At 51.2% G+C, this 52,852-nt stretch overlaps 1 protein-coding gene and 4 non-coding genes across 16 annotated transcripts; 2 read left to right on the top strand and 3 right to left on the bottom strand.

Moving 5' to 3' along the window:
* Nucleotides 1-8,081: 8,081 nt before the first annotated feature.
* trnav-aac (transfer RNA valine (anticodon AAC)) lies at nucleotides 8,082-8,154 on the bottom strand. The gene has a single exon. It is a non-coding gene; the product is annotated as a tRNA-Val (tRNA).
* A 1,451-nt stretch (nucleotides 8,155-9,605) lies between these two features.
* On the top strand, nucleotides 9,606-9,677 carry trnaw-cca (transfer RNA tryptophan (anticodon CCA)). Its single transcript has one exon. It is a non-coding gene; the product is annotated as a tRNA-Trp (tRNA).
* Nucleotides 9,678-19,424: 9,747 nt separating this feature from the next.
* Nucleotides 19,425-44,333, bottom strand: LOC127580467 (tigger transposable element-derived protein 1-like). 12 transcript variants are annotated; one of them, XM_052033989.1, is made up of 3 exons: nucleotides 34,985-35,452; nucleotides 29,116-30,425; nucleotides 19,425-20,049 (listed from the first exon to the last, which is right to left on the bottom strand). In XM_052033989.1, exon 2 carries the CDS (start codon nucleotides 30,354-30,356, stop codon nucleotides 29,163-29,165), a length of 1,194 nt encoding a protein of 397 aa, XP_051889949.1. In that variant the 5' UTR covers nucleotides 30,357-30,425; nucleotides 34,985-35,452; the 3' UTR covers nucleotides 19,425-20,049; nucleotides 29,116-29,162. The 12 variants fall into 12 exon arrangements, with proteins under 12 accessions (XP_051889949.1, XP_051889950.1, XP_051889948.1 ...); XM_052033990.1 differs by having other exon boundaries at nucleotides 19,425-20,042; XM_052033988.1 differs by having other exon boundaries at nucleotides 19,425-19,867.
* Nucleotides 37,027-37,099, bottom strand: trnav-cac (transfer RNA valine (anticodon CAC)). The gene has a single exon. It is a non-coding gene; the product is annotated as a tRNA-Val (tRNA).
* Nucleotides 44,334-47,989: 3,656 nt separating the features above from the next.
* Nucleotides 47,990-48,060, top strand: trnag-gcc (transfer RNA glycine (anticodon GCC)). The gene has a single exon. It is a non-coding gene; the product is annotated as a tRNA-Gly (tRNA).
* Nucleotides 48,061-52,852: the final 4,792 nt, after the last annotated feature.

The following is a 52,852-nucleotide window of genomic DNA, read 5'->3' as shown; positions in this document are numbered from 1 at the left end:
CTCTGTGTCCCGGGACAAGATCCACTTTCTTCCGATTCTGGTTTTTAATTCTTTCCCCAAGTAGAAGCTGGTGGTGTCGGAGCACCTCCCATTGGGAGCTGGTGGCCTTTGTTACCAGCTCCTCCACTGAGGGGAGGAATTTGGAGCTTTTGCTATTCAGTGCCGTGGTTTTCCCGCTGCTTGCATTCCGCCTTGTGGGTGTGGAAGGTGGGAGCGCGGCGGACTGGGTACAGGGTCCGGCTTCACCTCGCCATTCGGCTCTGGGATCGGAGTGTCTCAGTCCAGACTTCCGTACTGGGGAAGGATCTGGTCAATGGGTATTCCGTGAGTCAGGGGCTGGAAACAGGATCTGAGGCGAGGTTTGTGTTCCTCCGGTACTATACTCCGCACTCGTCCTGTTCATGCAACTTACCGCCTTCTGTTTCCCCTCTCGCAGTGTGCACTAAGGACGGGCGGGTGCCTGGATCGCTATCTCCAGGGATATGACGCTACCTCCTGTAAACCTGAACACGGTACACGTGAAGGATGGGTCCGCAGCCGAGTGCCGTCCCTACCGCCTGTCTCTGCAGACACTGTGCTCTTCCAGCTTCGCGCTCACCGATTGCGGCACCACTTCAGCGGGTAGGTACTGGGCCGGGGGCCATGAAGGGCGTGCAGCAGGGTGCTGATGGTCTACTGTATCTTGTAGATGGACGGAGAGAAGGTGGTGTACGAAACAGACGTGTTGGGGCAGTTGGAGATCTTGGATGGAGCTTTGGGCTCGGTGAGCAGGGACAGTCCCTTCAGGTGAGTGTGGGAGTACCTTGATCTGGGAGCGGAGGTGAGGAGCGGGATTGTGCTGCTGTGTCCGTTCTCTTGCAGGCTCCATGTGCAGTGCAGTTACAATGGAAGCCAGGAGTCCGAGCTACAGGTGATGCCCCGTGTTTACAGTTTCTCCGCCACTACCTGCCACTGAGGCCGGCCTCCTGCTCCTGGAGCTGAGAATAGCGAGAGGTATTGAGTGTTGGCTGGTGACTGGTGTCCAACTTCAGGCTCCCTGCAAATAGTGGCCGTCCTTCATCTTTCTCTCTGCAGATGACGGCTACCGGAGCTGGTACGTGGCCGGTGACTGCCCGATCGTGAGTGTGCTGCGTAACCCGGTGTTCGTGGAGGTTCGTGTCCTGAACCGCAGCGCAACGACACGTCCCCTGTGCTGGTTCTCAACGAGTGCTGGGCAGCCCCCGGGCCCGAACCGTATTCGGGGCTCCGCTGAGACCTCCTGGTGGACAGGTGAGGGGCGGACTGGGCAAGGGGGCGGGGAGGGAGCCGCTGTGACTCTCCGCTCGGTGTATTTCCCCATTGGACCGCCCTCTTCCTGTTCCAGATGCCCGTTTGCTGGTGACAACTACAAAACCCGCCTGGTGCCGGTGGGGACCTCTTCCCACCTGCGGTTCCCAACGCACCATAAACGGTTTGTGGTCAGCACTTTCGTTTTCTGGGACACGGTGTCGGCCCGGCCTCTGAGCGGGGAGGTGAGTTTCCTGCGGTATTGCTCCGGCGCCCACTGGTCTGAGCTGGCTCCCGGGTGTCGGTTAGCGGGCGGCCCCTGTTCCCCACTAACCGGAGAAGCATTGATCTCCTGCTGGGGCCGAGGCACTGGCCCATCCCGCTTTCTCTTTCCAGGTTTACTTCCACTGCAGAGCTGAGGTCTGCTCTCCCTCCGCCCGAGAGAACTGCACGTCTCCCTGCAGCCCCAGTAAGTACCCGTCCTCTGAGATTTGGCGGGTGGGGGTGGCTGAGGAGGTCGCGTTTACTTCTCGTCCCTATTTGCCCTTCAACGTGGTGAACCGCAGCACGTCGCCTTGTGACAGGTTTGAGGGGCTGTTGAGAAACAGTTGAAGGTTTCAAACCCAGTGACGGAGGAGCAGTGGTATTTCCAAGTGGGGACAATAACCAAGTCGGTCAGAAGTCCTGGTTCTTTGTGGGAGAGGTTCTGAGGGGCTGGGCAAGCATTTGCTGTTGACACTGTTGACAGCATGCTCGGTCAGTGGTGTGACCGCTCCCTCCCACCACCCCGGATGTTGGTGGTGGTAGAATTGAGTGATTGAACTTCTCCGAGTTGTGACTTGCTGGTGTGAAATCTGCAGTTGCAGCTTTCGGATTCAACACAAACCCTCACATGTGATATTCTGCGGCTGTGGGGCTTGGGGCTCGGTGACTGACCGCCTCCTGCACTGGCGAGGTGGTGTGAGGGTCTGCACCATCAACCTCCGGTCCTGAATCGAGTTCTCCTCTGACCCGACATTTGGCCCTTCCCGTGAATCAGGGGAGGAAGAACCCGGTGAATCGGGAGATTGCCATAAATCTGGGCAATCTGCGTCTCCCCAGCCTCTCCTATGTCCAGTCTGGGGCATTGAACCGGTCTCCCCGCCAGAATGACAGAGGTCCCACCAGCCGGGTTAAACTCCGCTCCACCCTTCTCTTTCCCTTCCTCACCAGAAAGACGAAGAAGGGCCCAGAGGCGGCCTGGGACACTGGTGACGGCCGCTGGGCCCATCATTCTGCTGGAAGAGGAGAGCTTGTCTGTTGGACTCCACCAGCGGGAGGAAGGTGAAGCAGGTACCTGCAGCTGGCGTGTACCTGGAGCCGCTCTAACCACGGAACGCCCTTTCTTCTTTCTGTAAGAAGGATCGAACCCGTCCCCATCCCCCAACACTCGTACACCTGGCACAACTTGTTCCACTCTATCGCGATTCCTCCCTCCAAATCAGAGTTGTCGCCATGGGGAATGGCAGCTCCGCCAGTCATTCCACCGGTTACATTGAGCAGTCCCTGCTGCAGACCTACCATGGCGTCCTCCCTCACTTTCTCGGGTTCATCGACGAATACATTGGTGTTGCTTCCTGCACTCGTGCGGTACTTGCGTATTCTGACATTTCTTCTCCACTTGTGCTCGCAACCTCCTGCCTTGAGTAGTTCTCTTCGTCCCAGATGCCCCCGTATATCGAATTTCACGCTCCGCCTCTTCTGCCATTTGCAACGGGATTCCACAAGCAGTCGCATCTCTCTCCCCTAACCCACGTTCCGGTTTGCTCGGGGCACATTCCGCGCAACCCTCCTCCACAGGGCACCTCCCCGTAACCAAAGCAGACGCCACCCTTGACTTTGCACCTCCTGCCTCCCTCCCTCCTCACCATCCGGGACCATCCTGCACTTCTATTCCGGCTGGCGTAGCTCTGCGCTTCATCCTGATACAGGGGCTGAACCCGCTGGGTTCTTTCAGCGGTTTCTGCTGTTTGCTTTAACACTGTCCTGTCTCCACAGATGCTGCTGCCGATTCTCCGTCCCGTGTCCTTCCTGGAGTGGCGGCCGGGACAGCGCTGCTCTCCGTGGCCCTGGTAGTCGGCGCCGTGGCTTTGTGGAAACGGAAGGCGGGTGTCGGGACGGGCTCAGATGGCAGCTCCCTGGAACTGTAGGTGTCTGTTGGAGAATAAACTGCTGTTGTCACTGAGCCCCTCTCTGCAGTCGCTCTTTATTCACCTCGGGTTTGCTCTTATTCCTTGCAGTTCGTCGTGTTACTGGGGGTTGGAATAGTTGGCAGCGTCTGCCAGCTGCCGCCGTCTACACCCCGGCCCCGCCCGCACCACAAATTCCTGTTGCCGTCCTCCTGTTCTTCAGGTCTCCGGGTTTCTGTCATGTCTCGGATCCCTGAGCAGTTTCTGTAGTAGAGTTAACAATTCGCTCGCCATAGTTTTGAGTATTTGGACTTCAGTCGCTAAACTCTTGCGCTGCCTTAGCGGTGAGTTGTTTATCGCTGGAGGTGGGGCAGCGGAAGCAGAGTTAATGGCAAAAGCCGGATGAATTTGCAAGGGAAAGAAACACATGACTGTGGGGAGATGTCTGGTCGGATTGATATTTCTTGGAGCTAGGATGGTCCCTGCCGGCCGAATGGCTTCCTTCCATTCCGTAACAGGTGTACAAAGGTTCATCGCTGAGTGAAGACTCCTGAGGCACGGACACTGCTGAAGCAGCGTCGCCATCTTGCAGACGTTGCCCTCGACGAGCGCCGTCCGGCGGTCGTTGGTTCACCAGCTTCTCGCGGGCAATTGGGGAAGGGCAAATAAACGCCGACTCGGCCTCCGCAGCCCCCGTCCTTGGGTGGACTTTTAAACAGCGCCCTATTCCTCCACAAGTAGAGTTGAAGGAGGTCTGCGTGGTGGGGCGGCGGGTCTGAGTGAACGTGGAGTCACTCAGATGAAACAAGATCACGACAGGTTTAGACAGAGTAAGTAGTTCCTTCCTGTCAGCGGATGGTGGCAGATCACTGGCAGCAGGAGGCAGAAGCGAGAGGGTTATGGGGGTGGCGAACGATGTCACTGATCACCGCTGTCTCTACTGCCCAGGATTTGGCGCAGTCCAGTTCCTGGCAGCGGATCGTATTCGTCTGCCCCCCACCCTCTAATGAGCAATCTGGTCCTGCTCACCACTGAGTAACGTTGCTGTACATGGCCCGGCCTGGTAATGATTCCACATGTCCCCTTTTCCTGGTATCACACCTGAATGGATTCTGTGAGTCGATGAGCCAATATCAAATTCATGAAGTCTGCAGAAGGACTTGTACCTATTGGGAGAGTGGGCAAAGAAGTGGCAGATAGAACCGCACACCTCCCTGCGCTGTTCTGCACTTTGGTGGGAAGTATAAAGGTGTGTAATATTTTCTGAATGGGAAGAAATTTCAGAAATCAGAGGTGCAAAGCAACTGGGGAGTCCTAGTTTAGGATTCCTTCAGAGTTAACTTCGCAGGTTGAGTCGGGAGTGAATAAGGCAAATGCAATGTTTTCGTTCATTTCGAGAGGGCCAGAATATAAAAGCAAGGATGGACTGCTTAGGTTATACAAGGCGGTGGTCAGATGGCATTTGGAATATTGTGACCTACTTTGAGCCCCTTATCTAGGGAAGGATGTACTGGCCGTGGGAGGAGTCCAGAGGATGTTCACAAGAATTATGGCAGGAATGCAAGGCTTAACATATGAAGTGTTTGATGTCTCTGCGCCTGTACACGATGGAGGTCAGAAGGATTAGGCGGGTGGGGAGTATCTCATTGAAACCTACCGGACACTGAAAGGCCCGGATAGAGCGCACGTGGAGAGGACGTTTTCATTAGGAGAGTCCAGGATCTGAGTGAACAGCCTCATAAACAAAGGGACGTCTCTTTAAAACTGAGATGTGTCTGAATTTTTTCAGCCGGAGGGTGGCGCATCCATGGATTTCGTTGCCACAGAAGGTGGTGGAGGCCCAGTCATTGACTGCATTTCGGCAGAGATGTCTGGGTTCTTTATTGGGAAGGGGGTAAAGGGTTACGGGGAGAGGGCGGGGGATTGGGACTGAAAAGTCAGCCATGGCTGAACAGAATCGATGGATGGCATAGCCTAATTGTTCTTCAACACATCCTCAGGATGAAACATGCGCCTTCGACGGCGATTACCTTTCTGTCCTGCTGAATTCCTCCAGCATTATGTTTCTGTTGCTCCAGATTCCAGTATCTGCAGAATCTGTCTCCTGCATATCTTTCTTTGCTAATCTCGCTGTCAGGGTCAGCCTCACCCTTATTTCTCCCGCCCAATGAAGCTTTCAATCCAGGTGGGATGCTAATTCCAGGCTGCAGATAAATGTTGAAGATGGTGAGATATCCGGTCTACGGACTGTGCCATGCAGTTGATGTTGTCCCTCTTTCTGCTCTCCGTTAAAGCGCATCACCTCACACTTCTCATTCGACACACCCATCTTCCACTTCAGTGTCCGTTCTGCCCTCCTGCCCACGTCTCCTTCCCGTCTGCATTCTTATCCTCACGTGTAATCCCTCTCACTGCCTTACTGTTAAACTGAGTTGATTATTCAAGACCCTCCTCCGGCGTTCCGTTCCATGAAGACAACGCCCACCATCAACTAGTTTGTTCTATTCGTGGTCAGGTTTTGCATTGCACTGTCATCCCTTTGGACGCTGGACACCCCCAACACATCCACATTCCCACCGGTTGATATGTTTGCTTCCCCATCGCCATTTCCGATGTTCACGGGAAGTCCTTCACGACTTCCTGGACATGAAGCATCCGGATACTTTATTTGCACTTCAAGAGATCCATTTTCGGTTCGCCATCCAGGGCTGGAGGCTGAACTGGAAAAAACTGCGGCCTGTGCCACAAGGAGCTGATTCCATGTCCAGAGCCCATAAAACACAACCAAACCCGTCCTGCCGGAAACAGAAGCAAGGCGCGGGTTTCATACTGCAGAGAAAGAGAGAAAATCCGCCCATGGCCTCCTGCATTCTATATTCTGCGCCGGAAACAAATGGAAGACAGCGAGAGAGCAGCCTGGCAGTCTGGGGGACGGGAAGGATGGGGGGGGGGGGGCGAGGTGACAGAATGACCATGATAACGAGAGAGACAGCGATAGGGGGAAGGTAAAGCAGTGACTGAGCGAGGGACAAAACTTTCTGACCAGGAATAAGGGAGGCCATGAAGGATAGAGGCCAGTGAGAGAAAAACGACAGCGACGTTTGGGGAACAAAACAAAATAAACAGGAGCCGATCATTCGGTCCCACGTGTCTGATCCGTCCTTCAACAAACCATGACCGACATTTCCCTTCAACACCGTTTCCCCGCCCACCACTGACCTCCCCGAAAATCGGGCATTCTGTCGACTTCAGGTGTAAATTCAGTCGCTGACTGAGAGGGACAAGGTTAGATAGAGAGCTGGTTAATGAGAAGGCCTGCGGGAGAACAACGGTGAGTTATAATGAGAGAGAAACGCACAGGGTCTGCGGACACGGCGTCCCAGTGCGAAAGAGTGAGGCGGAGACACGGCGAAAGACGCGCAGTTGCAGCCAGATAATGACGGGAATCTCGGGGTGAAATGTAAGCTGGAACTGAGTGGTTCGGCACCAGCGCTTTTGACACCCCGCCTGGGAATATGAGCGGGATCAGCTCATTTCAAGCTGAAATAATATTGTTAATGTTTGCAGCAAGGATATTGAGCAGTTGCCGTAAAACTTCATGGGAACGACCGGAATCGCGCTCTTCTCACAGCCCGGAGCCAAAGCTGTAATATTTTTTATGCGCAAGATCGAATTGGTGATCTTCCGTGTGGAAACGTACCTGACACCCTCTGCACTGCAGAAACCACGGCGACGGTCACTGGAACACGCCGACTGCGTCCTCACTCCCCTCCGCACTGACAGCGGCTTCTGCATGTCCATGAAATACAACGTCTGCTGCCCAAGCAGTGAACACTGGCCGATCATGCGGCCCTCTTTCAGCAGCGGAATGTGCACAGTGGTTGTAAATAAAACGGAAATACAAAGATCCTCGTCATTCTGTTCCCCACCTGTCTCTTCAGGATGACTCTCCACACCTCTCGGATAATCCGGCAGTGTCTCCGAGGTCACCATCCACAGGTCACCCTGCCGACTGTCTCCCGCACTCTCCTCGCTTCTCTTCATTGCGGCCCCGGCGTCAGTGGAAGGGCTCATCGGGGACAAATGAAGGTGGTATTGTAGACCACGTGATTCCCAGTGGGTGAGAAACGGCCGCAGCACAAGAAGCGATTTACTCTTCAAAGTTCAGTCTGTGTGAAAGCACAGAGCGAGTCAGAGAGTGAGCAGGGAACAGAAAGTTGTGCTGTCGCTGCCACCCTGAGGCGATTACATCAGGAAACCTCAGCACCCCCAGAGAGACCCTTCCACTGATAGTGTCGCTAAAACAAGTAAGACAGGCGAAGGACACGGAAAACGCGAAAACTAATTCACTCTAATACCCGATAGGGAGCGGAACAGTTCCTGATACAGGCTCCAATGCCCAATGTGAACGGTTGCGGATCAGGTCCGTACACCAGGAACAATGGGGGCTGCAGAGGGAAGGCAACGGCGCTCCCATGTTCAGAATAATGTGGGATACGGTAATGTCTCACGATGCGTGCAGTCAGAAGGCAGCAAGTGTTGAGTGACTGCTCTGGGTTATGTTAGGAACAACAGCTGCATTTACTTGAATAAACCTCCAGTTGTGTCCCTTTCCTGTCACTTGATTTCAAGAAAAGGTTTTTAGATTGTTTCTGCCTGGTTTCGAACCAGGGACCTTTCGCGTGTTAGGCGAACGTGATAACCACTACACTACAGAAACGCTGCCCGTCGTTTTGTATGGAGCACAGCAACAGATATCTACAGCCCAATGTTTAGCGCACTCTGCCGGATGACTGCTCGCTTTTGGCACACGGGACTGACGGCAGATATATCGGAAAGAAAATCCGTCCCGTATCAATAAAAGATTGAATCCACTATGACCGTTCAGCTCACACCAACCTTCACGGTAATCCAGCCGCAACTGAAAGTGCCTCCCGATGAATCAAGGCCAGGGGTTTGAACTGCACCACAGATTTCACAATCCGTGTGCGGTCTCAAGAGTTCCTTTCTGTGTGAGGGAGACGGAGTATTAAATCTGGACGGCAAAGCAGAAACATAAAGGCAGGGAAGTTAACAATAACGGCGTCTACTGAGGAGATTAACAGTAAGAAACGGAGAGGGAGACAGACCGACGAGGAGCAGAATAGTGTGAAGGAGACTTGGTGAGAGATTCAGACATAGCGAGAACACGATGGAGCTGATGGCGTTCCATGCCAGGTTCGCGGTGTTAAACTGGTTCTGTCCTTCATCCGGCCGCCGGTGGGAATAGACGTTTGATCGGGTGTTTGAAAATTGCAAGAGCATTCCATGTTTTTTGCAGCAGGACCTTTGGACAGCTGTTGTCAAGGTGAATGGAAAAGGATTGAAAACGCATTCCCCTGTAAATAAAACTGGAGCAGGAGCCAGCATAATTTTCCTACCCAGGATCGAACTGCGGACCTGTAGCTTGTGATGTGAACGTGATAACCGCTGCACAACTGAACCCGATGAACAGGGGAACACCAGTTAACGTGGAACAGAGAAACCGACAGCACGTTGACCAGGTATTAACATGACACAAATGAAGGAAATGGGTTGGTTGTGGGAGGAAGCAGAATCTGGGGCAAAGTTTCAACGTGTTTCCACGGGTTTCAGACAGTCATTTTATAGCGAACTTATTCACCACTGCACTGCCGAATCCGGCGCTGGTGCTGACGGTGCGATGCAGGAGCGGATCAGAGCAACGCGACACGCAAGGTATATTCTCAGTGCGAGATGGGAGTCAGCTTAAACACAGGAGGCCGGCGGCTGAAGTTCTGGAAGCCGAGGCAAGGAATATAAACAGCCGCCACCCCTGTAAACCAGAGCCCCGAGTATCAGCGTCAATAAAGCACTGAGCGGGTGGAGCGGAGGCGAGGGAGGGTTGGTTGAAATTCCACTCAAAGAATCTAACGAAGACAAATCTGAGACTGGCTGTCAGGAGATGTGTGTCCGCCGTATGGGGTTGAACTGGGTCAATGAAGGAAAAGCGGCTCCCAGGCACGGCTCAGGCAGGGATTGGCAGCGCTCCGCCGGCAGCGGCTGCGTGACAGAGCGGGAACCCTGCGCAATTATCAATGCTCTCTGGCTGTTGCATATCTCCCACTCCGGCGGATCATCGACATTTCTTCCAGGACATGAGGACTTCCGTCAGACCTCGTGGCGCAACGGCAGCGCGTCTGACTCCAGATCAGAAGGATGCGTGTTCGAATCACGTCGGGGTCACAACTGCGGTGTCCGTTTTGTCACAACAGTGTTTGCGGCGAGTTCGCTCCGTGGTTCTCTCCGGAATTCGGAGCACTTTCACCTTTCGTGGACACGCCATCGGCGGACAGCTGGCAGATGCGCAGTTATTTCTCATCTTTGGCCAACTTCAGCAATGAAATGTTGATGTTTTGCGCTATGTGGGGAAAAACATCTTCTTATTGAAAACCCTGCGGATGCTGGGAATCTGAAATAAAAACAGAAAGTGCTGGAAACACTCAGCAGTTGAGGCAGCGTCGGTGGAAGGAAGGAGCTGAAGTTCCACCACATTCTGCATTCACTCCACCTTTTCAGTGAGTGTTTATATCCCTTCGGAAGCCGATGAAAGCCGCCTCCTGACCCGCTGAACTTTGGCAGCATTTTCAATGTTTACGTTTTCACCAGAACGGTGCAGTGTTTATCGATCGACAGGGAGCAAACGTTCGGCAAAGGAGAGGGTTCTGGGGACATTGAAAGGCCCCAGTAACGGAATGAAAAGGGAAATGTGCCCGCTCCTTGGGCCAAATGAGGTAAAACACGAAGGTTTGTGCAGCGTCTCACTTCCGTGTTTTCAGTAGATTTGGTGGGAGGTGTTGGGCAGAAGCTTGTTCTCATCCATCAGGCTTTGGGTTTCGTTCATAAACACGCAGGTCTGATGCCTTTAAGGAAGTGAGCGTCCGTTACGGTGTCGGGAGTGCGGATGGGAAGTTGATGCCAAGGTTTATGGTGAATCGTCAGAAGGACGCGAAATCTCAGATTATTTCCCCCTCTCGGTCCCATGGACGGGCACCACCCACCCGGAAATTGCAGTCCAAAATTAGTTTTGTCCGATGGAAGAGATTGTGACAAGGTGAGTATTGAAAGTGGAGTTCAAGAAAACCTTCTGAGTTTCTCTCGTGTATGATTTTGGAACCGGTTATACAAAAGTACATTTGACTGATACAGAATTTTTTAAAAAAGTATTCTAATATTCGATTTAAGGATTGCAGATATTTCCTTCTGTTTTGAACTGAGCATTTTCAATTTTTGTCACCATTTTCATTGACCAAGTACGGAGGCAGCGCTCACTGTCAGAATCCCAGTCCTGGGGAAATGCTGCAGGGTCAGGACTGAGGGGATCTGCACAGCTGGAGTGTCTGCGATAAGGGAGTCCTGCACTGTCGGAGAGATGGCGCTGGGGATCGTGCACGGTCAGAAACGAAGGACTGAGGCAGGGGCAGCACTAGGGCAGCGCAGCGCTGCCGCTGAGACATTCTGTCTGGGAACAGCCCCTGGTCCATGGACATGTTGATGCCGGGTGCTCTCCTTTGTGTCCAGGGCCAATGTTCACCTCACAGCCACAGTCAGAGACAGAGACAGAATAATCTGAGTTATTCTCACAAGGCTGCCTTTGTGTATTATTTGACTTCCGTTTTCCTTATACTGACCACAGTTTACAATCCAAACAATCGTTCATGGACTGTGATGCGATTTGTAATCCGTGAGCTGTTGGAAGCTGCTTCCTCAATGTGAGACATTGCTGTCTCCAAGCTCTGAGGATCTCCCTCTTCAAACCTGTCCCCGTCGAACTACAACTCCCAGGGGGGCGCCACTGATGGTGATCACTGCGCATGCGCACCTGGCAGTAGAAGGGATATGACGCCTGCGCACTTGCCCGTGCCGCTGACGAGCTCCCGAACCAGCAGCGGTTCCCCGGAGCGGGAGCAGTGCCGGGGAAAGTCCCCGCTCCTCCCGACCTCGATCCCTCCTTCCTTTTCCACGGCCCCGCACCGCCAGTGCCGCCACAAAGCATCCGCCGTTCCCGAGCGGCATTCCCGGACCGAGACCTCAGCGGGCAGCCTGCGTTCCCGGAGAGGGGCCGTTCTCCCGGGGCAGGAACTCCGTGCGCAGGGGCGGCCGTGAGCTTCCAGTTGTCTGTCGGAAGAGGGACACATCACCTGGAGCATCGGGTGGGGAAACAGCTTCACAGAAACAAAGGAGCATCTCAGTAGGTAAAGTCACCGGGCAGAGAGAGGCAGGGAGACAGAAGTACACAGCCAGGCACACGCAAAGTCACATACAGTCACACTGAATCATGGAGACAACTGAGACACACAGAGTTTTGGACACAACGCACACAGGAAGGCAGAAGCAGAGGCAGAGGGAGAGAGAGATTTGTCCGCTTCTTTGTACTTTCCTGACTCTGCCCCTGAGTGTCCCAGCCTCTGTGTGTGGCAATGTCTTTCTCTCTGTGGACTGTACCTCATATCGGGTTGTTGCTGAAAGGCTGGAACGTATATAAAACAGAAAGAGAGAGAAGGGGGTGGGGTAGAGAAAAAAGAGCGAGAGAGAGATAGAGAGAGAGAGAGAAGGACAGTGCGAGACAGAGGCGGGCACACGCACCAGTGAAGCGGGAAAGCCTTGAGAGTCGTGGGGAACTCACAGACCGAGAGGGAGGGCGGCCCGCAGTGAGGTAAAGAGGAAACAGAAATATACATTCTGAGAATCTGTCCAAGCAGAAAATGGTGGAAATACTGAGAGTCAAGTCCAGAGAGAGAAATACATTGTCGCAGACAGAGGCTGAAGCACACAGAGGAAGAGGGAGAGGCAGAGACACGAAAACCACAGAAGCAGGTGAGTATGGACACACAGGTGAGACAACACAAAAAGAGGCGGATATGCTCAGAGACAGAGGAACGAAAGGGAAGAACAGACACAGACACAGACACAGACACACACACACACACACACACACACTAACACGCACACACACAGACACAGACAGGCAGAAGAACATGTGGTGGACAGATGGATGGACTCAGGTCCTCATACAGAGAGACAACAACTCTCACGTTCATCAGCTGGAACACACATTCATGCAAACAGCTGCAAAACCAGGCAGGGTCACAGAAAGATGGAGGTTCTGTTCCAAGGAGAGGAAAGCACTGCCACGTACAGAGACGGGGAACACAAATGCACACACCGCCACAGATGGACAACATATAGAAGTGGGACACCATGTAGGGAATGTCAGGGTCTAAAGAGGTGACCACTGATTCAGAGGCAGGATCAGTCCCAGAGGGACGTGAAACACTCACAAACAGAGGCAGTGACGCTGACTGACAGGGGCAGGGAGACTCTCAGACAGGGGCAGGGAGACTCACTGACAGGGGCAGGGAGACTCTCAGACAGAGGCAGGGAGACTCACTGACAGGGGCAGGAATACCCACTGACAGAGGCAGGGACCTTTACGGAAAGAGGTAGGGATAGTTACAGACAGCGGCAGGGAAACTCTCAGACAGAGGCAGCTGCATTCACAGAGAGAGGCAGCACGTTCACAGCCAAAGGCTGGCAACATTAAATCTAGTGGCTGATGCAGTCAGGTCCATAAAATGCACACATGTTGTTCAAGAAAGCCATGCAGACAGACAAAGGAAGGTGGTCCTGATATGGAGGCAGACAGAGAGAGAGGCAGGTACAGTCACATCCAGAGGCAGCTGCGCTCGAACACAGATGCAGGCAAGGAAGGTGAAAGTCGTTGACACTGAGAAAGGGAGACAGTCTCAGACATACAAATACGGAGGCATCGAATACAGCTCTGGAGATGGAGACAGACGCACTCACGCACTGAGTCAAACAGACACAAATACAGACAGACACACTCAGTGACAGAGCAGGAATATCTGGCTGAACTGGGGAGAGAAACAGAGGAAGGCAAGCAAACAGAACGATGAAGTCACACTTTCGGAGAGAGCAAGGCACACTCACACAGTGAGGCTGGAGCACAGTGACAGATATTTCATAGATTGAGGAAAGCTGTTACATAAACCAGGGTGAATGCATGCACACAGAGGCCGGGACACTCACTGACAGAGGCAGGGGCGCTCGCCGACAGAGGCCGGGACACTCACAGACAGAGGCCGGGACGCTCACTGACAGGGGCAGGGGCACTCACTGACAGGGACAGAGACACTCACAGACTTCGGCACAGACATCCACAGACAGAGGCAGGAAATGTCAAACACTACCCCGGGAGCTCTCACGAGCAGCACCACAATTCTGTTTTGCCAACTTGGATGGGTCTCGCTTACATTGCAGATACAAAACACAGACAGTGAGCATTGAGAGCGTGTCTCTGATGTGTGCACCGTTTTCAGAACACGGGGCTTATCCCCACTGTTGGAGCCCTCACCCGTATCACCTCTATTTCCCACCTCTGCCCTTTCCCGCGCTTCCACGGAGAGAACAGGGAACTGGTTCCCTCCACCCCAACAGCCTTCGCATCCAGCACCTCATTCCTCGGGATTTTCCACAGCCTGATCCCAGCACCAGTCACGTCTTCCCCTTCCTACCCCTTTCTGCCTTGCGCAGGGATCACTCCCCACTTGACTCCCTGGTTCGTTCATCCCTCCCGACACATCCCACCCTCCACATGAACTTTCCGCTTACAACTCTCGAAGCTGTGACACACGTCCCTACACTGACTCCCTCACCAACATCCAGGGACCTGACCAGCCCTTCCCCTGAGGCGGAGATTCACACGCACCTCCTCCAACCTTGGTTATTGCATTTGGTGCTCTTGATGTGGCCTCTTCTACTTCGCACCAAGTGCAGACTGACCTGTACACAATCGGTCCTGGGGGTCTGGAGCTCCCGGCTGCCGTCCATTTTAATTCTCCCCCCATTCCCACACTGACCTGTCTGTCCCCGGCCACCTCCATTGCCAGGTGAGGCTCAAGGCAATCTGGAGGAAGAGCGCCTCATATTCCGCCTGGGTCGTCTACACCCGAGTGACATGTACAATGAATTCTCTCATTCAGGGAACCTCCCCCCTTCTGTCCCTTTTCTCTCTCCTCCTGATCTACCCAGTTCCTCCGACACCCACACAACCCCCAGCTCCCTTTCACCCTGTTAATGTCCCCTCCTCCGCCCACTCCCCCTCCCCCACTGTTCCCACACACACACCTCACCTCCAGCCCACTGTCACCCTATTTCTTTCGCCCTCCCCTCTCTATCTGCCATCACCCAGACATGCCTCCCACTGGCTCCGCTCTCCATAATGTTCCCATCTGCCCACCACCTTCCTTATTCGGATCCATTTTCCACCTTCTTTCCCATCGGATTTCACCACCTGCAGCCATTTGTTGCCTCCCACATCCCCTCCCGTGCTCTGCGATATTTCCACCCTTCCGTCCTCCGTCGGCCTATCGCCGCTCCTCACCTGTATCCACCTGTCTCCTGCCAGCTCTTGCTCCGCCCCTTCCCCCACCACCGTAGACTGCCTCTCTCCCCTCCATCTATCAGTGCAGGTGAAGGGTCTCGACCCGAAATGTCGACAGTCCACGTCCCTTCACAGATGCTGCCTGATCCGCTGAGTTCCTGCAGCAGTTTGGTTTTGGCTCCAGATTCCAGCATCTGAAATCTCTGGTATTCCCAGCATCAGGATCGTGGGGAGGACAATGAGGACTGAGATTTGGGAATCTGTGGAAATCTCCAACAGTGATGCCTGTGTAGAACATGGAGCTGAACGGATGTTTAGAAAGAGATAAGTTCCTCGGCATAAAATGCATCGTGTTGGGGAGAGAGCAGGAACATGATGGTGAGAAGGTGGACCATCCATGGTAGCCCGGCATGACGGATAGATTGAAAGGGCGATTGGTGTACGCTCGGTCCGAGCTTTTTTTTTCCAGATTTCTGTTTCTAATCCCATACAAGTGATCATTCCGAGCATTTCTCCCCTTTACCAGGTCCACTGGGCTTACGGAAGGAAACAGCCGGCGAGCGAGAAGGAAGATTACTCTTGCGAATACGATTCAGCTGCTGTGTGGGATTCTGCTGGTGAATCGCCGGCGCCGGGAGCAGCGCAAAAGGGTCAGATACCACGGCCGGCGGATTGTGAGGGTGCTCTTGTATCCCCGCGAGAGAGTGTACTGGCCCAGGGTGTCCTATGAGATGTTGGCGGAGGAGGTTTGCGTGCGGAGGCTCCGCTTCACCAAGGATGCGATCGGCCGGCTCTGTGACATACTGAGGGAGTGACCTCCGGCCGACACTCCTCCTGCCGCAATGCCTTGTCCGTGCCCGTGAAGGTGACCACCGCCCTGAGATTTTACACCACCGGCTCCTTTCAGGCAGGGACCGGGGATTTCTGCAACATTGCCCAGAGCACGGCGAGGGACTGCATTCACCGGGTGACGGAAGCCATCCTCCGACGTGCTATCGGCCTTCATACAGTTCGACACGTCGGCAGCTCAGCAGACGGAGAGGGCCGCCGCTTTCCACCGGATCGCTGGCTTCCCCAACGTGGTGGGCGCCGTCGGCGGGACCCACGTCCCGCTGAAGCCCCCGGTTAATGAACCCCTTCCATTTGTGAACGGGCAGGGCTTCCACTCACTGAATGTGATGATCCTCTGCGATGCCCAGCTGCGGATCCTGTGTGTGAACTCCGACTATCCGGTAAGCACATCCGACGCCGATGTCCTGCGGCATTCCGACCTGCACAGTGACCTGAGTGGAAGGCAGCCGGGGACTGGTTGGATTTTAGGAGGCGACGGCTACCCTCTGACACCCTGGCTGATGACCCCGTACCGCGAGGTCAGCAGCCCAGCACAGGAGAGGTACAACCGTGCCCACGGGTGCACACGCCGGGTGCTGGAGAGGACAATCGGAGTGCTGAAGTCCCGCTTCCGATGCCTGGACAGGTCTGGCGGGACCCTAGCATTACTCGCCCGCCAGGGTGGCCCGCATTGTCGGGGCCTGCTGTGCGCTGCACAACATCGCTCTGCGGGAAGGCCTGAACCTTGACTCAGTGGAAGAGCTTCCTGTTGAAGCGGCCGCCGGGGACAGTGAGGAGTCCGCTGGCGATTCGTCCCACGGAGCAGTAGAGCCTGGGGCTTCTGCAGCGGGAAGAGCTTTCCGGGAGCAACTGGTGGCCGCGCCTTTGGGCACTGAGCTGTCGGGGATAAACCGGACAGACACTGTCTCTTCTCTGTACTACTGTGCAAGGGGCTCTCCGAAGGAACTGGGTCCTGGTCACTGGCGCGCCTCAGTCTCGGGGACAGGTCGCCCTGGGACAGCTGCTTCTTCTTTTACACAATATCAGGCAACATTATTCGACAGCGAATGAATGCACGGACCTGCAAGCTGTTAGAAAGGACTCTAAAAGATAGGATCCATGAGCATTTAGAGAATCATGGACTGATTGGGGACAGCCAGCATGGCTTTGTGAAGGGAAGATCATGTCTAACAAGCCTGATAGGGTTTTTTGAGGAGGTGTCCAGGAAGATTGATGAGGGTAGTGCAGTACATGTGGTCTGCATGGATTTTAGTCAGGCGTTTGACAAGGTTCCGCATGGTAGGCTTCTTCAGAAGGTCAGAGGCCAAGGTACCAGGGAAGCTTGGCCGTGTGGATTCAGAATTGGCTTTCCTGTAGAAAGCAGAGGGTTGTGGTGGAGGGAGTGCATTCAGATTGGAGGGCTGTGACTAGCGGTGTCCCACAAGGATCGGTTCCGGGACCTGTACTTTTCATGATATTCGTTAATGACTTGGATGAGGGGATGGGAGGGTGAGTTAGCAAGTTTGCAGACGACACAAAGGTCGTTGGTGTTGTGGATAGTGTGGAGGGCTGTCGAAGCTTACAGAGGGATATTGATAGGATGCAGAGCTGGGCTGAGAAGTGGCAGGTGGAATTTAATCTGGAGAAGTGTGAGGTGGTACACTTCAGAAGGACAAACTCTAAGGCGGAATACAAGGTTAATGGCAGGATTCTGAGTAGTGTGGAGGAGCAGAGGGATCTGGGGGGTTCATATCCACAGATCCCTGAAAGTTGCCCCACAGTTGGATAGGGTAGTTAAGAAAGCTTATGGGATGTTAGCTTTCATAAGTCCTGGGATCGAGTTTAAGAGCCGCGAGGTAATGATGCAGCTCTGCAAAACTCGGGCTAGACCACACTTGGGAGTACTGTGTCCAGTTCTGGTCGCCTCATTATGTGAAGGATGTGGAAGCGTTGGAAAGGGTGCAGAGGAGATTTACCAGGATGCTGCCTGGATTGGAGAGTATGGATTATGAGGAGAGACAAAGGGAGCTTGGGATTTACTCTTTGGAGAGGAGGAGGATGAGGGGAGACATGATAGAGATATACAAAATATTAAGAGGTGTAGATAGAGTAGACAGCCAGCACCTCTTTCCCAGGGCACCAATGCTCAATACAAGAGGACATGGCTTTAAAGTAATGGGTGGGAAGTTCAAGGGAGATATCAGAGGGAGGTTTTTCACCCAGAGAGTGGTTGGTGCATGGAATGTGCTGCCTGGGGTGGCGGTGGAAGCAGATACATTGGTCAAGTTCAAGAGATTGTTAGATAAGATGTGGAGGAATTTAAAATAAGGGGATATGTGGGAGGAAGAGGTTAGATAGTCTTAGGCGAGGTTTAAAGGTCGGCACAACATGGTGGGCCAAAGGGCCTGTATCGTGCTGTATTGTTCTCTGGTTCTATGGGAACACAACGAAGGTTTTCCACGTATTGACAGTGATGGTGAATAAAGCCTCCGGTGACTAACATGCAGCGGGCTGAGTTCTTCTTCCTCCGGGTCAGCTGAACCTGCGCGCTCCCCTGCAATGACTGTAGCTCCGCCTTCTCCATCTGCACCCCCCCGGCCCCATGTTTAACCCCTCTTCCCGTCCTGTGGCTTCCTGTTCGTTCGGCCACTGACTGGGGTAAAATAAAAGGAAACGTTCCCGACAGCGAGCCCTCCTCTGGCACATCCGGAATTCTCACTCCGCTCCCCCTCTTCCCTCTTTCTCCTATGTTTCTTCATTCCCTCCCCTCTCCATCCAACTGGCCCCCATCACCCCATACCTTCCCCTTCCCCACCCTCTCCCTCTCCATCTGCCCATCACCCACACACCCCACCCACCGGTTCCCCTTCCCACCTCCCTCCCTTTAGTCCATGCCCCACCGTCCTCTCCGATCAGGTTCCATCGTCTTCATCCCTCTGTCACTCCCACCTGTCACCTCGCAGCTTCTGACATCATTCCCTCCCGGATCTGCCGCTCACCCCCTCACCTGGATCCACCAGTCACCTGCCAGCTCTTGCTCCACCTGCACTGATGAACATGGAACCAGTCGGGGCATTTCGAGATGAACCTTCTCGACAGATCAGCAGATGCGAGAATGGAAACGACATCTCCAGGTATTTATGATCAGTAAAATAATACGGGTCGCCGCCCGACCCCGCGGAGTGCAAGAGGCAGAACAATCCGGATTTTCTCAGGAACAGTGCAGGATTCCCGTTGTCTGATGCAGCCGCTGCCGGCGGAGAGCTGCCATTCCCCGCAGCAGCTGGACCTGGGAGGCACTGCACGAAACCTTCCCCCGTTGAATCGCACATTGTAAGTGAAGATGCGTTCCAAAGGGGTGCCTTGTTTCTCCACAAAATATTAACAACCCACGTATCAATGGAGACACACACACACTTCTAAACGCATATTAAATATAAGATATAAGATATCTTTGTTAATCACATGTACATCCATACACACAGTGAAATACAGTGGCATGCAAAAGTTTGGGCACCCCTGGTCAAAATTTCTGTTACTGTGACTGGCTGAGCGAGTAAAAGATGACCTGATTTCCAGAAGGCATAAACTTAAAGATGACACATTTCTTTAATATTTTAAGCAAGATTTCTTTTTTATTTCCATCTTTTACAGTTTCAAAATACAAAAAAAGGAAAAGGTCCCGAAACAAAAGTTTGGGCACCCTGCATTGTCAGTACTTAGTAACACCCCCATTGGCAAGTATCACAGCTTGTAAATGCTTTCTGCAGCCAGCTACGAGTCTTTCAATTGTTGTTTGGGGAATTTTCACCCATTCTTCCTTGCAAAAGGCTTCTAGTTCTGTGAGATTCTTGGGCCGTCTTGCATGCACTGCTCTTTTGAGGTCCATCCACAGATTTTCGATGATGTTTAGGTTGGGGGATTGTGAGGGCCATTACAAAACCTTCAGCTTGTGCCTCTTTATGTAGTCCATTGTGGATTTTGAGGTGTGTTTAGGATCATTATCCTGTTGTAGAAGTCATCCTCTTTTCATCTTCAGCTTTTTTTTTCACAGACGGTGTGATCTTTGCTTCCAGAATTTGCTGGTATTTAATTGAATTAATTCTTCCCTCTACCAGTGAAATGTTCCCCGTGCCACTGGCTGCAACACAAGCCCAAACCATGATTAATCCACCCCCGGACTTAACAGTTGGGGAGATGTTCTTTTCATGAAGTTCTGCACCCTTTTTTCTCCAAACTTTCCTGCGTCCTCACCAGAAAATCAGAAGTTTGCAAAGGAACATCTAAACAAGCCTGATGCATTTCAGAAACAAGTCCTGTGGACTGATGAAGTTAAAATAGAACTTTTTGGCTGCAATGAGCAGAAGTATGTGCACACATCCACATTCACAGGAAAATATATGTCACAAACCAGCAACAAAAGAAACACACTGAGCATGATTCAGTGTTAAAAACTATTTTATTAATCACTACTTATGATAATACGTAAAATAAAGTAAAATGTTAGTATGTTAGAATTCAAAAATGTTAAACCTCGAACGTTAACCCCAAAACTAAACTCTTCGTGTGTGTGTGTGTGACAAAGTCCAAAACTCCCAGTTCCTGAATGGTTCTTAAAGTTCAGTTCCGCAAGCCATAAGGTGAAACATGAGCAAGGGCTTCTTCAACAACCACCGTTGTCTGAAGATAAGATGTAGATGTAGAAAAAACATAGAGAGAGTACATACGAAATCCAATTGTTCCATGATGGAACCCAAACGACACTTCAGTGTTTACTCGGTAGTGACTTCCTCACCCCGAAAAGCAACCGAACCGTGGTCGTCCACACACAACTACCTGTTTCCTTCTACAGGTCAGCAACAAAGTGAACTCCACCGGATTACTTCCAACTTCCATACATGGATTTCAGTGGCAAACACAGTTATTGTTTCTCATCCATCGATAGAGAAAACAAGCAGGCTGGTGTCTCTCTCCCTTCTCTCTCTCTCTCCTTCTTCTTCTTCGAACTTCTTCAACAACGTCATTACGTCCTTTATCTTCTATTGACGTAAGCACGCCCCACACACACATACACACACACTCTCTATCTTAAAGGGACTTTCACTGAGTCCGTAACACCTCCCACCTAAAAAAAAAATTTTTTTTTTCTCCTTCTAGCGTTCGGGACAGCGGCGAGTGACTGCGCAGGCGCGTGACGTCACCCGGAAGCGCGCGGGGCGATTTAAAAAGTCGAAGGTTCGCCTTCAAGTTTTCTTTCCAGCGACGAGAGAGCGGAGATTGCCGGAAAATAACGAGGTTTTTTTTTCTCCTTCTAGCGTTCGGGACAGTGGCGAGTGACTGCGCAGGCGCGTGACGTCACCCGGAAGCGCGCGGGCGATTTAAAAAGCAGACGAGCATATCTAGCGGGCAGCGTCGGAGCGGGCAGCTGAGTGTGAGGGAGCAGAGTGGGTTCGGCTTTGGCTCAACGGGCTTCGGCGAGAGCGGGAAAGAGGCGAGATTATAGAGAGGGGTGAGTTATTAGTTTAGTTTAGTTTAGTTTAGTGTTGAGCTCAGTGATATTCAGCAGTATGCATCTGGGATTAGTGTTGTGTTTGGAGTGTCAGATGTGGGGCCCCTGGGAGACGACCAGACTCCCTGATAACTACATCTGCGCGAAGTGCACCGAGATGCGGCTCCTCAAGGAACGGATTGAGAGTCTGGAGCAGCAGCTGGATGACCTTCGTTTGGTTAGGGAGAGCGAGCAGGAGATAGATAGGAGTTATAAAGATTATGTAGACAGCACCTCAGTGGCAGTCCCCCTCAAAAACCGATATCTCATTTTAGATTCGGTTGGAGAGGATGACTTCATAGAGGAAGACCTCAGCAGCCAGGACCTTGGCACCGTGTCTGATACTGTGGTCCAGCAGAGGAAGAGACATGCAGTGGTTATTGGGGATTCGATAGTAAGGGGTACGGATAGGAGATTCTGCGATAGCGATAATGAGTCTCGGATGGTGTGTTGCCTCCCTGGTGCCAGGGTACGGGATATCACAGACCGTGTCGAGAATATTCTGAGGGGGGAGGGTGAGCAGCCAGAAATCTTGTACATGTAGGTACCAATGATGTAGGTAGGAAAAGAGAAGAGGTCCTGAAGGAGGAATACAAGGCATTAGGGAGAAGGTTGAAAAGTAGGACCTCAAGGGTAGTAATCTCAGGACTACTACCCGTGTTGCGTATCAATGACAGGAAGAATAGAAAGCTCTGGCAGTTAAATGCGTGGCTGAGTGACTGGTGCAAGGGGCAGGGCTTCAGATTCTTGGATACCTGGGACCTTTTTTGGGGGAGGCAAGACCTATTTGCTAAGGATGGGTTGCATCTAAACTCCAAAGGGTCCAATATCCTGGCGGGAATGTTTAATTTAGTTGTAGGGGAGGGTTTAAACTGATCTGGCAGGGGGATGGTAACCAGGATGCTAGGTTACAAGATGCTAAGGTGAGGGAGAAAGTGTATAGAAACGAATCCATTGAGGATGGCAAGAATGACAGGCAGGTGATAAGTCAGGATAATTTACTGAATAATAGAAGTACAACAAATCCGGATGTTAGGATACAGAATGTTAGGGTCGGGGATGAGGATGTTCGGATACCGAATGTTAGGATAGGGGATGAGGTCTACACGAACATGTCTAAGATAGTAGGTAGCGAAGATAGTAAGAAGGATGGACAGGTAGAAAGTCAGGATATCTGCTGATCATAGAGGTACAATAAAATCAATAGCAGATACCAGTCTAAACATACTATATTTAAATGCACGTAGCATCAGGAATAAAGTAGATGACCTAGTGGCACAACTACAGGTTAATAAATATGACATCGTTGCAATCACTGAGTCGTGGCTTCATGATGGATGTGATTGGGAACTGAATGTCAAGGGGTATACAGTATATAGGAAGGATAGGAGGGTAGGCAGAGGGGGAGGTGTGGCCATGATGGTTAGTAGCGATATAAAATCAATAGAAAGGAAGGACATTGGTCAGAGGAGGTGGAATCCTTATGGGTGGAGCTGAGAAATAGCAAGGGTAAAAGAACAATAATAGCAGTCATATATAGGCCCCCGAACAGCAGTCAGGAAGTGGACCATAAGTTGCAGATTGAGATAGAAAAAGCGTGTCAGAGTGACAATGTGAAGATAATTATGGGGGATTTTAACATGAAGGTGGACTGGGAAATGCAGCAAGGTGGTAGTACTCAGGAGAGTGAGTTTGTGAAATGTCTAAGGGATGTTTTTCTGGAGCAACTTATTGAGGAGCCCACCAGGGGATCGGCTGTTTTGGATTGGGTGCTGTGTAGTGAACCCGAGGTGATTAGGGAACTAAAGGTAAAGGAACCACTGGGAACAAGTGATCACAATATGATTGAGTTTAGTTTCAAGTTTGAGAAGGAGAAGCTGATAACTGGTGTATCGATATTCAGTGGAATAAGGGAAATTACAAAGGTATGAGAGATGAGTTGGCCCAAATTGATTGGAGGAGTAAGTTAGCTGAAGGGACGGCAGAGGAAAAATGGAAGAAATTTCTACAGGAAATAAGGACAATGCAGGACAGATATATTCCAAGAAAAAAGAAGGTTTTGAATGGAAAAAAGGCACAGATGTGGATAACGAGGGAGGTAAAGGATAAAATAAAAGCAAAAGGGGCGGCGTACAAAGTAGCAAAAATTAGTGGGAAAACAGAAGATTGGAATGATTTTAAAAATCTGCAGAGAGAAACTAAGAAGGTCATTAGGAAAGCAAAGATGAGTTACGAAAGGAAGCTGGCGGACAACATTCGGAAGGATTCTAAGAGTTTTTTTTAAATACATAAGGAATAAAAGAGAGACACGGGTTGACATAGGACCAATTGATAACGGTGCAGGAGGTATTATAATGGATGATAGTGAGATGGCAAGGGAATTGAATGAATATTTTGCATCGGTCTTCACCGTGGAGGACATAAGCAATGTGCCCGTTAGTCAGGAGTCTCACGAATTGGAGCTGAGTTCAATTGAGATTAATAGGGAGAAGGTGCTTGGAAAACTAAAGGGGCTTAAGGCTGATAAGTCTCCCGGACCGGATGAGGTGCATCCCCGGGTTCTGAAGGAGGTGGCTGTGGAGATAGCGGAGGCGTTGGCGATTATTTTTCAGGAATCGATAGATTCTGGCATGGTTCCGGAGGACTGGAGGGTAGCGAATGTAGTTCCGTTGTATAAGAAAGGTGGGAGGCAGCACAAAGGCAATTACAGACCTATTAGTCTGACGTCAGTGGTGGGAAAATTATTGGAGTCTATCCTCAAGGAGGAGGTTACCGAATACCTAGAGGCGCAAGGCAAGATAGGACCTAGTCAACATGGTTTTGTGAAGGGGAGGTCCTGTCTGACCAACCTATTGGAGTTTTTTGAAGAAATCACAGGTAGGGTGGATAAGGGAGAGGCGGTAGATGTTGTGTATTTAGACTTTCAAAAGGCCTTCGATAAGGTGCCTCACAAGAGACTGATTAATAAGATGAGAGGTCATGGAATTATGGGCAGGGTAGCAAAATGGGTGGAGAATTGGCTGGTTGGCAGGAAGCAAAGGGTGGAAATAAAAGGATCTCGTTCTGGTTGGTTACCGGTTACTAGTGGTGTGCCGCAAGGGTCGGTGTTGGGGCCTCTCCTTTTTACCTTGTACATCAATGATTTGGATGATGGAATAAATGGTTGTGTGGCTAAGTTTGCGGATGACACCAAGATAAGTGGAGGAGTAGGGAGCATAGAGGAAATAGAAAGAATGCAGAGGGACCTAGACAGTTTAGGAGAATGGGCAAGGAAATGGCAGATGAGATACAATGTTGAGAAATGTGCAGTTGTACACTTTGGAAGTAGAAATAAGCGGGTAGATTATTATCTAGAAGGAGAGAAGATTGATAGTGCGGTAGTACAAAGGGACTTGGGGGTACTCGTACAAGATACCTTAAAAGTTAACCACCAGGTTGGATCGGTGGTTAAGAAAGCGAATGCTATGTTGGCATTCATCTCGAGAGGTATAGTGTATAAAAGTAAGGAAGTGTTGATGAGGCTCTACGGGGCGCTAGTGAGGCCTCATTTGGAATACTGTGCGCAGTTTTGGGCCCCGCATCTTAGGAAGGATGTGCTGACGTTGGAGAGGGTTCAGAGGAGATTTACGAGAATGATTCCAGGAATGAAAGGGCTTAAGTATGATGAGCGTTTGTCGGCTCTTGGACTGTACTCGCTGGAGTACAGAAGGATGAGAGGGGACCTCGTAGCGACATTTAAAATGTTGACAGGTAAGGATAGAGTAGATGTGGCTAGGCTGTTTCCCTTGGTGGGCGTGTCCAGGACCAGAGGGCACAATCTTAGAATTAGAGGGTACAGTTTCAAGACAGAGATGAGGAGAAGTTTCTTTACCCAGAGGGTGGTGAAATTGTGGAACTCCTTGCCACGCACAGCAGTGGAGGCCAGATCAGTGGGGGTATTCAAGGAGGAGATAGACAGATATCTAAATAGTCAGGGTATCAAGGGATATGGGGATAAGGCTGGCAAATGGGATTAGAATAGTTTTTTTTTTTCTCTCTCTTTTTTCCCACCCCATTTCTTTTTCCCTTTTCCTTGGAGCAGACTCGATGGGCCGAATGGCCTGCTTCTGCTCCCTTATCTTGTGATCTTGTGATATCAGAAACAAGAAACATTCTCACCGGCAGTGGAAAACACACAGCAATATGGAGACAGACAAATATGGACAGAGGCAAGCACTTACAGACATCGAGGCAGGACTGCAAAGAGACAGAGACAGGAACAAACACACGGACAGATGCAGAAACATAGAGAAGCAATGCAGGAATGCACAGATAGAAGCAGGGACACTAACAGACCTCGGCAAGTAGCCGCTTGAATGGTTACTTCTCATCTCCGTTCCTTGTGCAGAAGGACATTTTATTTGGAGAATCTGGGAAAGGCATGAGTGGAACTCTGGTACGAATCACCATCGAGAGGAGAAGGTGATTGATGTCCCAGAGCGATGAAGGTCCCAGAAGCCTGAACCTCGCAGGCTTGCTGAGATGTATCCCAGCCTGCTGTGGGAGGCGGGGAGGGGTCTGTGGGCTCTGACAGAAATGCTCACACTGTCTTTGAGCTGTTACACTGAGTGAAAAGTATCCAGGAGCTGGGGCAGTGACACTCACAGGCAGCTGCACACACACACACACAAAGGCAGGTAGATGTACACTCACAGACAGGAGCAATGACAATCACAGAGGCTGATGCCACAAAACAGAGACAGCCAGAGGGAAATCCAAATGCACATTGGAAGAAAAAATTTCAGATGCAGCTGTACTCAATGTCAGAGCAGTTTCACTTAAAGACGGGGTTAGGGGACTCAGAAACATGTGCACACTCACTAGGGACAGGGGGCAGGGACACTCGGGGACAGAGGAGGGACACTCGGGGACAGGGGTGGTGGACACACGATTCCTCACTCTCTGGGATGAACACACACATAGGCAAATGCAGGAACACTCACAGAGGGGCAGGAACACTCGAAACGGGGTGAGGACACTCACAGACAGTGCTGGGTATTGATATAAATGAGACATACTCCACACTCACAAACACACACACACCATGACAGTGACAGACACACTTAAATACTGAGACAGGCACACTGGATGGACAACACTCATACAGATATTGACACAGATCTGTGCAAAGAGGTGGAAAGAGAAGACACACTCTCAGGCTTAGACACTCACAGGCAAGTGACGGCACTTGCAACAGGGCGACTGGCACACACACAGGCAGGGAGCAGCACACATCAACCAGCAGGAACATGTAAGCAGATACTGAGGGAGGCACACTGTCAGGAAGAGGTGGACGTATACATAGAGGGTAGACAGAAACATTCACAGACAAGCTCAGGTGCACTCAGGTAACATGGTGGGTCCGTGGAGCTCCAGAGATCGCACACCAGCAGGGATATGTGCTCAGTGTGGGGATAGATTGATAGATAGACAGATAGAGAGTACAGAGAGAGAGAGACTTCCAGGGTTGCCCACAAAGACAGGTGAATGCGTAAACAAACAGGATGATTGGTAAACTCACAGGCAGGTGAACACACACACACAGACCAGCAGACCCACAGACACAGAGGCATTGAGGCAGACACCCCGTCCGATAGAGTGATTCAGCAATGAGAAAAGTCTGAATAGCCTGGTGTATGTCCTTGGAGAGAGGTGACTGAAGGGAAGTCTGAGAGCAATGAACAAAACTGTGAGGGCAGAAACAGCAAACAGACATTTCACGTTGGCAAACGTGTCAGAAAGAATTTTCCTCTGGATTAAGGTCAGGGGTAGGAAGTTGAGAGGGATTCTGGCGAGGATGCACTTTCCACCAGACAGTGTTGGGAATCTGCCAAGCACAGAGTGAGGGGGTGGTGGAGGCAGCTACTCCCACATCACTGAAGTCAGTAGAACAGTAACTGAAACACCTAGCACAGAAGGCAGTGAGTCAAGCACTGGAAACTGGCATCACTGCAGAATAATTGAGAACCTGCAGAACACGGTCACTGTGAGGGCCAGAGCCAGTGAAAAACGTACAAATGAGACAGGCATACTCACAGACAGAGGCAGGGGCACTCACAGACCAAGGCAGGAACCACTCAGACACAAAGTTGAAGGTAATTTATTAAGAAAGTGACAGGGACACTCTCAAGTGGGCATGCACAGAGCTAGAGTAGTGAAACAGAGAGGTAGGCCCAATGACAGAGAATGAGAAGTAGTGGCAGGGCACACAGGCAGAGAGACAGACACACTCACATACAGAGGCAGAGACTGTCGCAGACAGTTGGAATATACCCAGACCGAGGCAAGAACACTCACAGACACATCAGGAACTCTCTCAAACAGGGGCAGGAACACGCACTGACAGAGACAGGAAGGCCCAGCTCCGAGAGAGAGATTTCCTGTGTGAGAGTGATAGGGAGGCAACGACAAGAACACACTGACAGACAGAGGCAGGGGCACATGGACAGAGGCAGACAAAATCAGAGACAGAGGCTGACACAAAGACAGTGTCAGCCACAGTAACAGCCAGTGACAGACACACTCACTGACAGATCCAGGCTCATTCAATGACAGAAGCAGTTACACTCAGTGACAGGAGCACTTGAGAGATTGGGCCGGGATACTCACAATCAGGTGCCTGCAGACACAAAGAGGAATATGCACATTAACAGAGAGTAGCGGCATACTCCCAGACAGAGACATCTTCATTCACACACAGACAGCCAACAAGAACTGAAAACACAATCACGCACAGTCGTAGAGAGAGGAAGGCACACACAATTTCAGAGGCAGCTGCACTCAGTGACAGAGGGTGGCCCACTTAAAGTCAGGACCCAGGAAGAGAAATGCATGCAGGAACCCTCACAGACAAGGGCAGAGCCAGGGACACGCAGAGACAAAGGCTGAGATACTCAGACACACGCACTGATGAACGATGAACACTGGTAAATGTAGTCCATGGAATCAATTGACAAAACAGGCAGATACTGAGAGACAGAGGCAGGAATGTCTGTTTTCCCAGGCTCAAACACGTCAAAGCGACACACACCAAATGAATGAACCTTTACCTGCATGAGAGACAGAGAGACAGAGAGACAGAGAGACAGAGAGACAGAGAGACAGAGAGACAGAGAGACAGAGAGACAGAGAGACAGAGAGACAGAGAGACAGAGATTCCATGGACAGTCTGGAAACACTCTTAATGAGAAATTTTGTTTCAATATTGGAGCAGGAGTGGGTCAGTCACACTGCAGTGTCAGTGGGTGAGTCACACCAGTATCAGGTTTTGACAGAGCAATAAGCGTTTACCTCCAGTGTCTGGCAGTTATCGTACTGTGGTCAGTACCGTGTTGTGGCCGCAGCAGCTTTGGTTCAAATCCAAGCCACGGCAGGCCGCAGTTTATACACATGACTTTCAGCAGCCCCCAAAATTCAGGGTCCTCCTTTTGCTAAATTTCCAGCTGCCAGTTCTCTCAGGGGATTGATTTGCTCTGTCACCACCAGCTTTCCCCTGGACACACTGCCACTCGCACTAATGTACGTGGAAGCTGTAGCTCACCCCGAGTTACGGAGTGTTTACGTTGCTAGATAACCGTCTGAATTGCAGTTTCCCGCAACAGGAAACCTTCCCTCATTAAATCCCGTGTTATAAGTGGAGATGAGTTCCCACGGGATGTTTTAATCTCAGCACAGTAACAATAATAACGCACATATCAGACGGTACCTGCATGTTTAGACACATATAAAATTTAGGTGAGATACTTCAAAAATATTCAGAAACACCACACAGAATTGATACAGAAAATTCCCGAAGTACTCACCAGGGATGTTGTGGAGCATTGCATGATGTGACCGTGGTGGAGCGGAGTTACATGGGGGGAGAGGAAGGCTCTGTTTTGCAGACGAGAGAAGCATTGAGAGCTGTTTGTTTCCGGCGCATCTTCTCCTTGTACATTTCCCTGTAACAGCCCATGGCATCATGCAGTAATTGTCCAACCTTTAGACTACGTTCTCGGCTTGGATCATTGGCACTGAGGATATCCACAACCTGGTCGATGTGTGATAAGGCCACAGACAGGTGGTTTGTCGTTAGCTGAAGCGGAGTGGCTGGAGTTTCTGTAACGTCCACCTCTTCTGACGCTCGCTCTCGCTCCAACAACATGAGATCTTCATTGGACAAATCTTCATCATGTGAATCCAGCAGCTGAATCACATCTTCCTCCACAATGTCTTCAAACCCAGCCTCGTTTGCTAGTGCCACAATGTCTCTGATAACTTTCTCTGCAGGTTCTGCTGCTGGAACGTCTGTGAAGTCGTTGATACACCCTGGCCATATGTTTTGCCAAACACCATTCATTGCAGGTAATTTTACTTCACCCCAGGACTCGGCAATGTTCTCGATGCCATTCATGATGTTAAAGAGTTTCCAAAATTCCCGAACTGTTGGTTTCCCTTCTCCATCAGCTGCATCAACCAGTTGCTTCAAAGTTCTTCGTAAATAAAACATCTTGAAATTTGTCATGACACCTTGATGCATTGGTTGAAATAAGGCTGCTGTTTTCTTGGGCAAGTACTCAACTCTCACGGTTTTGGAAAGATCGTTTAAATTCAGTGGGTGGTTTGGTGAATTATCGAGAATGAGCAATGCTTTGTTGGCAATGCCACGTTTGGCACAGTACCTTTCCACAGCAGGACAGAAGTAGTTGGTGAACCAGTCATGAAAAATAGTCACAGTCATCCAGACCTTCCTGTGTGAGCGCCAGATCACTGGCAAGTGAGGTTTCGCATAACCCTCGAGAGCTCTGGGATTCTCAGAGCTGTAGACTAGAAGGGGCTTTAACTTAAAATCACCGGTAGCATTGCCTCCCAGAAGCAGCATCAGACGATCTTTGGATGGTTGAAAGCCTGGTGCAGATTTCTCTTCTTCTGAAATGAATGTCCTGTCAGGCATCCGTTTCCAAAAAAGACCCGTTTCTGCAACGTTAAATACCTGTTCTGGCAGGTATCCGCCCTCGTCAATGATTTTCTTCAGTACACTGGGATAATTCAGCGCTACTTCCATATCCACACTGCCAGCTTCACCACACTCTCACTGACACTGAAGGAGGATTCCGATGAGCACCTGCAACATCTGGCAGAGAAGGGTCTGGGTCAGGTGGTGAAACATTGGATTGTGTCGATCAGCACTGAAGGAGAGCAAGGCAGACTGAGTGGAATGTTCTGTTTATCTGTTGGCTGAGGTTTCAACAATGGCACCCCCAGGCAGACCAGAATTATCCACAGACTGAAGCAAGTGCACCCGCAGACAGGGGCAGGTAGCAGTGTGGAGGGAACCTGAGAAGGACACAGTTTTCACCCAGACAGTGTTTGGAATCTGCTGAGCAGAGCCCGAGGGGGTGGGGGAGGCAGGTGTTCACACAGCATTGTGGAAGTAGTTCAATAAGAACTGAAACATCTGGCATAGAAGGCAATGAGTGAAGAGCTGGAAACTGGCATCAGTGTAGAACAGCTGATAACCAGAAGGATACAGCAGGAAAGGCCCATTGTCAGCTTTCTGCACTGAGCCAGAAATACATGCAGTTGAGGCAGGTACACTCACGGACAGAGACAGAAGCACTCACAAACAGAGTCAGGAACACGAACAGACAGATACAGATTCATGCACAGTGGTAATCAGACACATGCAGGCAGGTACATGGGACAGACAGAGGGTCACAAAGAGAGAGGGAAAGAGAGAGAGAGAAGGAGAGATGGAGAAATGGGGAGAGAGAGAAAAACAGTGGAGAGAGAGCGACAGACAGGAATTCACCCCCCCCACCCCACACACACACACACACACACACACACAGAATTGTATAAAGCAAGCTGTCAGTTGATTAAGATCAGGGGCGGTGGTGTCGAGGGAACCTGAGAGGGAAACATATTTTCACCCTAACAGTGTTTGGGATCTGCCAAGCACAGCCCGAGGAGTTGTTGGAGGCAGGTAGTCACACGTCATTGTAGAAGTAATGAGATCAGGGCCTGAAACATCTGGCAGAGAGGCAATCCGTTTAGCACTGGAAAATGGCATCGGGGCAGAATAGTTGATAACCAGCAGGACACAATGACTAGATAGATCTATTATTAGCCGCCTGGAACCAAGACACAACACACAGAGCCAGAAATGCACACAGGCAAGGCAGGGACATCCACTGACAGGGGCAGGGACACGCACCGACAGGGGCAGGGACTCTCACTAGCAATTATGTTGGTGAACACACAATGTGACAGGTTGTGCACCTGTGACACTGCTGCAGGTAAGTTTCCCTCCTGTGCACACATGTACTTGTGGAAGATGGATGTCTGCACAATGGCAGTGGAAGGGAAGCAAAGTCAGGAGCACACAGATAGAGAGGTACACACACTCACAGAGAGAGGCAGAGACTCTCACCGACAGGGGCAGGGTCACCCGCAGACAGGGGCAGGGTCACCCGCAGACAGGGGCAGGGTCACCCGCAGACAGGGGCAGGGAGCAGTGTGGAGGGAACCTGAGAAGGACACATTTTTCACCCGGACAGTGTTTGAAATCTGCCAAGCAGAGCCTGAGGGGGTGGGGGAGGCAGGTGTTCACACAGCATTGTGGAAGTAATTAAATAAGAATTGAAAAATCTGGCATAGAAGGCAATGAGTGAAGAGCTGGAAACTGGCATCAGTGTAGAACAGCTGGTAACCAGAAAGATACAGCAGGAAAGGCCCATTGTCAGCTTTCTGGGATGATGATTCAATAACACACTGAGCCAGAAATACATACAGTTCAGGCAGGTACACTCACGGACAGAGACAGAAGCACTCACAAATAGAGTCAGGAACACAAACAGACAGATACAGGTTCATGCACAGTGGTAATCAGACACATGCAGGCAGGTACACGGGACAGACAGAGGGTCAGAAAGTGGAAGAGAGGGAAAGAGAGAGAGAGGGGGGAGAGATGGAGAAATGGGGAGAGAGTAAAACAGTGGAGAGAGATAAACAGGGAGAGAGAGCGACAGACAGGAATTCACACACACAAATATACAGGCATACGCACACACACGCGCGCACAAATACACACAAACACGCACACACTCAGAGAAGTGTATAAAACAAGCTGTCAGTTGATTAAGATCAGGGGCGGAGGTGTCGAGGAACCTGCGGAGGAAACATATTTTCACCCTGAAAGTGTTCGCGATCTGCCAAGCACAGCCCGAGCAGTTGTTGGAGGCAGGTAGTCCCACGTTATTGTAGAAGTAATGAGATCAGGGCCTGAAACATCTGGCAGAGAGGCAATCAGTTAAGCACTGGAAAATGGCATCGGGGCAGAGGAGTTGAGAACCAGCAGGACACAATCACTGGAAAGATCTATTATCAGCTGCCTGGAAACAAGACACAATAACACACAGAGCCAGAAATGCACACAGACAGAGGCAGGTACACTCACAGACAGAGGCAGGGACACTCTCTGACAGAGGCAGGGACACTCTCTCAGTCAAATTACTATTAAAGGGAGGAGGTGTTTGATGACACGGCAGGTTCATGCACAGGTGGGCACAGGAGAGAGAGGGGCAGGCAGATACGGGCAAACACAAAGGGACAGTCAGATACATGATTAGACAGGAGCAAGGTCACAGACAGAGAAGCAGGTGCTCCTGCAGCAATGAGTTCAGTGCTGATGACACTTTCTTGTGTATGCTGCTTAAATGTGCCTGTGATGCTGCTGCAAAAGTGAGGTTTTAGACAGAAGCTCTGACACAGACATGTATTCCGGCCTGTAACAATGAACCCAACTTTGACACTGAGAACGACTTTGAACATCTGCCAAAGAAGGTGCAGGGAGAGTGCGGGAAATGGGATGTGTGTCGTTCGTAATTGATGGACAGTGACATACAGAGGGGAGAAGAGCCTAGAGACGGAAAGAGAGAAAAACATTGTGACAAGGGCGGCACACGCAGATGCGGGGACACACACAGACAGAGAAAATCATGCACAGGCAACCACGAGAGAGGGTGCGAGAAAGTCAGGTAGGCAGACACAGGCACACAACTTCTTGGACAAATATACACAAAGTCAGGGTCAGAGGAAGCACCCCACAGACAGAGGCAGGTGCACTCACACTCAGATACACAGACATAATTGCAAACCATGGCAGTCACAAATAAATTCAGAAACTGGCACTCTCAGTTGCAGAGGTGGAGAATTTAAAGGCAGGGTCATGCCGTCTCAGAGAAACATTCAGGAATATTCAGGCAGCTGCAGATGCAGACACTGTCAGGGGCAGGCAGTGCTCCACACAGAGATAGAGACATCATAGGAGGGGTGCAAGGACACTCACTGATAGAGGCGGGGGCTCTCACTGACAATGTTGTGGTGAACACACAATGTGACAGGCTGTGCACCTGTGACACTGCTGCAGGTAAGTTTCCCTCCTGTGCACACATGTACTTGTGGAAGATGGATGTCTGCATAATGGCAGCGGAAGGGAAGCAGCGTTAGGGGCACACAGATAGAGAGGTACACACACTCATAGAGAGAGGCAGGGATGCTCCAAGACAGTGCCAGGGACACTCACTGACAGAGGCAGGGACACTCACTGACTGACGGTGGGGGGGGGGGGGACACTCACAGACAGAGGTGGAGACACTCACACAGAGGCAGGGTCACTCAAGAGACGGAGTGAGGAACCCACAGACAGCACCAGGTACACATGCAAATGACATGGACAGACAGACACACACACACGAACAGTGGCAGGTATACTTGGACAGGAATGGTAGTGGACAGGTATGTTCGTGTAGCAGTTAGCGGAACTCTTTACAGCGCCAGTGACCTGGGTTCAATTCCGTACACTGTCTGTAAGGAGTTTGTACGTTCTCCCCGTGTCTGCGTGGGTTTCCTCCGGGTGCTCCAGTTTCCTCCCACATTCCAAAGACATACGGGTTAGGAAGTTGTGGGCATGCTATGTTGGTGCTGGAAGCGTGGCGACACTTGCGGGCTGCCTCCAGAACACTCTATACAAAAGATGCATTTCACTGTGTGTTTGGATGTACATGTGACTAATAAAGATCTCATCATCATCTTAAAGACTGAGTCGGGCACAGGTGGACAAGGCCGGGTGCATTTAAAAAGCAGGTTCACACATTCAGAGACTAACACAGATCCACACACACAGGCAGAGAGAGGAGGGAGAGAGTCAATGGCTTGTCCACATAGTCACTCAGTCCTGCACACTAAGTCAGGTGAAGGAATTCACAAAGAGGGTGACTGGTGCACAGGCAGGGAAAAGCACACACACACACCAGAAGGCACACATACACAACGACTGGGGTCGGCAGACAATCAGAACGAGGTGGACCAACACATACAAGTATACAGTCTCAGTCACAGACCAGCAAAGACAGAGACGGGAGCACTCACAAACGAAGCAGGATCACAAACAAACTGATGCGGATTCATGCACTGTGGTAATCAGACACACGGAGCAGGGTACACGGGAGAGACAGGTAGACTGACGAGAGAGAGAGAGCATCACATACAATAGATGGGACAAGGAGACTCGCAGACAGAGACAAGTGTGTCAGGGGCAGGAACACACATTACAAAAGGGAGCGGACTCACCGACAAGCTGGAAAACGTTTTGAGCCAGGCGCTCTCAAAGAATGAATCAAGTCCACTCACCAGCAGTGCAGACACGCACGGATACAGGGTCAGGTAAACACAGGCAGACTCACAGGCAGAGGCCGGAAACACACAGAGACCGGAGTCCTTCCGGGCAGCGCGGGGGCTGGCATGCATCTTGGACACGAATGGCAAAGGTTTAAGTTGAAGAACATTACGATTAAGCTGACGTGAAATTTAATAAAAAGGCGCCACAGCGGAGTGAGACAAACAAAGGCAGGAACCACAGGCAGGGTTTGGTCACTCTCAGCCGGAGACAGGAACTCTCACGGAATGAGGCAGGTCCACTGAAAGACAAAGGCCGTCTCTCACACACAGATCGAGGCGGGCACACTCACGTCAGGGGCCGTCTCACACACATCCAGAGGCTTCACACAGGCCGGCAGAGGCAGCTGCACTCACAACAGAGGCAGGAACACACACCGAAAGGCAGCAGAGGAACTGTGTATCCAACGACCGCTCATTGCAACCTGCGCGCTCCCGTCTGCAGATTTGCGCGTCCACTGACCAGCGATGCACCCTGGGAAGTGTAGTCCAGGGAGGAGATTGGAAGGACAGGCAGATTCTGAGAGACGGAGGCAAGAATGCCTGTTTTCACCAGCTCACAGATCTCAAAGCGACACATACACAAGGCAGGAACCTGCATCCGGGAGAGGGGATCGATAGTGGGGGGAGGGGGAGGGAGAGAGATATGTTGGTGTAATGTTAGGACATCAGTAGGTGGTTCACACCGGGATCAGAGGGTTTGACAGTGCAGGAAGCGCACAGGGTAAGTGTGAGGTCCTGACCGTCTGGTAGTTATGGTTCTTCGTACTTTGCGTTGTGGCCGCAGCAACCTCGGTTCGAATCCGAGTCACGGCAAACCGTGGTTTATATATTACACCTTCAGCAGTTCCTGTGGATGCAGCCTTGTCGTTTTGTTGAATTTCACCCACCGCTTCTCCCAGGGATTGCGTTTCCTGTCACCACCAGATTTCCCCTGGACACACCCCACACAGTAATCCACATGGAACCAGTCGGTCCATTTCGAGCTGAACCTTCCCGACAGAGCAACAGGCGCAGGAATGTAAACGGGCTCTCGGTGTATTTATCATCAAGAAAACAACACGGATCGCCGCCCGGGCCCGCGGACTGCAAGAGGCAGAACCCGCCGGACTGCCTCAGCGACAGCGCAGGATCCCCGCTCTCTGATGCAGCCACTGCCGGCGGAGAGCTGCCGGTCCCCGCAGCAGCCGTGCCTGGGAGCACCGTGCCGCTGGCATTCCTTACTGAACGGGTCAATGCCGGTGCCGCTCCGAACACCTGAGAGTAAGAGACAGAGAGGGAAGCGGAGCAGAAAAGAGTGTGCGGGACACAACATGGTGGGCCGAAGGGCCTGTACTCTGCCTTACTGTTCTATGGTAGAACGACAGGAAGCGAGAGAGCGAGAGAGCGAGAAAGAAAGGGGGGGGGGGGTGAAGGTAGATGGAGAGACGGGACTTTGCCTGTGAGAGAAAGACTGGAAGGTGACGAAAAACAGAATCAACTGGAGGGCGATCAGGCCGTTCGGCCCTTCGAGCTCCCTTCTCCATTCAACAACATTTTGTTTGGTCGATTTCAAGACAATTTCCTGTCTTTTCTCTTGTTCCCTGATTCCTTCAGTTTTCAGAATTCGAACAATCTCATCTCGGTATTAAACGCAGCCATTGACCGAGTCTTCACAGCTGTCGCCTGGGAGAATTCATCCTAATCGAGATATTTCTCCTTCCTTCAGTCCTGAAGAACTGTTTCCTTCAGAAGGTGAGAGAATAAAAGATGTAGCGGGGGACAAACAGACCAGGAGTGAAGGAGTTCACAGGGGACATGGTGTGTGTGTGTGAGAGAGAGAGAGAGAGAGCGCGCAAACATGACGGAGGTAATGTGGTTTCACAGCAGAAATGCAGAATTTAAGGAATAAGGTGTTCCTGACTTCAGAGCAAAATATCCTAGCCGCTGTTTTCAAGGCGACTGGGAGCGGCAAGAAGACGCACTCGCCTTGCAACCTGGAGCAGGATCCAAAATCATGTTCCTGCCCAGGATCGAACTGGGGACCTTTCGCGTGTGAGGCGAACGTGATAACCGCTACACTACAGAAACCACGCCGACCTCAGTCACCATGTACATAGGAAATGGAATCGGTAGGACGTTGACAATAAAACAGAGGGAGGGAGGTCAGTGAAGCCGGTCTGTTCTGGGAGGAAGCAGAAGCCGGGGAAAGGTCCTAACGTGTTTCTACCGGTGTCGGACAGTGACCGTCAGACCAACATGTTTACAGTCACACCACCGAATCCGTCCTTGGTGCTGACGGCGCCATGAAGGAGCCGATCAGAGCAGCGACACACACACGGAATATTGTCAGCGGGACGTGGGAGTCAGTTTAAGCACAAGATGCCAGCGGCTGAAGTTCTGGAAGCCGGGCCTGTGAAAGGTAAACAGCCGCCACCCTGTGAACCAAAGCTCCGAGTGTCAGTGCAAATAAAGTAGAGAGAAAATATATTGTTTATACAATGGCAGATGCTGGAAAACTAAACTACACGTTATCTCCGTTTTCACCACCTCCACATCTCAGAGCACCCGGAGTGTCTGAGCCAGAAGTTCTCGCAGCTCATGGAACAGATTGCGGAGCTGAAGTGCTGAAGGTTTCCAATCCTCAATGAAGAAATTCTTTCAGGGGAACGTGAGTTTTTGGGAGATTCGGACAACCCGATTTAAAGACCGTGATTTAAAGAGTCGTTGGTGGACGGGAGGCGGCTCACCGTGAGCTGCCGACGGGAGGCGGCTCACCCTCGGCGGTCCCTGTCTCCAAGCTCTCAGTCTCTGCCCGTCGCTTCCACCATTGTGAACTACAATTCCCAGAGTGCAACAGCAGCCGAACACTGCGCCTGCGCACCAGTCGTCCCCGGAGCGGAAGGATCGGCGGTGTGCGGTCTCCAGTGTGAGCCGCCCCCAACCCGCGGGGAGCGAAGCGGCGCCTCGGAGCGCGGGGAGCAGCAGCCCCGGGGTCCTCCCTCCCGTCCCCGCCGCCCCGCCCCGGGGTCCTCCCCCCTCCCGTCCCCCGCCTCCCCGGGGTCCTCCCCCCCTCCGGTCCCCCGCCTCCCCGGGGTCCTCCCTCCCGTCCCCCGCCTCCCCGGGGTCCTTCCCCCACCCCCCCCCCCCGTCCCCGCCTCCCCGGGGTCCTTCCCCCACCCCCCCCCGTCCCCGCCTCCCCGGGGTCCTCCCCCCACCCCCCCCCCCGTCCCCGCCTCCCCGGGGTCCTCCCCCCACCCCCCCCCCCCCGTCCCCGCCTCCCCGGGGTCCTCCCTCCACCCCCCCCCCCCCGTCCCCGCCTCCCCGGGGTCCTCCCTCCACCCCCCCCCCCGTCCCCGCCTCCCCGGGGTCCTCCCTCCACCCCCCCCCCCGTCCCCGCCTCCCCGGGGTCCTCCCTCCCGGTCCCAACCCCCGAGCGCCGCCGTTACGGCTCTCGATCGGCGAATTCGGGCTACTCAACGGCCGTCTCCCGGGGCAACTGTCTGTCATGTGACGTCAGGATCAAACCCCGCCCCTGGCCTGCCGGCTGATGGGACATGCGCACTGAGTCGGCCGCTTGCTGCAGGAAAACGCGGCAGCGGGATTCCCACGTGTGCTGGAGCGGCGCACAAAGCGGCGAATGAACAGGGAGACAGCGGATGGGGTGGAGCGGATCGCAGAGGCGGACACACACTGAGAGGGCGAGGCCCGCACCCACACAGGCAGATGTAGGTGGCGGCTTCACTGAGTACTTCTCACCTGCATTCACTGCTGAGAAGGACAATGTAGCTGAACTGTTCACGGAAGGCGCGGAGGAGTTCTCGGTCAAATTACCATTAACGAGGAGGTGTTTGATGACAGGGCAGGTTCATGCACAGACAGAGGCAAACCTGCACAGGTGGGCACAGGAGAGAGAGGGGCAGGCAGATCCAGGCAAACACAAAGGGACGGTCAGATACATGATTAGACGGGAGCAAGGTCACAGAGAAGCAGGTGCTCCTGCAGCAATGAGTTCGGTGTTGATGACACTTTCTTTCAAATGTGCCTGTGATGCTGCTGCAAGTGAGGTTTTAGACAGAAGCTCTGACACAGACATGTATTCCGGCCTGTAACAATGAACCCAACTTTGACACTGAGAACGACTTTGAACATCTGAAAGAGAAAACTGCAGGGAGAGTGCGGGAAATGGGATGTGTGTCGTTCGTAACTGATAGACAGTGACATATAGAGGGGAGAAGAGCCTAGAGACGGAGAGAGAGAAACACATTGTGACAAAGGCGGCACACGCAGATGCGGGGACACACACAGACAGAGAAAATCATGCACAGGCAACCACGAGAGAGGGTGCGAGAAAGTCAGGTAGGCAGACACAGGCACACACAACTTCTTGGACAAATATACACAAAGTCAGGGTCAGAGGAAGCACCCCACAGACAGAGGCAGGGGCATTCACACACAGATGGACATACATAATTACAAACCATGCAGGCAGAAACAAGTTCAGAGGCCGGCATTCTCAGTGTCAGAGGTGGAGCACTTGAAGGCAGGGTCACACGCACTGAAAAACATTCAGGAATATTCAGGCAGCTGCAGAATCAGACACAGTCAGAGGCAGGCAGAACTCCAGACATTGACAGGCACACCACAAGTGAGAGGCAGGGAGACTCACTGACAGAGTCAGGGACACTGACTGACACATCAGGTGCACTCACGGACAGAGGCAGGGGCACTCACTGATAGAGAAAATCATGCACAGGCAGACACGAGAAAGGGAGAGAGAGAAAGGCAGGCAGACACGGGCAAACACAATTTGAGGGACAAGTATAAACAGAGTCAGGTGCAGGGGAAGCACCCCACAGACAGAGGCGGGTGCACTTACACACAGATGGACAGACATAATTGCAAACCATGGCAGTCACAAATAAATTCAGAAACTGGCACTTTCAGTTGCAGAGGTGGAGAATTTAAAGGCAAGGTCACGCCGTCTCAGAGAAACATTCAGTAATATTCAGGCAGCTGCAGATGCAGACACCGTCAGAGGCAGGCAGTGCTCCACACACAGACGGAGACACCATAGGAGAGGTGCAGGAATACTGAATGGCAGAGACAGGGACACACAGATACAGAGGCAGGGGCACTCAGTGAGAAAGGCTGGGACACTCAGTGAGAGAGGCTGGGACACTCAGAGAGGTAGAGACACTCACTGACAGGGGCAGGGTCACTCACTGACAGGGGCATTCACTGAGGGGGCAGGGACACACTGACAAGGGCAGGAACACTCACTGACAGAGGCAGGGACACTCACTGACAGGGACATTCACTGAGGGGGCAGGGACACTCACTGACAGGGGCAGGGACACTCACTGACAGAGGCAGGGACATTCACAGACGGAGACTGGGACACTCACTGACAGGGGCTGGGACACTCACTGACAAGGGCAGGCAGAGGTAGGGACAGTCAAAGGCAGTCAGTAATATTCACCTCAACAGGCACAGCACAAGATAGAGGCTTCACACTCACTGACACTGTTCGGAACAATCAAATATAGAAACTAGTCAATGCACAGATGGGAAAAGGCTCACAAACACACACGGGCAGGTATTGCATTCAGAGAGGTATCCACACCCTTCAGTCAGTTCACAGACAGCGAGAGCAGGAAAACACAGAGAGGCCAGTGTAGCGGGAGGGTGAGAGGCAGAAACACAACACATTGAAACACAGTTGCACACATGCGCACGCGCACACACACAATCACATGTACACAATCAGAGACTAATGTGCACACACATACAATCACAGACACAGGTGCGTAGACACACACAATCACAGACATGGGTACTGACATACACAATCACAGACACAGGTACACACACAATTACAGACATGGGTACACACACACACACACAATCACAGACACAGGTGCACACACACACACAATCACAGACACAGGTACACACACACAATCACATACATGGGTACACACACAGACACAGGTGCACACACAATCACAGACACAGGTACACACATACACAATCACAGACACAGGTACACACGCACAATTACAGACACAGGTGCACATGGTCACAATCAGAGACCAATGTGCACACGTACACAATCACAGACACAGATGCGCACATGTACAAAAACGCAGACACAGGTATACACACACACACACACACACACACACAGTGACAGACACAGGTGCACACATCAAATCACAGACCCAGCTACACCCAGAAGAAAATGAAGGCACACCTTCAAACAAAGAAACATTTTCACCCACAAGCTGGCAAACATATTGAGGCTGGTACAGCCATTGACTGAGGCATGTCCACACACAGGCAGTGGAACACGCACACACATATGGAGACAGGCAAACACATGGGGAAAGAAAGGCAGGGAGACCCACGGAGGCAGGGATGCAGAAAGACAGACAGAAATAGGAACAAACACAGACAGATGCAGGAAATTCCATTGAGAAATACAGGTAAAACTGGTGAAAGAAGCAGGGACATGGCTGGACAGAGGCAGGTGATCACTTCATTGAACACTTCTCAGCTGTATTCACTGAGGTGAAGGATGTTGTGGTTGGTGAATCCAGGGAAGGGGAAAGTGGAATTCAAGCACAAAGTACTGCCACACAGGTGGAGGTGTTAGATGTTCCAGAGGGATTAAAGGTGAATAAATATCCCAGGATTGATGAGCTGGATCCCAGGCTGCTGTGAGATGCATGGGAGGGGATTGCCAGGGTCTGACAGAAATGCTCAAATCGTCTCTGAAAAAGTGCCAAATGACTGTGGGACATCAAATGTGGTGGTTTTATTCAAGAAGGGCAGCAAGAATAAACGAGGTCATCGCAGGCTGCTGAGTGTTACATCAGTGGTCGGAAAGGAATTGGAAAACGTTTGATGGACAGGCTGAATCTTCATCTGCACAGACAGTAATGCTCAGGGATAGTCTGCATGGTTTTGATCAGGTAAAACCCAGTCCAACCAATTTGTTTAATTTTTGAAGAGTTAATCAGCTGTGTTGACAAGGATAATGTGTTTCCTCTACTTGGCAAGTAATTGGTTGAGGCCGTGGATGAGGTTTTACATGGGAGAGTGGTTTACAAGTTGAGGAGGGGTCATGGAATCCATGGTAATTTGTCAATTTTCTTGAAAAGCAGACCTGGTGAATGTTGGCAGAAGGTGAGGGTGAGGGTCATGTCATGTGTGGAAGTGTGTGGTCCATGTTTCACAGGGGAATCTGTGCTGGGCCCTTGATGCCTGTGACAGGCAGTTATGACCTGGAGTTCAACCTGGCAGGAATGATTCAGTTCACAGATGGCATGAAAGTTGATGGTGTTGGTGACGAGGGGAAGGTTGTTTTATGCTCAAGAAAATAAAAGAGCTGGGTTGTCAGATGCAGGAGGCAGGAACATGCACAGATAGGGGACAAGAACACACAGGGCGGGAGGCAGGAACACTCGCAGGCAGGAGACAAGACCACTGAGGGCTGGAGGCAGGAACACTCGGAGACAACAGGAGATGCAGTTGCTCAGAGGCAGGAGCAACTGCAGAGAGACAGACACATGAGCAGATAGGCACAGTATGCTCAGAGACAAAGGCAAGAGCACTCACAGGTAGGGTCAGGTCCACAAATATACAGAGACTGGTGCACAAGTATACAGAGGGTTACATAGAACATAGAACAGTACAGCACAGGAACAGGCCCTTCAGCCCACCATGTCTGTGCCAGACACAATGCCAAATTAAACTTATCTCATCTGCTTGCACATGGTCCATATCCCTCCATTCTCTGCATATTCAGGTACCTGGTTATGGGTGAATAGAAAAAGGGACAGGCACACTGTCAAGCTGGTGAGCACACAGTTACAGTGGGGAAACAGAGAGCTGGGCAGAGTGACAGAGAGAAAGAGAAGCAATGGCAGGACCACACAGAGAGAGCCAGGTCCACTCACAGGCAGTGCTGGTTTCACTTCCAAATAACACACATATGCACATGGACACACTCAGTGCATGTGCACTGATAACCTGAGAGAGGCAACTGAATGGACAGAGTCAGTTGCACTCACATTTTACGGCAGGGTAGCACCCATCGAGAGACTGACCTGGAACCACACACACAGGCAGAGGGAAGAGAGAGGCTTGCACACTCACAGCCAGGTGCAGGCATTCACAAATAGTGTGCCTGTTACACACACTAACAGGGCAAATTACACACTGACAGAAAGGCACACACATGGAGACAGAGGCAGGTACATGGTCTAAAAGAGTTGGACATAACCAGAGAATAGAAACACTCACAGGCAGGAGCAGGTGTCATCAGTGAAGTGGGACGTAAATAGACAGATGTGCAAGAGCAAGAGAATGAAAGAGAGAGAATGTGTGAAAGAGAGAGAGATGCAGGAACAGATGGAGAGAGGGACAGGTACACTCAAAGACCAGACAGTCATGCACAGGAACAGAGGCAAGTCCACACTCACACAGACAACAAGCACAGGTAGGTGCATGGAGAGAGAGAGATGCAGGCACAAACATTTTCAGAGGTAGGTGCACTCACTGTCAGCGACTGTCACTCCATCAGCATGGTCAGACAGGGAGGACATGCAGGGAAACTCACACACAACTGCAGTGCACCCACTGTGAAAGGCCGGAACACATACATACAGACAGGCACACTGGCAGGTAGAGTCAGGGACCTTCATACACTGTGCAACAACACTGTGAGAGGCAGTTGACCCACATATAGAGACTGACGTACTGACAGAGACAGTCACACTGACAGACAGGTGGTAACAATCATAAAAAGAGGCAAGCACGATATCAGCCAGAATCAGGCTTACGACGTGATGGTTTATTCTAATACAGAAGTAGTTGCACTCAGTGAAAGATACACACACACAGGGGTAGGTGAATGCACACACAAAGTACACTTACAGACGGGAGGAAGCACACTCATGGACAGAAGCAGATACCCTCACACAGATTCAGCCAGGGAGGACTGCAAACACAGCACAGCAAGGGGAGAGGCAGGCACAAATAATCCAGAGGGAGCTGCCCTCGGTGCCAGAGGCTGTTCCACTTCAAGACAAGGTCAGGGAACTCAGAAACACATGCAGACAGACACTCCCTGAAAGGCAGCACAGGAATTGCGTGTTGAGCATCTGATCATTGGTCCCCACAGGAAGGCACTGGGAATTGTAGTTCAAGGTGGAGTTGGAAGGGACAGGCGACACTGTGAGACTGGAGACGAGAATAGCTCAATTTTCACAAACTCACCCATCCCAAAGCGGCATACAGCCAATGGAGGAATCTTTCCCTGCACCCGCGAGAGAGGGAGCTGCCGCACACAGTCGTGAAACCCTTGGAAGTAACAACATAATTAAAGTTGTCTGCAGATGTCTCTGAGTTGAACTTCTTTACAAACATTATGTAAAATGGTTTATTCTTCATTGTCAGGGCGGGCTACCTTTCTGAACACCATTTACTTTAACTGTTGTTTAGCCTGCATGTTTTCTTTCCGTCACTGACACTTGGACACCCAGTTCCCTTTGTACATCAACATTTCCCAATCTATGACTGATCAGATAACATGCTGCCTTCCCGCTTTCCCTGCCACCGTGGTACCTTCACACGGATCCGTGTTATATTGTGCTGGTCGTGTGTCTGTCCACTCATTCGCATTGTCTGAATTGCCTTGGAGCCTCTTTGCATCCTCCTCACAACCCTCAATCCCACTCACATTCGCGTCGTCGGCAGAAGTCTCCCCTCTAAGTGTTATCTTTCTGCACAGAAATTCTGTGCATACGGGAGGAGTCGGGTCAGAAGACGTTGTTGCTGAGGTTAATTGTGCCCGTTGGGGAGGAGGTGGGGACACTTGCCACACTCACACTGCGCCAACTGCTTCAACGCGCTCCTTCACTGATTTCGCGTCAGTGAGAGAACGTTGACCAGGGTCCAGGGCAGCCCTGATGCCAGGGCTCCACCCCTGGAGGTGACGTCACAGAAGAGGCCCACCTTTGCCCCGCCCCCTGCAGAGCAGCACCGCCTCCCTTCATCTGCGAAGCGGTTTCTCTGCCGCGGTGCATTATGGGGAACTGAAGCTGCCATTAGACTGGCTCGTTAACTCTGGATTGACTCCACTTCAACGAAATCACTCCGCTCTTCAACCCCTTACCACCTGAAATCTTTCCACACCGCCTTTTACCTGTCAAATCCAATGCTCGAATACAATCCGTTTCCCCGATGCTCCCAATTCTTCCATCCTTCCCCTTCAGTCCCCACTCGCTGAAATACTTCCCCACTGTTGAACCTGTTCCCCACCACTGACAGAAAAGCCCTCCCAATAAACCCTTCTGCCGTGAACCCCTGAACACAGTTTACCTTCCGTCCATCACTGACAGATTCCCGCACTCTTCAGCCCAACCGCTTGATCCCTGATACAATTCGCCCCTTGATCTGCCACACAGCATGAACCTTCAAGACAAAGTTCTTTCCCGTCCTGACTCCTTTGTCACCCGCATCCTCTCGTCAGCACCTTCTTCTCACGTCTAAAGGAGATCACGGACACAGAAAGAGAGATATATCTCTCCCCCTCTCCACTCACTCTCCCCCTCCCCTCTCTCTGTCACTCACTCCCTCTTCACTGTCACTCACTCTCCCTCCCCTTTCTCTCCCAATACACTCTCTCCCTCTCTCTCCTCTCCCCCTCTCTCGCACCTCTTGCTCTCCCCATTTCTACATCGCCTCTCTCTCACTCCCCTCCTACGCAGACAGGCAAGGTAGACAGGGTCAGCGGTCAGCGTAACGCTATTACAGTGCTTGCGGCACGGGTTCAATTCCCGCCGCTGTCTGGAAGGAGTTTGTACGTTCGCTCCGTGTCTGCGTGGGTTTGCTCTGGTTTCCTCCCACATTCCAAAGACCAACGGGTTAGGAGGTTGTGAATATGATATGTTGGCGCCGGAAGCATGGCGACACTTGCGGGCTGCCCCCAGAACACTCCACGTAAAGATGTATTTCACTGTGTGTTTCGATGAACATGTGACTAATAAACAAATCTTCTTATCCCTCTCCTCACAACTCTCTCGCTCCCCTCCTCCCATTCTTTCTCTCTTTGTCCAAACGCCCTCTCTAACTCTCTTTTTCCCCTCTCTACGCTCTCTCTCCCCCTCTATCTCTTTTATCCCCTCTCACCCTGCTCACACATCTCTCTCACCCCCTCAATCTTTCTCGCCCCTTCTCACTAATTCCCCTCTCTCCGGCAGCACTCCCCCCGCCACAACTCCTTCTACCCACCGGGGATGGGTTCCCTTTTGCAGGGTCAGGGCAGTGTTGGGGGATTACTTGCAACGAGAACACTGGGGATTAATCTGGGACAATAGAATGGAGAGGAGAGTCCGGAGATGCGGAGATGAGACCGAGACGGGGCGATCCCGCGGGACAGGTGGAACAGGATGGGGGGAACAGGACAGGGATCCCAGGGGACGGCACAGGGATCCCATGAGATGAGATGGTTGATGACTTGAACACCCTTCCGTCCCTCCCCTTCCCTCTCCCCACATCCCCTTTGGGCATGAACACCCACTACCAAAACCTGCTGAGGTGTGTCGCCGGCTGCTTTGGGAGGCAACGGATGAGATTGCTGGGGCCACGAGAGAAATGTTTTGTTTAATCCTCACTGGCCACACATGTGGGGCCGGATGACTGGAGTTCAGGAAATGTTCTGCCTCCATTGAAGAAGGGCAGCATGGATAAATCGGGCAGTGATATGCAAGCGTTGGCCCGCAGGTACAGAATAAGTTTCGTCACAGAGAAGATATTGGGGAAGAAAACTGAGGGACATCAATAATCTGCACTTCGATAGTGAAGGATTGTTCAGGAAAAGTCAGCATGGATTTGCCGGTGGGAGGTTCTGTCTGACTGAAATCTTTCAGATTCTTGAAGAGGTAATGAACTGAATTGAGGAAGGAAATGCCGGTGACAGTATGTTAGCCGTCAGTTTCCGAGGCATAGAATATAGGAGAATCGAACTTATGGTACAAGAATTGGCACTAAATATCCTTGCAGCTTAAAGAAAACTATGGGTCAGTTTGTATTTATATTCTGTTATGTGATGAAATGGACTCTTGAGCGCGTAATCTACCTCGTTATGACCCTGAGCTTTATTGCCTACGTGCACTGCATTCTCCCTTTAATTGTCACAGTTTATTCTTCACTCTGACATTGTTCTACCTTGCACAACGTCAACGCACTGTTATTGTGAATTCTGATGGATGAACGGGATGTAAGACAAGTTTTTCACTGCCGCTTGGTACATGTGACGATAATAAGCCAATTACCAATTCTAGCAATATGTTATTCAGGGAAAGATTCGGGGCACACTTACAAAGAGCTGGAGGAACACAGCAGGTCAGGCAGCATCTATGGAGGAAAATGGGCAGTCGACGTTACGGGTCGAGATCGTTCATTTGGACTGGGAAGAGTAGAGCCCGTCAAGTACTAAAGGGGGAATCTATGCATTGATCCGAAGAAGTGCGAATGTATTGGGTGACCCACCAGGTATAGCCGTGAATACCCAGGACCCAATGAGATGTATCCCAGAGTACTGTGGGAGGCAGGCGACGAATTTGCTGGTGCCACGACAGAAAGTTTTTAAATCTTCGCTGGCCACTGCTGAGGTGCCAGACATCTGGAGTTCAGGAAATGTCAGGCCTTTGTTAAAGAAGAGCAGCAGGGAAACGCCGGGCAATTACAGGCCTCTCAGTCTGAGGTTAGAGATAAGGAGGTTATTGAAAACATCCGAGCGGCGGGAATAATCTGCACTGTGGCAGTCAAGGAGTGTTCAGGAAAAGTCAGCGTGGATTTGCCGGTGGGCAGGTCCTGTCTGACAACAATGCACATTCCTGAAGAAATCAAAAAATAGTTTGATGACTGCAGTGCTGTTGATGGAGACTACGTGGACGTCAGTTATCACTTGCATTGGTGGTTCAGTGGTAGAATTCTCGCCTGCCACGCGGGAGGCCCGGGTTCGATTCCCGGCCAATGCAACCGCATCTTTTACTTCGAGAGGTTGGTCATGGCACACATCAACTCCAGCCGCCGATGCAACCTCGACCCACTGTAATTCGCCGAACCCAGGAACAGGTCCAAGGCTGACACCATTTCCCTGGCCCCACACCTACCGACAGCAGACCACAATTTATTGACTACAGCTCCGCCTTCAGTACAAAAAAATCAAGTAAAGTTATCTCCAAACGCCTGGACTGGGACTCAACAAGTCCCTTTGCAGCTGGATCCTCGACTTCCTGACCAACAGGTCGCAATCAGTCCGGACAAGCAGAACACCTCCACCACGATTACCGCAACATCGTGCCCCATAAGGTTGCGTCCTCAGACCCCTACTCTACACCCTTTACACATGCGCCTGCGTGGAGATATGCTGATCTAACTATCGCTAAATCTGCAGAAAACACCACTGTTGTGGACCTGATCTCAAATAACGATCAGAGTACAGGAAGATATAGAGAGCCTCGTGTCATGGTGTGATGACAAAAATCTTTCCCTCAGTGTAGCAAAATAAAATAGCTGTTCACTGACTTCAGCGAGGAAGGCGCTGCACACACTCCTCGTAACATCAACAGTGTTATGATACAGATGGCTGAGAGCTTCAAGGACCGAGTATTGGACATCACCTGTGGACATTCCTATTCCAACCACGTGTAGTCCATGGCCAGGAGAGCGCAGCAGCGCCTATACCTCCTCAGGAGGCTCAATGAAATTGGTATGTTCCCTTTAACCCTTACCAGTTTTCATTGATGCACCATAGAATGCATGCTGTCCAGATGCATCACGTCTTAGTACGGCAACACCTCTGCCTGTGACCACAAAAAAAAGCAGAGAGTTTTGGACACAACTCAGCACATCAGAAGATGACACCCCAACGTGAGAAACAGACTCTGGCTAAATCCCCGACCTGCGCCTCTCAGTTTCATGTCCCTCATTCCTCTGGTCCAGGGAACACAGTCCCAGCTCAGCCATTCTTTCCTTATGAATCAAACCCTCCAAACCCAGACTCAAGCCCTCCAATCTCCACCTGTACTTCTCCCTAGTTCTGTAGAATAGACCCCTGCGGTGCTGTTCCAGTTACTTACAGAAATGCTGAGTAATTATGTTTCCATCGCCCATAAAGGCGGAGAATTCCAGACAAATCTCGGTCTATGTGCGTAATCTGTTCTCTCATCCGTCTCCTTGACTATTTGCACCAAACATTGCCCCTGGTTTTCGATCCGCTCGCAAACAGAGAGAACCGAACGGGATCTTGTTTCATCTGAACGACACCACCTTGCCCAAACTGTTTGTTCTCTGTTGAACAATCTGAGATTGTCCCAATTCACAAATACTCAGTGATTGTAGTGCTTAGGTCTGTCAAAGAAAATAGAGAAAATGAAACAATATGGACCTCAAATCAGGTGGCAGCTTTCCCTCTGTTCCTAAGCAACAGAGCCACTGTGAGCCACATCACCAAACACACTGACGCCCTCCCACACACTGTATTTGGCCAATACCACTCATCCAGTCAGATTTCAAGGTGGGTTTATGAAATGTGCACATTACAACTTGTGTGCAGTGAAGAGGGATGCTGCCAGGACTGGGGGCTCTTGAGTTTTAAGGAGAGACTGGTCAGCTGGGACAGTTTTCCCTGGAGCGAAGGAGGCCAAGGAGTAACCTTATACTGGTTTACAAAATCACAAGGGCATAGATAAGGATGATCACAGTCTTTTCCACAGGGTAGGGGAGACTAAAACTGGAGTGCACAGGTTCAAGGTGAGTAGGGAAGGATTTAAAGGGCAACTGAGGGGCAAGTTTTTCCACACAGGGTGGTGGGTACATGGATCAAGCTGCCAGAGGAGTGGTAAAGGCAGGTACAAGTACAACATTTAAAAGACATTTGGACAGGTACATTGATAGGAGAGGTTTAGAAGAATATGGGCCAAATGCAGGTAAACCGGACTAGCTTGGATAGGCACTTTAGTCAGCATGGACCAATTGGACTGAAGGGTTTGTTTCTGTGCTGGACAACTGTTTAGAGTCACAGAGTTAGTTTCAGGATCCCCTCTCTCCCCTTTTCTGTTCGGAGCCAGTGTGCATTACCAGTATGGCTAAAGACTTGTCATGCTCACATGTACATGTGGTGAGGTTCTCCAGTTACTGCGATGGGCACCCATTCTCCATTCACTTGCCAACATGCTCACTTCAACCATCTAAAAACCGAATGAGGTTTAATGCACCACCAATACTCTCCCACATCTCCAATGAGTCACAGTTCTGAGGAGCACTGTGCTTTTCCCTCTCCTCTCCCCAGGTAAGGACACACAGATCCGGTCTTAAAAAATAGCAACAAGGGTAAAGTAGTCATTGAATTCAGAGCAAGGGGATCCCAGCAATTGATGGCATTTTGAGAACTGGCCTCAGTGGCGAGGGTGGACATGCATGCAGGCCAGAGAAAAGAGGCCAGATTTACATTTGAACATTTGATTGCTTGTTATTTTGGATAAACATATTGCTTCATTGCAAGCATTGATGACGTTAGCCTTTCAAATCCAGCTGCAACAATTGTTTTATTTGCTTGACTCTAAGTATTCCAACTGCTCTGACTGGATTTGAACCAGCATTTGGGGATCATTATTCATCTTGTTAGGCGAAGCAATGGCAGATTAAATGTGATTGAAAAGTGTGAGTTAACGCATTTGAGGTTCAAATAAGGGTAGGATATTCACCATCAATGATCAGACCCTCTGGACGATTGAGTGACAAAGGATCATCGCACATAAATCCAGAGAACCTAGAAGGTGGCAGCACTGGTAGGCAGCGTGGCGAAGGCAGTATTCAGCATGCCTACCACCATTAGCTGATGCACAGAATACAACTAGAGTTAGCTCCTGTTCCAGTTTTATAAACTTTATAAATACAAAACTGGAAGTGTGTGCACAGTTCTGGTCACCATAATATAGAAAGGATGTGATTGCACTGGAGAGGGTGCAGAGTAGATTGAATATTTCAATTATCAGAAGAGACTGCCCTGGCTGAGCTTGCCTTGGTACAGAGACAGACAAAGGGAGAGATGATCAAGGTATCGATCGGGTAAAGGGTGAAAAAACTTTTCCCTGTGGAGGGGTATCTAAGACCAAAGAGCATAGATTGAAGTAAGGAGTACAATGTTTAGACAACCTAGGGAAGTAGGGTGCTTATGGCCTGGGACACACTGCCTGAGAAGGTGGTGGAGGCAGGTACTCTGACAATATTTCAGGAGCATCTGGGTGAGCATTCGAAATGTAAAGGGAGAGTCGGCTATGGACCAAGTGGTGGTAAATGCAATTAGTACAGATAGACTAATGGATGGCACAAGCATGGTGGGTCAAAGGCCTGTTTCTGCACTCTACAATCAATGACTCTTGACACTAAGATTCAATCTTAACCATGGTGGCCCCACAGTACGTAGTTTCAAAATTACATTATGGACCCTCACCACCCGGGACATGCCTCTTCATGCCATCGGGGAGGAGGTACAGGAGCCTCAAGACCAACACTCAATGTTTCAGCAACAGGTTCTTCCCCTCCGCCATCAGATTTCTGAACGGTCCATGGACATGACCTCGTTATTCCTCTTTGGCACAATTTATTTATTTCTGTATATGAAAGTAATTTTTATGTCTTTCTGTCTTGCAATGTACTGCTGCCACAAAACAACAAATTTCATGACATATGTCAATGATAATAAACCTGATTTTGATACTCTCCATCCCTTGTCTGATTGAAATCAGCCACATTTTACCCTTTGACCAACACTGTTGTCCCCAATGCTACACCTCCCTGTGAACAGTAAGGTATCAGCACTGTGATCAGTGTCTGGCAACGTTTATTCAACAACTGACAGCGAGTGAAACTTCTGTGCATTTCCATTGTTTTCTGTTTCAAAGTTATATCTGTCACTCTGTCAGGATCAGTGATGAAATGTGGCCCTGAGCACTATATTCACATCCCTACACGTTGCCACTGGAACCATCTCACTGAGGATCTGATGGAGACCCAGCCCCTGCCCCTGCCCCCTGCACCCGGGATCACATCTCCCCTGCTTCTGGGATTTCAAATAACCTTGGACTGGTGTTTTGACCCAGAATGAAGAAAGCTGCATATTCTGCCCCTCAGATGTAACCACAACGACCACTTTCCCTCCTCCTTCCCTTCCCAGACGCTCCCATGAGAAGACTGTGTTCCCAGGACACAGGGAACAGTTCCCAGTCGCTGCTGTTGTTGTGTCTGACCTGCTCCCCACCACTGCCCCACTCTGGGCATCCTCCTGCTTCCCCACTCACTGCCGACAACCAAAGGACGGCAGATGCTGCGATCCAGGTGGGAACCGTTCTGATGCTGGAGGAGCTCAACAGCTCAGGCAGCGTCTGTGGGGGAGAGTAAACGAGACGGGCCGAGCGGCCTCCTCCTGCCTCTCAGCAGTAAATCAGCCAACTCACCGGCTGCGGCCGCTCCACTGTCGGTGGGGAAACCGGTTCAGCACCGCCCACAACTCCCCTCGGGGGGGAAATGGAAATAAATAAAACTGCGGCACATTCGCTCTGAGGTTTGACCGGGAGTTTGGGAGGGAGCGGGGTCTGCGGGGTAACGCTATTGGTTGTCACCAGGGATTGACATCCTGTCGCACCAATGGGAACAAAGTATCCCGCGCATCCTCTGTTGACAGGTAGCGGTTGGGCGCGCGCTCGGCCGTTGAACCGTCTCCGCGCGAGCCGAGCAGCGCGTGTGTGACGTAACAACCGCGCGTGA

Source organism: Pristis pectinata, chromosome 19, assembly GCF_009764475.1.
Source record: "Pristis pectinata isolate sPriPec2 chromosome 19, sPriPec2.1.pri, whole genome shotgun sequence".
NCBI lineage: Eukaryota > Metazoa > Chordata > Chondrichthyes > Rhinopristiformes > Pristidae > Pristis > Pristis pectinata.
The sequence above is the reverse complement of the archived record's forward strand: the minus strand, read 5'-3'. Positions and strand labels throughout refer to the sequence as shown.

Excerpts from the sequence above, each read along its gene's own strand:
- LOC127580467 (XM_052033987.1), bottom strand. The coding sequence starts at position 30,356 with ATGGAAGTAGCGCTGAATTATCCCAGTGTACTGAAGAAAATCATTGAC.